This window comes from Nymphaea colorata, chromosome 9 (genome assembly GCF_008831285.2).
Source record: "Nymphaea colorata isolate Beijing-Zhang1983 chromosome 9, ASM883128v2, whole genome shotgun sequence".
NCBI lineage: Eukaryota > Viridiplantae > Streptophyta > Magnoliopsida > Nymphaeales > Nymphaeaceae > Nymphaea > Nymphaea colorata.
Genome location: NC_045146.1, coordinates 2,380,450 through 2,451,772, shown reverse-complemented (window position 1 = coordinate 2,451,772; position 71,323 = coordinate 2,380,450). Strand labels below are relative to the sequence as shown.

General features: G+C 39.0%; 5 protein-coding genes and 1 non-coding gene across 9 annotated transcripts; 3 read left to right on the top strand and 3 right to left on the bottom strand.

The window, feature by feature from the left end:
* The first annotated feature begins 18,299 nt into the window (after positions 1-18,299).
* LOC116261438 (transcription factor bHLH129-like) lies at positions 18,300-25,398 on the top strand. The gene is made up of 6 exons (XM_031640187.2): positions 18,300-19,034; positions 22,540-22,898; positions 23,060-23,191; positions 23,312-23,377; positions 23,817-23,885; positions 24,733-25,398. Exons 1-6 carry the CDS (start codon positions 18,485-18,487, stop codon positions 24,790-24,792), a joined length of 1,236 nt encoding a protein of 411 aa, XP_031496047.1. The 5' UTR covers positions 18,300-18,484; the 3' UTR covers positions 24,793-25,398.
* A 13,971-nt stretch (positions 25,399-39,369) lies between these two features.
* On the bottom strand, positions 39,370-39,442 carry TRNAK-CUU (transfer RNA lysine (anticodon CUU)). The gene has a single exon. It is a non-coding gene; the product is annotated as a tRNA-Lys (tRNA).
* A 1,135-nt stretch (positions 39,443-40,577) lies between these two features.
* LOC116260505 (U-box domain-containing protein 6-like) lies at positions 40,578-52,886 on the bottom strand. Of its 3 annotated transcripts, none has more exons than XM_031638910.2 (7): positions 52,745-52,886; positions 51,355-51,453; positions 49,866-49,951; positions 48,667-48,852; positions 45,130-45,237; positions 42,947-44,121; positions 40,578-41,701 (listed from the first exon to the last, which is right to left on the bottom strand). In XM_031638910.2, the coding sequence occupies exons 3-7, from the start codon at positions 49,923-49,925 to the stop codon at positions 40,912-40,914; spliced, it is 2,319 nt and encodes a 772-aa protein (XP_031494770.1). In that variant the 5' UTR covers positions 49,926-49,951; positions 51,355-51,453; positions 52,745-52,886; the 3' UTR covers positions 40,578-40,911. The 3 variants fall into 3 exon arrangements, with proteins under 3 accessions (XP_031494770.1, XP_031494771.1, XP_031494773.1); XM_031638911.2 differs by lacking the exon at positions 52,745-52,886 and adding an exon at positions 52,481-52,732; XM_031638913.2 differs by lacking the exon at positions 51,355-51,453 and having other exon boundaries at positions 52,745-52,884.
* A 4,228-nt stretch (positions 52,887-57,114) lies between these two features.
* LOC116260979 (F-box protein SKIP24) lies at positions 57,115-60,833 on the top strand. Of its 2 annotated transcripts, XR_007574324.1 has the most exons (5): positions 57,115-57,611; positions 58,472-58,645; positions 59,359-59,521; positions 59,603-60,370; positions 60,488-60,833. XR_007574324.1 is itself a non-coding variant. In XM_031639533.2 (4 exons), exons 1-4 carry the CDS (start codon positions 57,391-57,393, stop codon positions 59,816-59,818), a joined length of 774 nt encoding a protein of 257 aa, XP_031495393.1. In that variant the 5' UTR covers positions 57,115-57,390; the 3' UTR covers positions 59,819-60,833. The 2 variants fall into 2 exon arrangements, 1 of the variants encoding a protein (XP_031495393.1); XM_031639533.2 differs by having other exon boundaries at positions 59,603-60,833.
* On the bottom strand, positions 60,833-62,942 carry LOC116260978 ((+)-neomenthol dehydrogenase). Its single transcript, XM_031639532.2, has 5 exons — positions 62,785-62,942; positions 62,442-62,685; positions 61,665-61,742; positions 61,328-61,510; positions 60,833-61,234 (listed from the first exon to the last, which is right to left on the bottom strand). Exons 1-5 carry the CDS (start codon positions 62,796-62,798, stop codon positions 60,857-60,859), a joined length of 897 nt encoding a protein of 298 aa, XP_031495392.1. The 5' UTR covers positions 62,799-62,942; the 3' UTR covers positions 60,833-60,856.
* A 7,192-nt stretch (positions 62,943-70,134) lies between these two features.
* On the top strand, positions 70,135-71,011 carry LOC116261043 (gibberellin-regulated protein 5-like). Its single transcript, XM_031639633.2, has 4 exons — positions 70,135-70,292; positions 70,382-70,432; positions 70,539-70,572; positions 70,718-71,011. The coding sequence occupies exons 1-4, from the start codon at positions 70,221-70,223 to the stop codon at positions 70,897-70,899; spliced, it is 339 nt and encodes a 112-aa protein (XP_031495493.1). The 5' UTR covers positions 70,135-70,220; the 3' UTR covers positions 70,900-71,011.
* Positions 71,012-71,323: the final 312 nt, after the last annotated feature.

Sequence of the window (71,323 nt, the reverse complement as noted above, 5' to 3'; positions counted from 1 at the left end):
ATCACTTCAAGAAATCTGAACTTTATGACAGAGCAGGCATGATGATCAAGTTCTCTTATACATGTTGTTTGTTCTGCGATACTCTACAAGCGCCGGGAAGATCAATGCTGCGAGTTCCATCAACAAGCAAGTCCATTAAATTTTCACCAACACCATCACTTTGTGCCACCATATCCAGTTGAGGCCTTGCTTCCATGCTGTATGCAGTTGCCTATAGTTCATGCTGGATCATGCTTGGATTTTTAGTTTAATTTGTCTACAAATTCATAATGATGTACTTGATAGACATAAACTAGTAAGTTCTTTTAGTACAAAAAAGAAGCAGATTCACCGACACCTTAGAAATATAAGTGTGTAACTTTTTCAGCAAAAAAATACCTGTAAGTGTCGTATCTATAACTAAGGAATTCTATATGTACTTATGCCTTATACTTTCCCCTTTTAGTTACTTATAATTATTTAGGTTCTTGTCAATAGAATCCCAAGTCTGAACCATTAGCTTGTTGGGTGGTGCTCTTCTTAGACAGGAGTCAGCAGGTTAGTTATTTTGATCAGCATTTCTTTTATGTATTTTTAGCATGAGGTAAAAAATAAATTCCTTTAAAAAATCAAAAGTACTTTTAACTAATTTGATTTTTAGTAATATCTCGGCGTATATGTGTGTGTGTGTGCACGCGTGCACGCACACTTCTAAATTACACAAATTCACTCATTCTTTTTCTCATGAAATTTTTCATATATATTGCCCGTGCGCTTCTAAATTAAACAAAATCACTCATTCTTTTTTCTCATGAAATTAATTAATTAATGCAATGAGGTGCCAGCAAAAGTGATCTGGAAGCGAGAGTTTGGATCTTGCATAATTTAAAATGGGTTTCCTTTGCCAGTCCCAATCAGTTTATACTGATGCTAAGGTAAGACGCTTACAAACATACGTGAACAGGATTTTAACAAGACGTAAAGACAGAGGTTTTTTTTTAATGAACTAATTAAACTTTATTTGGATGAATTTTATAGAAAGAAAACTGCATTTCGACATCATGTATCTCCTTGGTATAAAGTAAGGTGTTCAACGACGCGTGATTTTGTATAAATCTAAGGTTGAAATAAGCTGATTTTAACATATTTTCTCCCTGTACAAATCGATTGAAAAAATTTTTCCGATCTCGGAATACTAATGAAGAAAATTTCTGCAAAACTTTAGATAATTGAGTTAGAGAGAGAGAGAGAGAGAGAGAGAGAGAGAGAGAGAGAGAGAGAGAGAGCAGCATTATTTAACTGTTTCAGATTCATCATTTCCAGAAAGGTTTACTATATATCCAAACAGTGATTATTATTATAATATATCTTCACTATCTGTCATTGCACGTGATCAATCGGTAAAAAATGCAGAAATTATATATATATATATATATATATATATATATATATTGAGGGGTTTAATGTATACAAATGGACCTGGTTGTACGGCAGTGGAGGGCATGTGAACATCAGTCATCAAAAACAAAACTTTTACATGTAATTTAAAAAAAAAATCAATTAATATAAATAAAAAATTAAAAATTTATATTTCAGCCCCTATTAAAATTTTGAATTTATAACTTGATCCTCTCAATAAAAACTTAATAAAAAAAATTTCTGGCTCTACCGATGCTATTATCGTAGCCGGTTTTCACGGGAATGCTAAATGTAGGGTGGACTTTCTCAAGAATCATGCAAAAGAATTCCAGATATTTATTGCAGCGACCAATCATCGGAATCTTTACAGCAGTGGGGTGAAAAATTAATTTCAATGAAACAGCAGAACAATTTGTCCACAATAGGATTTTTTTACGCTTTCGTCCGAAAGAGCTATATACGTCTCATATGTTCTTGATCCTTTTATACAAGCACTAGAAGACAGTTAGGATCAGGGACAGACTTGTCTCGTTCGACCTGTTTGTTTCTTGCTATTTCAAATGCAATTTGGATTTTTTTTTTTAAATTAAAGGATCAGTATGTTACTTATTGAATTTTTTTCAACCTAAGAAAAGAATGTCAATAATCAGGAGTGAATGCTTGAGGGCCATAACATTCTTGTCATTCGGTAAAATTTTCAGGCTCCACGAGTAAATTTCGCAACGTAATTGGTTTTTTTGTGGGATATCATAAGTTTGGCGAAAATTTACAAAAAACTCGAAAATTTTATAAAAAGCTACTAGTTTTCTCAATATAATATCCAGAACAAATTTGATATAGTCATTCTACCCATATGATATATATACATATATAAAGGTTTAGTTGAATGTATTTGTGACTGTTAACATGGCCTAAAAATATTACTTATATTTTTCAAAAATTATTATTTGGTCCTTTTAAAATTTTTAAAATAATATAGTATTGCCTTTTTCAAAAAAGTAAGTTTTGATCCTTGCCCAGGAAAAAACTCTTGTTTTCACCCTCGAATCTAAGTCCTCTTTAATGGTAGATGAGCGAGAGGTTCAAGATTGTTTTCGGTGCTTTGCTATTCTTTAGCTTATATGTTGGTGTCTCTCTTTTTTTTAAAAAAAATTAAATGTGCCTTTCTTTGGGCTCGAGCCCGAACTCAAGTCGGGCTGAGTACCGAGTACTCGTTGGGTACCAAACCACGCTTATATTAGTGAAATTCTGACTCATGAGCACTACTAGCATCGATGTCACGTCAGCAGCGGCCAACCCCATCAGCGTGGGAAAGGACAGATGAAGGTGTACAATGAGTCTGGGTGTCGTCTTTCGCATCAGCAAACCGGGTCCGACTTAATTATGATCCGTACCCATGCCAATCCAATTCAGGATCAGCCTTATTCACTGATTGAGTACGGTTCTTGCCCAAGTTGGATCACGAGTGTGGGCCTAAATTTAAATCATGTTTCTCACCTTGTCTACGTCCCTCCAAAAGAAAAAAGAAGGTGAAAGTTTTTGTGCTCGGATGAAGTTGTGGATCCAAATTTTTCATGAACTTCATGCCTTCCTTCTTATTTTTTTGGCGATCAATTCATTGCTTTCACCACAAGGGTTATGACTAAAGCTCGATAAATCTTCCTCAAACCTAATGCCTTTTACTTAGTAAACTCAAGCAAACAGGGGCTAAGGCAGGGGACAAAATCAAGTTTTATTATATGTGCATTTAAAATTTTTTAATTTAACCTATATAAAAGTTTTACAAATTATATTTTGGCCTTTACTAAAATTTTGAAACGAAAAATTCCTGCCTGAGATCCGGTGTTGGTTACTTTTTGGAACCAAATGGTCAGACCAAATGATCTTTTCCGACAGGTCAAGCAGCAGAGAATCAAAAACGATTTACTCTTGACCTTTTTCTCATTTTTGGATACATTCTGCCGGCAAAGGTGCCGTATGCTAGGCTTTGTTTTAAGAACCAAACTTCAAAAGCGAGACCCAACGAATTTGTCCGGCAGGCCATGGCTGCATTCACGTGACACTTATTACCCGTAAACGTCACGAAAGTGGACGGGACACCACCGGCACCGGACATGATGAATCCGTAAGCGCCAGCGCAAGCATCGTCTGCATGCCAGTATCGAAGCTACTGAGTGACTGCCGTGGGCCATTCTTATGCCAGCCATGAAATCTTCCATCGTGATTAAGTTAGATATAACTTTCGAATGTAGTGCCCACACAAAAATTTTTTAGCTCTGCCACTGCAACTACTGCATGTATGAACAAATTGCCAAAAGTTGAAGCCTGTTAAGTTTCATAAACAAAATTAACAATTGATCAGACGGAAACGACTTTTTCAAAGCAGGTCAGGGCCTGCAAATTATGAATCAAGATCATTTAACCTAATCAAAGCATTTATTCGGTAAATGCTAGCAAAAGCACTCGCTGCATGCATGACAAACTGCCAAAAGTTAAAGTCTGATGCATTTTTAAGTGAGTAGGAGAAGTGTTTCATCCCAAAGCTTTCATGCAACTTCTTGTCCCCTCTTTAATATAGAATTTATTTTCAGTGCCTTGAAGTGCTGCACTCACCATTCTTATATTTGCATGTTGATGAACTTGATACCTCAAGTATTAGAAACGAGAACTACCACCTACTAACCCCTACCCTGACTATCATGCCAACCTTCACTAACCACCTACCAACTCCTACCCTGACTATCGCGCCAACCCTCAAAGCTTGTTATGTTTCATAATCAAAATTAACAAGTGATCAGTAGTTATCCGACCCAATGACTTCTTCCGGCAGATTAAGAACCAAAGTGATTTAACCAAATCGATGCATTTAGTTGGTAAACGCCAGCAAAAAGTGTCGTATGCAGGCGAATCCCCAAATCTTAAGCTTATTTTCGGAGCCCAAGCTAAAACTTTTTGAGACTCAATTGATTTTATGCGGCTGGCCAAGGCTGCATTCTCAATGATACCCACAACTCGGAAATGCCGTGAAAGTTGACAGGACATGATGAATTCCATAATCATAAAAACTCACAAGAACCAAGTGGAGTCTGGCATCTGTCACGTACCACAAGGATTTAAAGATGCATAGCGTTGAATTTGGCCTCATTAAAAGGGCCAACCTTGCCATGTAAGTTACATAAATTTATGAGCCCCACATTCATTTCAAAAAGTGTCTCTTCTTTCTAAGATGAAGCTGCTCAATGAAGCTCCACTTGTACATAGGACTTCCAATTGAATCAAGTTGCCGGTCACTCAAGCGGTTTTTAATTTATCAACTTTCACTTTGCTTATTTCTAACTTGGTTCTTCAATTTAATGAGTCGAACATTTGCTTTAATGGCAACAATATATAACTCTTGAAATTATATATATATATATATAAATAAAAGTTATACTAAATGAAAAGAAAAATGTGAAAAAGGTATGTATGCCCCCACCAGGGGCGGAAGGAGGGGGGCGCCTAGGTCATGGTCCCACCCCAACTAACTGAAAAAAAAAAAATACATTACAAAAATTTAAAAAGTTTAGTTGGCCAATATATTTTTTAGATTTGGGTTTAGTTTGTTTCTATCCAGATAAGTTCGTTGGACCGTTTGGCCTGTCCCTAAAAAAAATTCCTCACTCTACCCTTGATGCCCACCAATGAGCCCAGACGGCACGCGACACTATGTCTTTTCTTGCTCAAAATTAACAAAAACATCATTTTTGTCACACCTGTACGTTCATACACTCAACTAGTACAAAACCTAAGAAGGACAACAGAAAATCAATGCCCAATTCAAAACCAGAAAAGAGAAAAATTTATTGTTGTAGGGCTAAGCTTTAGAGAACCACTTTAGTAGAGTCCCATGGTAATAACCCAAGCACCATTAATCAAGAAATATAATGAACACAAAAAGGCGATAGATCTGCAGAAATCAAAAACAGTGCAGAGAACCAGCTGTTATTCCAATTTCCATGTTTTTCAACCTTCTTCTGGTTGTCCTCAACCTCAAAGCACATTCGCAACACCTAGAGACCCTGTGGTCTAATAAACTCAGTGGTGAAGCTACTGTGTGATTTGTGTGGGCCACTGCCCACACCTGCAGCTCGTGAGGTCTTCTGTCTTGGTAGAGCTGGACCTAGGTCCAACAACATGCAGTGCCCACTTTAGACCTGGGTCGGTGCCCTGCAGGCACCCAGCCTACTCATCCAAAGACTGGTCAGTGGCCCTCAGCTAAAATTTTCTGGCTCCTCCATTACTAATTAGTGCATAACCCAAAAAAAAATTGATACAAACACTAGATAAAAGCAAACAATGTTCAAAGGTACTCAAAAACCTAGTACTAAGAAACACCCATAACAAGTCAATCAATAACAAAAAACTTGATGCTCAAAAATTAGTTAATTGCAACTCCAACCCTAAACAAAACCAACATGACAACTTGATTAAAACTATCGGCCAATTCTATGGTGCTATATGTTGGTTGGTGGCAGAAGCGGATATAAGAATTTTTCATTAAAGGGGTCGAACTATAGTTTCAAAATTTTGATAGAGGCTGAAACATTATTTTGCAAAATTTTTATATGGATACATGTTTTTTTTTTTTTTAATTATATGTAGACAACTTTTTGGGGAAGCTAGAGAAGCTCTGCCCCCATCAGCAGCTAATTAAATAAATTTATGGGTCCATTTGGTTAAGAAACCAGTCCTCAAATTCCATTGAAAATCAAATTCTACTACTGAAACAATAAAAATACATTAACTAAAGGTGCACTATTTTGTAGGAAAATTAAATATGCATGAGAAAACAGTAAGCACGACCTAATCTAATCAAACACAAGATTAAAGATAACATAAACTTTGATACAGGCACACATGTCGCCTATTTAAATAAAGGTGACGATCTCCTCATTTAATCAGCACACTCACAACCTACAACCAGTCCTCACATGAAGCTTCCAGCCCTCCACATGTATCTGCTTTCAATGAAAAATGACTTGAAAAATAATAGAAATTAAAAAAGTTGAACTTTGGAGAAAAGGTAGGTCGGAAGAAAGATTCCTCAAAGAAGAGAAGGGACTCAAATTGGGGAACTTGAGAGCTGCAATGAAACTAGAAGATTGTAAGAAGATGAGTTGCATGTCCCCACATAGATAAAATTATAGCCCTTGAGAGCCAAGTGTTTGATAGTTGACTATCATTCCCATGTGATCTACTCCTTCTAAACTAAGAAAGCTTCTTCAACATTTTAGCCTTGCAAAATCAGGGCCTTTTGAGTGGGCAAGCAGCCACTGATATTGGTCAAAGATCTCCGGAGTAACTTGTCACTCTATCAGAATTAGAGAACCATTTTGATTTAGTATTCATTGTTATCACTTAGGGATTTTCTTTCTTACTTCTTTAGTTTTAATTAGATAGGTAATTGCAGTATAAAAATTTATATTAGAGGTTATTTAGTCATTTAAGACCTTGTAATCCTCATTGGGAGATACCTAGGACAATTGATTAATGAAATATTTTGCTTTTTTCTTTCCTTCAATGTTTATCCTTTGATGACTTTGTTTCCTTTTATACAAAGAAGTTTGATTACTTTCTTTGAAACACTCAGGAAGACATCTAATTAAGCATCATTTAAGTAGTGTAGCCTATTTCTGGGTGAGAATATGAGAATCGAACTAGAGACCTACTTTTATACAAGCCCCTAACCGGACCAGTTATGCTATGCCCCTTGAGGCAAGGAGTGTAGCCTATTGGAGCCCTCTACTTAAGAGTCTATTGTGTCTCTAGCATGAAGGAAAGAATGGTTTTCCGTCGCTTGTTTGACCATTATTAACAAACATCCACCATACATTTTATCTCATTTAACAAGTTCTCAAGCAACTTTCTAGCACAGAGGCTCGTCTTAAATAAGCATGAGCCCCTTTTTCATCATTGAGTTTGCCGAAATCTTGGAGGCTTGGGTTTGAAAGGCGAGAAAGGTTTGAGGCATTAGGTTTCTCAAAAAGGATGTGGGAGAAATGCTCAAGTTTGGAAGCTGACAGTTTGGGATAGACAAAGGGAACACAAGATGTTTGGCAATATCTACTCTACCAATTCTATCATTGATTTTTTGAATTTTTGTTATACATAGGATTTTATAATCATTGGAGAGCTTATGTTTGATAAAAGAAAGCTTGGAGCAGTCCATCTGCTTGCTTTGATGTGATGAACAATACTAATCTAAATTGAGCTATTTATATGGTCTGTTCATCAATTCTTTCCTCACTTGAAAGCTTTTGGGATAAGACAGTAGAAAAAAATGGATCCTTTGTAAAATTATACTGGCTAATATTTAATTTTCTTCTAAGCAAAAATACAAGTAAATATGGTTTACTACATGTTGCCTCTTTCTTTAAAAAAATATTTTTTTTTAATGAAATGCTTGTCTCAGCTGGTGCTTAATGAGCCAAATCGAGCCCAATTCCAGTTTTAAGAGCTCAAGCTGAGTTTGAGTTTCTTTCAAGACACACGATCCGAGTTTGAGCTGGTTCAGCTCGGCTCGTGGACATCCCTAGTGAAGACAAGCCAATGAGTGACACTATGATGTCTCTTAAGACAAAGGTTGACCATCCTTGCCATGTTTCCTTCTTTAGCTCGGTCATTCCACATTTTCTTCTTTCTTCTCAGTGCCCTCTTCCATTCATTGTCAAGACTGCCTTGACCCCCTTTTCCTTTTTGTTAGTCTCAATCTTTTTACCAGAACTAAAACTTCAAATGCAATCTTCTGATTCCTCATTAGTCATTTTATTATCGTCGAGCTTCTCCCTCTTCCTCTCGCACATACACACGCACATAGCATAGAGATACCAATAGATCCGATTAGAGCCGATATCCATCCAAACCACATGGGAAATCGAATATGAAAAAGAATTTGATGTCCGATTAAGAATCCAGATGAGATTCAGATATAAGAAATGGCATCCAATCGTACTCAAATTCACACTTAAGTAAATATTGACCAAATTCGGACTGTCAGATATAGTTTTCAATAAATATCATATTTTCAATGTCTATAATGTGGTTTGGATTTGGTTTAAAAATTTTGGTTTGGATTAGATTCAGGTTTTGAATTCAGATATGGCATCAAGTTTTCTTTGCCTGAATTTGAATCTGCATATATAAATATTCAGACAAGTGGACATGGCAAATATATATCTGAGTCAAATCTGATCTATTGACATCCCTAACCATACGGTTCTATTACTATTTATTGGTTTCTCTACCAATATATTATTCACTATTGGTCCTTGTTAGAACTTTATGTCTTACATGGGCTATTAAGCTATTAGCCAAAGGGGATTGGTCGGTTATGGTTTCCTCCTATGGCTTTTCCAAAGCACATTTGATTCAATAATCAAAATATCTAGTGCACGGCAATTTGTTGATGTGCTTTTTTAATTCATTCATGTCATTTTTTCACACCATCACATCAATTGGATTTTGTGGTTGTGATTTTTATCATTCTTAGCATATTGTTACAATTTTAGGATAGAACCACAGAGCTAGAATGTGTATACATTAATAATAAGTGATCCAGTTAAGTCTGAGCATCGGACCGACCCAGCCCAGCCTGCCCCGGCCTGATAAGGGGCCGGGCTCGGGCCTGCCTGACACCCGAAACCTGGGCTCAATTTCGAACCAGGCTTGGCCTGATTAAATTAAAAAAAAAATTAATATAAAATAATATATAAATAAAATTAATCATGATAAAATATTATATTATATTTTATATATATATATATATATATATATATATATATATATATATATATATATATATATATATATATATATATATATATATATATATATATATATATATATATATATATATATATATATATATATATATATAAATAAAAAATTATTAGGCCCAGCGCTTATCGGCCCCAATTGGGCCGACCCGGTGCCCTTTTCTCAGGGCTCGGGCCCGAATGAGACTGAGTATTGGGTACCCGCCGACGACCCGGCCCAATGCCCAGCCTTAGATCGAGTCAAGCTGCCTGCCAAAGGAAAAACTGCATATAGCTTTTTGCCCTTTCTTTTCCTTTTCTTTTTTTTTTTTTGTGGGGTGAGGGTTTGTAGGTGGGCAGGAATATATCTTTTGCTCCTCTTCAAATAAAAATATACGTTGGTGCACTTCCAATGTATGAAGCAAATATGCAATTATATTGTCGATTGTATATTTTTCTTTACTATTACCATGGTCCTAAAACCGGAAAGCATGTTCAAAGAAAGGGAGAATATACGTATCGGCTCCAACCAACCTCTATAGTTCTCAACGAATTATGTCAACATTACTAACGACAAAGCTTCCTAACTGAAAGCAGAATAATAAGGGAACTCATTCCATTGTCAAATTGCACGCTAGAATTCACAGTTTTGTTCCTGGATAGGAATAATAAAGGAATTCATTCCTTCAATGAATTCATTCCCTCAATGGCAAGTCAAGATTCTCTCACACACACAGAGACTATATATATATATATATATATATATATATATATATCCAGAAGTTAATGTGACTTTTTTTTTAAAATTTAGTCGAACTCAAGCAATATCATGCATGATTCAAACATCAACAACTAGGAGCCATCTCAGCTCTTACAAAAGCCTGTTGAGTAGTTACAAATGTATTCTGAATCACTGATTTCTTTTTGAGTTAATGACCTCTGGAATTATCTACTTTTTCTTTTTCTTTGGCTAAATGGTTTCATACATAACTTTCACGTCGAGGTATTCTTAGCCCCCTTCAGGGCGTAGTGTAATTGGTCGAGCTAGTGTGTCAGTGAAGGCTCAGTCATCTGTTGGATTCTCTTTAATACTAATCCATTGTACTACATATGGTGGTGGGCTATTCTTGAGTTGACAAAAGTAATTATAATTTTTACCCAAGTTTCAAAGCAAGCCTAAACCCTACAAACAAAGTAAACAAAAAAGCTTCGTCCTCTTTAAAATAAACCTCGAAAAATCTTGAAATCTAAGGATGTGTGGAGTTCAATATCTTTGAGGTCAGCACCCTTAGCCGTAAGGCTAAAGTAGCTCTCGTACATGTCGATACGATTCAAATCCACAGATTTGGACAAGCGCCCCACAGTAAGGATCTTCTTAAATCCGTGAGTGAAGTCGGGCAGTGGGCTTTTAAATAGAGGTGGGCATGGGGCCGGGCTGGGCCGGCCCGGCTAGGTAAGACCTGGCTCGGGCTCGACCCGATAGCCTGGGCCCTGCCCAGCCCAGCCCAGCCTGTTTGATAATAAAAATTATTTTTAATTATAAATAATTATTTTTAATATTATAAAATATATTTTAATTATAAAATATACATTATTAAGTTTAAAAAATAATAAAAAATATTTTTTGTAAATTATTAAAGGGCTGGATCGAGCTCGGGCCCGATCGGGCGGCAGCCCGGCCCGGTACCCAGGCTTACTTTTAAAGCGTAAAGGCCATCAACAAATAACTTTCACCGTGTTTGACAGTCCCTGGCATGTGCAGGATATATACCATTCTGAAGAGGGGGAATGTACCATCACGAAAACGCAAAGGTTTCTTCATCAAACAAAACCATCATTGGTCCTTTTTTTTTTTTTTTGTAAATAAGACAGAGTTGGGCAGTCCTTGACCAGTGGTAACAAGCTCTCAACCTCTTCTAACCTAAAGGTCATTGATCGAAGGGTGGAGCCAGGGTAGGGGCCCCATAAGCCTTGGCCCCACTTAAAAAAAAAAAACTTTAAAAAAAGTTATATGTAAATTTTAAAAATTTTATTTGTTTTATATAAAAGTTTTGTTGGTCCTATTCAAAATTTTGAAACTTTAATTTGGTTCGCCTCGTCAAAAATTTCTGGCTCTACCCTTCTTTGATCCAAAGCCCTCAACAAACCAGCTAACTAAAGACTTTTTTTATGTCATTTAAAACTTCAACAAATTGTTCAAACATAGTGTAGTTGGTCGGGTTGTCAAGCCAGTGAATGCTCAATCGTTAAAAGAGTTCCTCAAGAGAAGGTGCTTGACTTCTTATTTTTTTGACGGCTACTTATTTGGATTGCAAAGAGTGGTAGTACATCATTGAGGTCCATAAAGGTCTTGAAGCAGCTCTTAAAGCTGAGAATAAGAAGAAGATGAGAGGACTTTATTTTTCTTTCGATAAGCTTCTGCTCACCCCAAACCTTACAAAGTCCTAACATAGGGACGAAGCCAAGGTAGGGCTCACGCCCTACCTAAAAAAAAATTACATGTAAATTTTAGAAAATTTAACTTGTTTCATATAAAACTTTTTGAAAAATGATATTTTAGCCCTAATCAAAACATAAAAACTTTAATTTAGACTCACTCGTAAAAAATTTCTGGTTTCACCCCTGCTAAGGTAATATTTTGCTGACATTTCTACAGCAGCTTAATTGCATATGGCAAGCATAAAGGACTTAATAATGTTGCTGAATTTTAAAATTTGGAGACAACACTGACACTTTTTTTTTTTTTTTAACTTTATTGTTCACTTTCGTTTGAGTTGAGAGATTAAAAGTAGTTGATCTTTCTGGATCGGATAGGGCAGGAATAATGTGGTCCTACCTCGTTATTGATTTTTATAGTATGAAACGGAAATCATTTTTAATTAAAGCATGTGAATGACAACAGTGCTTAGAAGCAATTGATTAATCTGATTACCCAAATCATCATGTGGTTTCCAAGACTCGTGTCTGCATCCAAGTAGTTAGTCCACCTGGCTCATCAAAAATAATATTAAATATGAAAAATTGAAAGCAGGAAAGAACATCACGTCTTAATTTATGAAAAAACGGTGGCGGTCACATGAGCACTAAGCCATTACAGTTCACTGGTCAACTTGCACTTTAGATCCATAATCGATGCATGGAGATTAAGACATTGGGTAGGAAAATTTTCATATATATATATATATATATATATATATATATATATATATATATATATATATAATTTAAAAAAATCATAATTTTGAAAAATTTTATTTGGTGTCAAAATTTTGAAACTAAAAGCAAGCTAGCACAAATAAATGAAGCGCCTGGGCGGACTGAGACGAAGCTAGTTATATGCACACCCCTGAGCAATCATATCCAGAATATCCTTCATAAGGTGAAAATGTGGTTGGTTTTTCAGAAGGATAAAAGGGAGATTATAAATTAATAAAAAGACAAAAAGCACATCTCATGATGAAAATTCCTAAAATGCCCTTACCCTCTCTTTTTTTTTTAAAGGGTGTAGATTTGTAGTGTACACAAGTTTTTGCACACAACTGGATCTGCAGCTGAGAAGACTCTATATGTTCAGGCCCCGAACAGACGAGCTCTCATTTAGAGCTTAACATGACCAAAATGCCCATATTTTGGAAAGTAGGAGAACCTTCTCCTCTAAGGGCCAAACTGGAAAGAAAAAGTTTTTTGGAAAATAGAAATACCCCTTAACAAAGCTAAGTATGCCGCCATGTGAATCCAGACTAACAAACAAAAGAGATGTACCACCCTCCTGAAAAAAAATTAATAGTACTTGTACATTAAGCTTCTTTTTTCTGTTTTATTGATAAGCACGTAGGCAGAGCTAGAAATTTTTGACTACCGGACACTAGTAATAAACATTTTAAATTTTTAAAAGGTATGAATATGTAAATGAGAAAAATTGTCCTAATATATCTATATTAAATTAAACACTTTTACGGGTTGTGTGGGCAATTGCCTACACCTGCCTCCGCCCCTGAACCGGCAAGTTGGGGCCACATTACCCACTTATGCCAATAAGGATGATGTACCTGCAGCATTGAAGTACTCCTGCCTGCCTGCCTTCCTTCAACTTCAACGTCATAAATATTGATGTCCTAATTCGGCAGGCAGAGCATCCTTTTCTTCCCACTGTTTATGGCAATAATATCAATGGCTCGAGGCAAACACTATGTCAATCATGTATTAATCTACATGTTGACTCAAATGCGACCACTTGCAGGACCAAGAAGAACTCAGAAGAAACCAATTGAGTTTGAGGAAGCCAATGAAATCAGGAAACTAGGAAGGATGTCACATGTTGATCGGACATCAGACTAAACTGCTTCAAGGTATGAAAAAGGAATTTAAGAAACTGGATCACATTTGGTTTTGAGAAAATAGTTGTGATCATATATGGATTCAGATTAAATTATAGATAAATATCTCATCAGATTCAGATTAAGGTAAGATTTAGCTTTAAATAAGTATCATACATCCCATATATATGTATTTTGAAAGTCGGTTCTTAGCATATAGTATCAACGGAGTCTTGGAAAATTTCGGCCATGCAAATTGAACTACAGACCTATCTTCTACAGACAACTGTGCCTTTGGAGACGTCTCTTCTAAACCTTGCAGCCTGTAAAAAATTAATTAACCAACTGATTGCATTTCATTAATGCAAGGAAGGTCCCCAACGAGAAGTCAATTCGATCCCCACAAAAGCAAAGGCAGGGAATGAACCAATCATGAAAGAGTCTGCCCACCTTTTAATTCCACCAAATACAGCGGTCCGAGCTGCCGGAAAATAAGGGGCGCTGTTAGCTGGACTGGATTCGCCGGCTCCATGTGAGGAACATGCAGCAGAGGTTGGTCGGAAAATTGACCTCACAAAAACTGACGCCTAACCGTAAAGATGGCCGGCCGTGATCTTTCTTGTTGTCCTCCTTTCTTTTAATGAGCGGAAGAAACCTCCAAAAAACGTCCGGACCACTTACCCTGCCTGCCCTCGCTGCCAGCATGATCGGTTTTAATGGCGGTCAGGACCAAACATTGAATGCCCATGCGGCCAAAAAGATTTGCCGATGCAATTATATGTGCGAATTAATACGTCCACTGATCTTCCAAAGAGTTTCTGCGCTTGTTCACTGTACTGACTTTCGACTTTGAAATCAACGTCACGGCGTGAATTTGCCTTAACTAGTCATCAAATTATGGATTTGCAGGTGCCTTTGTTAATTTAGGTTCTGTTTTAGAACTGTTCAATGAAGAAGAAAGATACTGTCAAACTAAGCAAAGCAGTACAAAGGTTGGTTCATACGTTAATGCGTCAAAATGGGTTGCTATCGTATTCATTTCTCACCATCAATGGCCTTTTCCTATCCTGACATTATAATGAATCTTCAGCCTTTTGAAAATTACTGAAGCACTTTTGGTTAACTGCTATGATCACTTTTAGTTGTTATATATTTATCATCTCCATGTTTCATCAGTTTATTTTTGTTTTTCCTTTACTCAATTGTTAGGTTTAGAAAAGGTTGGTGATGCAGGGAACTTCATTAACTTTTTTTTTTCTTGGGGGTTTACTTAATTTGCTATTTTTCTTACTGTATGTACCAGTTGAGTTTGGATTTCAGTCTTCATTTTGGATTTGGATCTCACGTTATGGTCCACACTATATTAGGATTTTGTTTTGCCCATTTTGAGGATTTTTTTTTTTACTCGAGTAATTTCTTATTTCTATTTTTTTGGTTTCCATATATCGATATTTTAGGAGTAGCGGTCATATATGTAGTTATTGTGAATTGTAAATCAGAGCTAAGCTCACCAAACTGGATGAGATTTTTAATTTGTAAGTGAAATCCTTGATCTGAGGTTCAAGCACAAGGAGTACAAATCTTATCAACTCAAACTTTTGTATTGAGTTTATTTCTATGTTTTTGAACATGTATTTGGTATGTTCATGGAATGAGATTTGAAGTAAATATGAATTTCAAATAAAATTAGTAGTTTGAATAGGAGTGTGCATCTAATAACTTTTGTCGCAGTGGGTTCTGCTCATGATTAAACTACTAATTTTTTCCACCAAACTTTTTTATGTATTTCTTCTTTGCTTTCTAGAGTGGTGTGATCCCCACAGATTTGCGGAAATATGGTTAAATAGATGTAATTTGTGGAGGGCGTGCATATTTTTTCAAACGACAGAAATGTTTCCCTCTTCTTTCTAATTTGTAACTTCTAATCCCAAAACTTTTCACTTAAAACAAGTCCCCTTACAAGGACAAAATGATAAAAGTGTAAAAAAAAAAAGTTTTTAAATGACAAAATTACCCTTAAAAATGAAAAATGGCCTAAATAACTTTTTCGGCAACAAAAAATATTCTCTTTTTTCTTAATATGTAACTTCTAATCAAAATCTTCTCAACTTAAATGCCATTTAACTTATGGTAGTTTGGTAATAGAGATATTTTATTTTATGAGTGTCTCATGAATCTTATCAAAAAATGAGTAAGTTTATTATGAAACAATAGTTTTAGTAAATTATGTACATGTCATAATCTTTGAGACAGATTCAGAATGTACTCACAAGGCGCTTCTCATAATCTTTGAGACAGTGTAAAACTTTTTTCTAAGTTATATAATTATCCTTCAACAAACAAAAATTGCCCTAAAAAGAAGGCAACCTATCCCGATCATACCAAAGTCAATCTTTTGAACGTTTGATGAATTTCGCACTAAAATCTTTTGTGTTGAAGATCAAACTAGCAATGCCATTAAGTGAAGCTGCATTAACACTGACTGCCTACCAGCTTTCATCTCGACCGACCATTGCACCAATCCCCCCGAGAACCTCTCTTTCTCCTCTTTTTTTGTAAGTATTTTGGTTTCTTGATAAAAAACAGCTTATCTTTCATATTTTCAACTTCATCTCCATAATTCAATTCGCAAAATTGATTCTCATTAGATCTAGTATATAAGGATTTGGTAGCTACTTATTTCCCTTTATTGTTTTACTTATTTGACATTCACTCTTAACCTTTTTCCCACATTGGGCGAGATATATAGTGATTCATTTGCCATGGATAAGCAAGAGAAAGAGACGAACATGAAAGTCAGTATAAAGAATTGAGCATCATGAAAATATGCTTATCAGGAATCCCCAGGAAAAAAAATTCTCATTCTAACGTGATGGAACACTTGATTTTTCATGACAAGCGATGTGGATATTATATTGAAGTAGCTTCTTAGAAATGACGGCTTTTGTTTCTCCACGATCATCTGGCCAACTTATGCAATAAAAGCATGCATATATATATATATATATATATATATATATATATATATGCATGAACTATTGTTTATCATCTATCACATGAAATTTAATGACGAATGAACACTATTTATTGTTTTTTTTAATGAAAGAAACAATGTGTGTAGTTCAATGCATCGGGACATTTTTTTACTCTTCATCTGTTGATCAATTTTCCTCATTAAATTTACAGCATAGAACATTTAAAGATAAAATAATAGATAAAGCAGTCAGTCTTTAATCAAGGTTTGATTAGTAGAATTTAAGGTTGAACAAATTAGTTAAAAAATGATAAACTGGACAATTCTCTTCATCTCTCTCTAGAGTTGTACTTGTACATCATCTCAATTAATTACCTCGTAATTGAAAAACTCTTATATTAAAGAGCATAATGCAATCAGGTGGCAAGACAACTCACACTCAAAGAATCCAAGGTTTGAATCATATAGTCATTGTCACGTTCTAGTGTATTACTTATTTAAGTTGTAAATAGCAGCAAGTGCGACACTCAATTTGATGTATTTTAAGTCCACACAAACTCCGAATCAAACCAAAACCTCAAACATATGGACATAACTACTTTAATGTTTACGTGAAAGGCAGTTTCACTTAAGCAAACATGAAAGTGTTTTACTATAACTTATAAACATATAAACAACCACTCCTTTTGTTGGTATCGCATCAATCACTATAACTTAACTCGGATTACTGATTCAGAGATTAAATTACATAAATTAAGGCTGTTTCTTCTTAACCATGCAATTAAAACCTGATCATGTACAGAACATTGTTAAAGATTTTGGTGCACTATTGATCGTATTAAATATAAACCAAAAGAAAAAATCACAGGAGGCGTCATACGAATGGATCGGTTCTGGAACGGTTGAATCGAATCGGCCGCAAGGAGAAACCCCACCCTGACCCCATTTCACTCACAAGCCTAAGCCTTCCTTCCGTCCCAGTGCACGGTATCATGATCTCTGACATGGACAGCATTATGCTTCAAAAAGCCGGAAAAATAAACAATCAAAAGGCTGACAAATCCAAACCATCCAATCCTCCAAGATCGCAGGATCCACGTCCTCTCTCTACCCCTCCTTTCCCATGTCATCATGATCCAATTTAATTAATTATATATATATAAGCAAAATTACTTTTAATATTCTAAATTTCATCAAAAAAATTAACATTATACCATCGTACAGTGTATGTTGTGAAAGGTTAAAAGAATTTTTTCTTGATCTTTTAAATTCTATACACGAAAGGCTAAAAGAATTTTACCTTGATCTTTTAAATTCTGTCAAATTACTAATCACGATTTTTTGATACATGGTATTTGGTGGATGTAATTAACTATAATTTATGTTGTAAAAGGTTAAAAGGATTTTTCCTTTACAAGGAAAAACACAAACAATATATATATATATATATATATATATATATAAAGAATTTTAGGGAAAAAGTAAACTAAATTGTTCATCGGCTGTCATCTTTCGGTGGCGCATCCCTCTTATCTTGCCGGAATGCAGACAGATGATCCGAAACGGTGAATCCGATCCGTCTCGGTGTGTAACTGAATATTACCTCTTGGCTTTGCTTGTAACCCTGAAACTATGAGCTGGCCGAGGCACTCGAGACGGCCGCAGCAAGCTGAGAGGACCACCTCGCGGGACCAGGGGATCGATACGATTCTTTGGTTGACGCTTGAGACTCGGATAGACGATTCGGAATTAACCGATTCGTGTCGAATTGGATGCTTCCAAGAGTCGGAGAGGGCGGGGGAGAGAGAGGAACAGCTGGTGAAGCCATGAAGTTTCCTTAGCAGAATACTATTATTATATAGATGAGACTCTCTCTCGCTCTTCGTCTCCATTATCTGTGAATCGTCTTCTCCTCTTTCTCCACACTGAGTCACTGGTGGCCGTTTCCTCTCTGCAACGCTCAGATCATCTCTCTCTTTCTGTTTCTCTGTCTGTCTGTGGAGATGTATTCGAGTCAGTCGCAGATGGGGAGCGGCTTGATGCGGTATAGGTCCGCGCCGAGCTCGTTTCTGGAGAGCCTGGTGAGCGGATCGGCCAACGAATTCCACGGCCCGGCGGCGGTGAACCTGATGGGCAAGTACTTCCCCGTGGATTCCTCCTGCCTGACGTCGGAGTCGAGCTGTCGGATGACCGCCTCGCCGTCTGCTGCCACGCCTCCGGATCTCGAGGAGGCCGGGCCCCCAAGGTCGGAGGCCCAGCAGTCCCGGCCGCCGGCGCCGCCCCCACCACCCTCAATGGAGGAGGCTCTGAAGAAGGGCCAGGCCGGATGCGGTCGAAGCAATCCGTTCTGCGACTCGGAGACCGTGTTTCACGTCAGCGGCGGCGGCGGTGGTGGAGCTGACGGTGGCAGCGGGGGCGGTACGGCAGGTGGGTTCTCCTTGTTGGGGCACGCGGCTATGGGGAGTTTTCCGGCGGCGAGTAATTTCAAGAGCTCGCTCACGAGGCACAGTAGTTCTCCTGCTGGCTTCTTGTCCAGTCTTCACCTGGATAATGGTACGTCTCCCTGCTTCTTCTTCTTCGTCGTTGTCTTCTTTTGCTTCAAATCCTTCCTTGGTGTTTCGTTCGAAAAATTTGCCACTTACTATTGATGGTATTGCCCTTTGGATTTCTATTCCTATTTCCCTTTCCTTTTCCGCCATTATTCTTCCTGTTTTGCTTTCTGCGACTGTAGATTTCACCCCCCCCCCCCCCCTTTTCTGTACTCGCTACCAAAAAAAAATTGATTGCTTCCAATGATTTTTTTTTCCTTTTCGTTTCTTGTTTCTGATCTGTTGCTCTCCGGTACAGTTGAAGTATGCGAGATTGTACTGTTGAGAGTAATTATTTCAGCGGCCGATTTCCATTTACGTCATAAACTAAAAGAGATGGATCGATCGATCACGCCATCTGGTTTAGATTCGGAACAGGCAACCAAAGATCACCAAGTTTCATTCAATCTCTTCAACGGCAAAAACCCGTTGAATAAAAATTTTTATTGACCTTTACTATGAAAACGAAATGGTGGCACTTATCTAATGATAATATCTTGCTACTTTTGATCGCTTCGTCGGAGTTTCGAACGCCAAAAACTCTTTAAATTTTTATGAATTTTCGGCTCAGAGAGTTTCTGCCATTCTTGGGTGGTGGGGAGGAAGCATGAGTACACCTGCAACTCATGACCAGCCGTTCGATGGCCTTAACTTTCGTTAATTGCACGAACTCTCAAGGTCCTTCTCCGTTGCCTATATTCGCAAAGCCTATTTTTTTATTATTTATTCTCGAAACGCGTGTTCATCTTGCGAAAAGTTATACGACATGGAAGTTGGTGAAGCAACATATGTCTTCAATTTTTTTCACCAGAAAACAGCACAAATTTTTGTGTTGAGAAATTAATAATTCAGTTTGAATATATTTATATATATTTACCTAGGAATATGACACAAGTAACTTTTTTGTATTGAAAGGAATGTCAGACAGGGCGGGTTAGGGTTGCTTTGGTATTAGTTATGAAGTTTGGGGGCCGTTTCCGTCATTGCGTATGAGATTCTGGTGGGTTCGCAAATGGCCAGCGTGAGGTAGAAGACGACACTGATAATGGCATCATGTCTTTCGTGACCTTTGATAGGCTGTCCTGACCCACGGTCATGAATCTTTTACCTAGCCCCAGCAAAAAAAAATAAAAGAAGAGAGAGAGAGAGAGAGAAATTGGTGGGCATCATGACCTTTACACTTTAATTGTTCATCTTGAACTTACTCCACATAGTTTTTCATGATAGCATATTTGAAAATAAATATATATATATATATATATAAATGTGTAAAAAAGTTTTTACATAAACATATATGTTTTTCGGGTAAATAAGAGGTTAATAACTATTATCATCCTCCGAAAAAAATGTCTGAAAACCTCTTTATTCCTCCTACCCTCGAGGTCCTGAGCTGCCGAACCTAGGTAGTACTTTTAAATCACTTGTTTGGTTCTACTTAAAATCATGGTAACTCTAGCACACCAAGATGCGATAATTTTCACCCGAAAGTGGAAGTTTTCTCGGTAAACCATCTAAAAACTGAACTTAATGTATAGCTTATGTTGTCTTAGAGGACCTTAGTTTTCTTATAGAATTTGTTTATTTCCAGTTTGGCCTTAAGATTTCGTATGTTATAACGTTTTTAGAAAAAATCCAAGCTGCGTCCCTCGTCAATAACCCATTAGGGAAACACTTATTTGATGAAAATGACAGGTTCATTGATGTCACATATGACATCTCCTTTTATATATATATATATACATATATACAAGATCTTAATCATGCCAACTGGTGCCTGAACAAGTCAAATATCTCTTTCCAGTGACTTTGGCTACGCGGAGTCATAAAGATTGTCTGATCCAACATGATGAACGGTTAAGAAAAAAAGAAATGATATATATATATATATAAAATAGAGAGAGAAGAGAGAAGCGTTTGTTAGGGACAAGTGAAAACATTTGGGGGTCCAGACAAGTTGGTGGGGGCAGTGGTTCTTGATATCACATGGATAACAATTTAAGGGTACATGGCATGTCTTTTGTGCCAAGGTGCATGTACCTATTTATGTTCCTTTCCATGACAAAGACATCACTCTGATCCTTTGATTCCTTTCTCCTTTTCTTCCCTTCAAATCAACTCAACTCTTTGCGCTAGAGGACATTGAATAATTGGAAAGAATCCACGCCCCCTCTTCGAAAATACGGCTCTTTTCTTCCCTCCCTACTAACAAGTAAAATACCAACGTGTTTTTCTTTCTTTTCCCCATTCCCCATTACATTTTTGGTGTTATTCGGCAAGCTGCTCGAATGTGAAAGAAACGTACCTGACTGTATGTGGCAGCACCATCGCTTCTCTTACCATTCTTTATTCGGAGTAGGAGATCAAATCAAGTTTTGCATGTTTTGATAAATACTACTTAAGTAAGAGACAAAAACTAGATCTATTAACTTTTTTTTTTTTTTTTTTTTTTTGCAATCTAACCTTTAGATATGGTCTTAAAAGTGATTTGGTGAGAAACACATATTAAGTGAGCCTTTTTTAACTTTCATAATGTTTTTTAGGTAAGTGAAAAATGAGTGGCTTTTAGAATATTAAAATTTTGATAGTAGAAAGTTTTTTTTTTTTTTTTTTACAAAAAGAACTTGAGCTAGAACAGATAATTTATATTATATTAGTGTTTATAAATGGATTAAGGGTTCACATTTTGCTGAAAACACTTTTTAACATAAATGTAAAAGGTTTTTTTTTTTTTTTTGTATCACTAAAAACTGCCGTAAAAGATATATTCATGATGATAAGTTGTTTTGGGCTACAGTTTTCATCAATGAAATGCATATCTTTCTTACAACTGTTTTTAGCGACACAAAGAAGAAAGATAACCACCTAGCTATAGAGGTAGCCAGCTTATTGCAAATTAACTGTTAAACTAGCAAAATTTTATTACATGCTTAACTTTCTTATAATTTTCAAAAATATGGCTACATTTGAAAAAAATTGTAAAAACCAACCAAACTTTTTGAATAAAAATCACACTTAACGATATTCCAATGAGACGCAAAACTAAGCCTAATGTTTTATCCTTATTTAAAAAAAAAATTGCACACAGTTTGCTGACCAATTTAGATATAACAAAAAGATCATAAAAACTTTTAACGGATTTTGATATAAGTTGAAAATTGTGCACAGTGAGGTGTTATTTGTTATTTCGTTGGAAATAATTTTGAATACCGAAACCCTAAGAGATTTCCATCTTTTTCTTGTTATTTTCACAAAGTCGTATGTGCACATAATTAGTCAAAAATTTCAAAACTTGGTCCCTTGATTTTTTTTTTTAAAAAAAAAAAACCCTTCACGAGATTTCGGGACATCTTATCGTGTTTGCCTCGCGTACACGCGCGCGCTCACACACACACACACGTTTAGCTCTTCCGTTTTTCTTGTTGGTAGATGACTCTCTCTCTCTCTCTCTTCAACGGTCCATCTATGGACAGGGTATCCTTTGGGCGCTGGTGTTGGAGGTTTCAACTTGGACAGCTGCTCCGGTGGGCAGCACGGTGTTGCACACAGGAGGCTGAAGCCTCAGTTGAGCTTTTCCAGACAGGATTCCGGCAAAGGCCTCCTGTCTCAGTTATCAGATATGAGCATGCCAGAGGTTGGTGAAAGCATTACCGGCAACAACAGCAGCTCCGACGACTCTGCAAACGTCACCAAGTCTTACATCTCCAATGGCTTCCCAATGGGCACCACCTGGGACGATTCACACCCCAACACCGTCGTCTTTGGCTCTGCCTCAAGGAAACGCACCAGAGACTTGAGCGGAGAAATCATTCATGGCCTCAACGATCCACAGGTGACTCGTAGCTCCCCCTGTCTGTCGACTTAATTTACTGAATACAAGGAGCATAAGTTCAATGGACAATGGCAGCACTGCTAGTCCGCTACTGCAACTCCGTTCATGGTTTTGCCCCTTCGCTTTGTCATTCTAACCATCATTCTTTAGTGTTGTCTCAGTTTGGCCTAGGGAATGCATCTCTGGACATGGCTTCCATGGAGAAACTTCTGCAAATTCAACAAGATTCCGTCCCATGCAAGATTCGTGCAAAGCGTGGTTGTGCCACTCATCCACGAAGCATTGCTGAGAGGGTCGGTTTTTCACTTCTTCGCACCAGTGTTGATTAAACATTGGGATTCTTTTGTCATTTACTATGTCCCTGTGTTCTAATCATGAACTGAATGTCACAATATTCTGATTTTTTCTTTCAGGAAAGAAGAACAAGAATAAGTGAAAAGCTGAGGAAGCTACAGGAGCTTGTTCCGAACATGGATAAGGTAACTTCCTTTGCCTCATCACTCGTTAGTCATTAATTAATTAATGACCTCTCCTGTATAGTGTTACTAAATCTTCCCTTCCTGTTCACAATTGCGACAATCATTGACTTGTATACCTATTTCCGTTATTACATAGTATTTTCGTTTCATATGCTCTCTATACGAGAACATTGGTTACACAGGTAAATGGCTAATTGTCCTCCCATCCATCACCAATTTCACCATCTCACAGAAGTTATCACTAGCATATTTGGTGACATTAATAATCCTCATATTTGAACTGGATCAAAGTTTCCTTCAAAACATGTATTCCAACATTCCATCCAAATGAACTGATGAGACTCTCTTTCTCTCTCTCGTACACCAATAAGAGTATTTAATGTATTTTTATTTATGGGGTAGACTTTACTGTAATTTAACTCTGTTATTACATTTGCAGCAAACAAACACAGCAGACATGTTGGATTTGGCAGTTCAATACATTAAGACCCTTCAGAATGATGTTCAGGTACTTTTATGGTTTCCACTTACTGTTAATCATGGCAAATGTTGTTTGCAATAATATATACACTAAAATAAATTTAATAATGATGTAAGAATTATTGAATCCCTCACAACTGGGCACTGAAAGATCTATCTTATATAATATGTCCACGTTGAAAGCACCCTTTGCAGGTGATGATGCTACCATTAACTTCAAGACAGAGGTCAATGAAAGTTGAGTCTTGCTCCACTCTGTAAGAGGCGCATCGGTCAATAGAATGACTTACAAATCACTTACCTGTAAGGAGAGAAAAATTCAAATGAATAAAGGAATGCACAACTTGTCAGTAATTGAGTGACTACTAAGTATAGTGCAGTAGAATAAGCTCAATGCATAAACTGACAACAGAATAAATGCTAAGTGCCTTTTAATTTTTTTATGGTTTTCCTATAGGTTCATAGTACCATAAGTTAGAACTTAATTTCAGCTCGGTTTCCAAGTATGTATTTAGAATACGATATTGGTGAAATGCTGCCATCCTTACTGCAGAAACTGTTCTTTAACCACTCTATCGTGGTCCATTGTGTTTGTGAAAGAACAATTTATAGCAGAAGTGCATTTCTGTTTGCAACTCATGCCTAGATGTCTTGGCGTCTTAGTTCCACCTGTTTCATTTCATTTCCTGAAGCTTGATCCATCTACGTGCATTGAGATAAGAGGGGCTTCTTCCTTCGAACATTTTCTTTTGCCGTAAACAAATTAATTTATAGTCTGCATGTTCGGTTTTGATAAAACTACATTTTTAATGTGATAACAAATATCACTGCCACTGTCTAGCACTGTCCTCAATTAAAGTTCTTCATTATTGCAGAAACTTACACAAGAAAGTGCTAACTGCACTTGCTCAAGCAAGCAGGAAACAAAGTTGTAGATGTGAACAGCAAGACGATGAAAGTTGAGCTCATTACTGAGGTGGGCAGTTGGACTAGTTGATCGTATAGGAATGAGATGTGGATCTGAAGCGCTAGTAACTGAGTTCATGTGTGTACATAAATGAATCTGATCTTGCTTTTCAATTCGGGCAGTTTTTCTAGGAATTTTGACTGCAGAAGTAGAAACTATGGGACATGATCTACCACAAGTGCATCCCACCCAAAAGTGCACTTATTTTACTTCACTAGGTACCATATCTGTTGTGTAGAAAGCTACTTGTGTGGTAGGTTATGGCTCCATCAATGCCGATCATCACATTGAATTGTAAGTGGATTCTGCTCAGTGACTCTCAGAGAACTAACTTGTAGTCACACTTGGATCACGGGCCATGTACAAGTTGCAAAAGGGAGAGTTCATGCAAAATGAAATTGAACTCAGTGGTGGATCTTGAGATATGTGCAAGTAGCTAAGCTTGAAGCTTGTTTCAGATTTTCGTATAGATGTAACTTAAATCATTTGGATAGTGTATCAATGGGCTCAAATGCTGGAGCATGCATTAGATTCTTGTTGTGTTAAATTTCAAGTGCATGTCAAGCTACTTAAACATGGATGTTTGACCACTTCTTGAGATGATAGTTCTTGTTTCAACCTAGCTGGTGCTGATTGAAGATCCATGCACATTTTTAGCACTCTAAGGCCTTCCTCATATCATGCAAAGTATGTCCTTGTGGCATCTTTTGACAAATATTAGTTTAACACCCCACTTTGAAAAGTTTAATCTCGTACTTAACATTGTAAAAAAGTTTGAGGGACTTATGAAAGGGTTACTTAAGTAATTAGTTGTTTTGGTTCTTAGCCTTTTTGGTTTTGAAACTGAAACTAGTAGAGACAGGTTGAAATTCACCGGGTCAAGGGCTCGAACCGAGTGTGAAAATGGGTTGGATGTTAATAGTAGTATTAGAGTTGGTTTAATACTTGGACCTTAGGTCTCACACGTGTAGACGTGTATCTAAGATTGTAAGAAATTTGTGGGGACTTATAAGAGGGACTACTTAAGTGATTATTGTCCTGGTTTTTAGTTTTTTTTTTTTGGGGGGTTGGGGGGAGGGGTTAGAACTGAAACCGCTAATAGGAGAGTTGAAATATGTGGGACCAAAGACCCAAGCCATTTATATAGGGAACTATATAACATTCACTTACAATCTTATAAGTTTCCTATGATTCCTTACATCTTATATACAGAACTTTCGAAAGTAAGGTGTTAGAATTAGCCTATAAATTTGGGAGAACATCACTATAAATTTGGATATCCTTATGAAAAGAATAATATCTCGACTAATGATGCTTTTGACCCAGTTAACCTACAGCCATTGCTGATTGACGAAAGATTTTCTCCAATATGTAACCCTTACGGAGACCAAATTATTTATTCTGACTCATATAGATGAAGAAAAGTTGAGCTCCTGTAGCTCACTCATCTTCAACTAGGAAAGATGATATTGGGTATAAGCTTGATGTCATTGGGCTTCATTAGATCCACTGGTATCCAGCTTCATTTTGATTAAACGTCTTTTGGGATCTTCATTCAGTTGTAGGGTCTATGTTTAATTCGGAAGTTTATCTCCTGGAACTTCCTCTTCTATATTTGTCACTCACAAACAATACTTTACTTAGAAAATCATTGTTTGTGCAACATTTCGACTATACAAATTGGATTTGACTAAGATAGGAAATTATCATTTATTGGAGGGGACTTTTGATGGTTTCAGCTGTTCAGATTCTACTTTTAGCTTCTTTAGATGCCTACTCAATTTACATAGTTGTTGAACATCGATCGTATTACAGTCCATGCTAAGCCTCCAGCCTTGTTTAAATTCTGCACTAATTCTGAACCCAAGAGCAGAGGCTTAGTTATTGGTATTACCGGCAATATCTTTAATGTTATATGGTTCTTGAATCTCCAAATAGAGAAAGAACATATAAACGATCGCCAAAATTGATTGTCATTGTTCTGTAAGTAGATATCATGCTTACACTTATATCCACAGGGAAGACGACAGCTTCACACAACAGCTTTCGTTTGAACTTCGCATTGAAGTAGGTATTCTTAGAACTATTGCATTCTGAAAAAACTATTATTTCCTTATCGTGGACCAACATACTCTATTTAATTTCTAGAGTAAGAGAGTTGTCAAGATAATCGGGTCATCTGCAACTTCAAACAAGATAATCATAAAAATGCACGTAAAATAAACGTCCCCACCATATTACAGAAATATTCAATGACAAAATCATAGTGATGAATTGAACAGGAGTAAGAAACCACATCTTTGGCACTAATATTATCTTGATCAAGACAAGTTAACCAGAATTCAGCACTACCAACTAGTCATAGGACAAAAGGGTGAATGAGAGAGAGGCCTAGAGAGAAAAAGAGCGCTAATATTAAAAAATCTTACTCTGGTAGTCATAGTCAGAGAAACTAGGAAATTGGTGGGAACCCGACTAGGACTGCCTAAGCTTGCTGCTGAATGCCGAACTCTCTTCCCAAGATCCCTTGGAGCAGGCTCCGAATAGACTAAAGATTAAGAAGACTTTACACTTTTCCCCACCGGACAGCAACCCCGGCTTAAATTCTCAAGTTAGGAGTTAGGACAGAAATACAAGAGAGTTTTTCGAACCCAAATGGCCAATCCTACTACAATAGTGCTAAAGGGCTCAAGGCTTAATACAACCGTGACGATACAGATTAAGCGCTCACCTCACTTACTACATTCACATCCAAGCATTCATCACAAACATATATGCCTAAGCGCACAAACCACACCCTTAACCCTTAGGTGGCCAAGCTGCAAGGAGGTGTGTCGTCGGCTAATCGATTGCAATCAACAGATAATCAAATTTGGAGCGAGCTAGAGTTGATAAATCACCCGGTTAAACTGTATTCCCAATGTTCTAAGCGAAGATTGAGTCGCAAAAGCCTATGGCAGAGAAACAGTAAGGATCACCGCCTATTCCCGCCAAATTCCAACTGTCCCCTCCAAAAGCGTCATCTACGGTCCGATCGACGTCAAACTTGGTGGAGATGATCACAAAGATGTTGGGAATCGAATGGCACCAGGATCGTAAAGATCCGATGGTGGGATCGCCGGAAAAGTCGTCGTGAATAGGGGCTGGTCGGCAGAAATTCTTGATAGAACCTTATCAGACTTCTCATGCTCGTAACTCACACGATACTGAACGGATTGACTTGATTTCACTTCCCTTCGATAGCTTGATTCAGTAGGAAGCGATCAGTACCAAAACCCCCAAAAGTTGCATCCGATTGAGCCTCCGATTAAAGCCCGGAATAAGACTGGCTATGGAAGGCCTGTTTCACCCGAATGAACCGAAAATGGCTCGATCGTCCTCAAACGTCTCTCAAACCGATTCTCCTTCGTTCAAACCCTCTGGTAGATCATCCACAACGGACTCCAGAAGTTTGTCACGGTCAAGAGGCGATTTACAGTAACTAGATGAAGGAATGATGCTGAAAAACACACTTAACATTTTCAGTCGGTTGTTGGACGGTCTAACGCGCCACAGAGTTCCTCACCGCCGCTTAGGCATTGTGTGAAGTCTGAAGGACACCTTCCGTTTGATGAATGTCACCTCTCAACACCCCTGTAGTTGAAGAGTTCACACAACGATCATCTAGCTTCAGCTCGTGAAGAACATTGAAGAAGAATAGTCCACCGGCTGTCGACTTCAATCTACCTCTTGGTTGAGAAAAACTAGCGGAGGGTAAGGGGATTGATGGTGGTTCGCTACACCGCCATCGGTGGATCCGAGGGTGATGAAGAAGAACCTCAGATTGAGCACAACAATTGAGGAGGAAGATGATGGAGGCACACAAAGCGCAGGATGAACAGTAGCCAAGTTTCACTCAGAAACCTTATCCAAAAATTATCTAAAACTTAGGGTTAAACTTTACAAAGAGATTATTTATACTGTAGCATGACCTGGTTCGGTTTAAGTCTCGACCTGGGTCGATACAAGACTAAAATAAGAAATTGGTTCCTAACTAAACTGCTGGATCGGGTCCTGGACCGGATCCTGTCAAAAACCACTCCAAGCTAACTCGTATCGCTGAAATGGCTCCGTCACGGTCTGCTATGGTCGGCTCGGATCTGAAACTCCTCCAACTCGATCTGAGTCAACTGGGCTCGCGTGGCTAAGTCGGTCAACTGGGCTCAGTTTGGGTTTGACCGAACCTAGCTTGGTCAACTCCGTGCAGGGACCCACCTCGGTCTGGGTCGGGTCGGCTGGGTCCCGTGGCTGAACTCAGATCCTCTCCCTCGCGCCTATGCCGGTGAGGTCGGGGCTGGGCTTGGTCCCACCTGGCTGAAGGCATGGGATAACCTCCCTAAAGAAAATACCGCCCTCGCTGAAAGGGCCCCCTTGCGCATTAGCCTCACAATGACGATGAGCACCATGTCCGTACTCTGTCGCTGCCGCTCCTGCTGGTGCCCACTTGTTAGCCTCCCTAGGGTTCTCGACTTGTGTAGCCTGTGGCTTGATAGCCTCCCTAAGGTTTCCGTTGCGCGCTCTATCATGTCTCCGTCCGCAATAACCTCCCCACTCCTCGACTGGCCTCCTACGCGTGGCACCCATCTGCGTCCTCGGCGCCCGATAGCCTGCGACGTCCCTTGGCTGAGCGTTCTGCCGTGCCCAGGGGTTGTGCTGCACTTGTGGCCGGCAGTGGCATGCTTTCGACGGTTACCTGGTGTGACGTTAGGCCTTGTGTGGCGTTATTAGTACTACAAGTTGCACCATTCACGGTTAGTAAAGTCTCTCTGCCCCCTACACCCAGTGACCAAGTCTCACCCTTACCAAGTCTCTCGTGCTCATCTGGCGACAAAGGGTTCGCGCAGACAAGCTTAGCGCTGTCGGTCTGTGGTAGTCGATGGGATTCAGCAGCAATCAATGCTAGTCCCAGCCTAGTCCTAGGTAGTTCCATATCAGAAACAAAGGAGATGAAGATCCTGTCATACAATTCCCATGATGTACCTAAATCTGGACCTTCCTACTCAGCCAAAACTTCATGTCTCTGACAACCCTCTCTCTGCACGTGCTGGTGACGAAGTATCCTATAGGGTCTAAGCTGAAAGTCTGGCAAAGGCTCAAAAAGTTCGGGCAACTGACCGTAATGCGGTTTGAGCCTAGTTACTTGAAAGACCGAATGGACCAATGTTGTGGGGGGTAGTGCTAACCTGTAAGCTCCCTCTACCCAAGCAACGATTTTTGCCGCATAGGTAGTCTCTTCAACCATGCCATATCCTCTACCTTGAACTCTCGGTCTTTGCGCCCTTTATCATATGTTTCTTTCATCCGATTCTGGGCTCTAGTGATATGTTGCCTTAAAGCTGCCAAGATCTCATCTCTATTACGAAGTGTGCAGTCCACATCGTCATCTTGAGTTGCCCCTACTTCATAATTTGGAATGAATGGAGGAGGGCACCCATATAGTGCCTCGTAGGGAGTGATACTAGTCCCAGAATGGAGACTAGTATTGTAGGACCATTCTTCCCCAGCAAGATATCGAACCCAAGTGTCGGTCGTTCCCCAGCGAAACAACGCAGATAGGTCTCTAATGTCTTGTTCACCACCTCGCTTTGCCCATCGGTTTGCGGGTGGTGGGCTGTACTAAATTGCAATGAAATTCTAGCCATGCGCATATACTCGCGCCAAAACGAACTAAGGAATATCGAATCCCTATCACAAACGATAGTGCTCGGCATTCCATGAAGCTTGCGACATAGTCTTGGTATATCACGGCAACTAACGGCTCATTGTAGTGTCTTGGAAGAGGGGCAAAGAGCCCATACTTCTTCAATCTATCCACCACTACAAATACCGCTTCCTTTCCTTTCGAACGTGGCATTACATCAATAAAATCCATTGATACATCAGCCCAATGTTTTGTTGGTATAGGCAAGGGGTGCATCAGCCCGGGTGGGTTGGTTGCTTCATATTTTTCCTTTTGGCAAATTTGACAACTCTTCACAAACTCTTTTACTTCTCTTTTTAGCCCTTCCCACCAAAATTGAGTTTTGATCATTGCAATTGTTTTGGTCACGCCTTCGTGACCTGCGGTGGTTGAACAATGAAAGTGTGATAGGAGTTCCTTTTTGAGGGAAAAACCACGTGGTACCACAGCTTTGCCCTTGCGGTAAAGTACGTTTCCCTTCATGCCATGATTTGGAATTGATCCCGGATTCTGCTGAACCGATACTCTAAGTAGTCTCAAACCTTCATCGGCCTTTTGATCAATGACCAATCGCTGCCACAAATCGGTTTCTAGAACAGACAAGGTTAGAAATTGCTCTCCAAGTCTCTATAATGAATCAGCCGCCGAGTTTTCGGTTTCTTTCTTGTATTCGATTGTAAAATCGTAACCCAATAGCTTGGCGAGCCATCTTTTTTGAGTAGGTGTTGAGACCCTTTGTTTTAGCATATACCTTAAACTTCTATGATCCGTTCTCACAATGAATTTGTGCCCGAGGTAGGGCCTCCATTTCTCCACGGCCAACACGATGGCAAATAACTTCTTTTCATATGTAGACAATGACTTTGCCCTGTGGGTGAGAGCCTTGGACATATAGGCTATTAGGTGGCCCTTTTGGTTGAGGACAGCCCCAACACCAACGTCGCTTGTGTCTGTCTCCACCACGAAATCAAGTGAAAAATCCGATAAGGTTAGCACGAGGGTGGCTAACATTGTTGCCTTAAGCTTTAGAAACGCTTCCCTGGAGTGATCAGTTCATGTGAACTCCCCTTTTTCAACATTTTCGTCAAAGGGGAGGCTATAGATCCGTAGCCGTGGATGAATCTTCGATAGTAACCGGTAAGACCTAAAAGTCCTCTCATCCCTCTCGGGTCTTTAGGCAAAGGCCATTGTTCCATGGCATGAAATTTTTTCGGATCAGCTCTAACACCTTCTTTGGACACTATGTGTCCCAAATAGCCGATTGACTCTTAACCAAAACTGCACTTAGAAGTTTTTGCAAATAGTTTATTCTGCCTCAAAATCTATTAGGCCTGGGCGTCGGGTCGGGCTGCCGCTGGGTCGGCGCCAGGGAAAACCTGGCCCGGGCCCGATAACCCGGCCCGATAACCAAACCGGGCCGGGCTTGGGCAGGAAGGGCGGCCCGACGGCGGCCCGCCCGGCCCGACTCCCGCCCTCGGGCGGCCTTCGCCCTCCGCTCACTCCCCTGACTCTCCCTCTCCCTCTGCTCCCTCTCCCTCTCCCTTCCGTCTCCCTCTCCCTCTGCTCCCTCTCCCTCTCTGCTCCCTCTCCCTCTCCGCCTGGCCCGCTCACTCCCCTCCCTCTCCGCTCCCCCTCTCCCTCTCCCTCTCCTTCTTCCCGTCTCCCTCTCTGCCTCCGTCCCCCGCAGCCCCGCTCCGTCTCCCTCTCCGCTCGGCTCCCCCTTCCCGTGTCTCCCTCTTCGTGGCGGGCTAGGCCGGACCTGACTTTTGGTGGCCAGGCCCGGTACCCGGCCCGGCAAGATTATTGGGCCGGGCCCGGGCCAGGCTTCAAGCCTGATGGGCCGACCCGGGCCGGCCCGATGCCCACCCCTAAAATCTATGGTGTCTTCCTTAAGTGGACAATGTGATGCTTTAACGACCGGCTGTAAACCATAATGTCATTGAAGAAAACTAGAATGAAATCCTTCAGATGTGGTCTGAAAATATCATTCATACATCGTTGGAATGTAGCCGTGGCATTGGTTAATCCAAAGGGCATGACCAAGAACTCATAATGCCCATCGTGAGTTCTAAATGCGGTTTTGGGTATGTCATGCTTATCCATGCGTATTTGATGATAACCAGCCCTTAAATCTAGCTTGGAGAAAATGGAAGCACCAGCAAGTTCATCAAGGAGCTCGTCAATGACGGGTATAAGATAGCGGTCCTTAACGATGACTTCGTTTAATGCTCTATAATCAACACAAAATCTCCAAGTTTCATCCATTTTCTTGACCAACAAAACGGGAGAGGAGAAGGGACTGCTACTCGGGCGAATGATTCCCCCTTCAATCATTTCTTTTACCAATCTCTTTATCTCTGTTTTCTGTGTAAACCAATATCGGTAGGGTCTAACATTAACCGGTTCTGCCCCGTTCGATAAGACGATCTTGTGGTCATATGACCTTGGTGGAGGTAACCCCTTGGGTTCAGAAAAGACATCTTCAAAACTATCAAGGACGTGCTGGACTTCTTTTGGCACGTTTTCGGTCTCTTTCTCTTTTAGAGGTACATCTGTAGCTAAGGATATCAGCCATAGGGCCGGCTGTTGAGCTGTGAGGGCCTTGATGGCTGCCTTCGGTTCTAAGTTGGGCTGAATTCCCTTAAGTGTCACTTGATCTCCTCCTTCCACCTTGAATCTCATCTTCATTTTGGAGAAATCCCAATAGATCCCCCAAGTGTCTCTAACCAGTCAACACCAAGAACAAGGTCCATTCCTTTGATCAAAAGGACTAAGACATCTACCTTGTATGGGATCTCTTGCATGGTTATGTCTATGTTTCGGCAAATGTGGATGCAAGGTAGTCTTGTTCCATCTCCTACCAACACCGTGAGTGGTGTTTGATTTTTCAATATGCATCTACTGTCCTTGACTATTTCTAAACTCATAAAATTATAAGTTGCTCCCGAGTCGAGCAATATGGTGACTCTGTGCCCTTGAATGGTTTCAAGAACACACATTGCTTTAGGACGGTTTGGGTCCCTTATGGAGTGAAAACTCCTATCCACCTTCTCAGTTTCAGTTGGGCTCTCTTGTTCTACTGGCTATTCTTCCTCAACTGGGATTGAAACCTCAACTTCGTCCTCATCCTCTACAACCACCATGAGCTGAAATTTCTTACATTTGTGACCCTTGAATCACTTTTCCTCACAAGACACGCATAACCCTGCCTTGAACCTTTCGTCCCTCTCCTTAGCGGTAATGTAACGAATCAGAACATTGTCCCTAACGGCTGGACGTGTATCTCTCCTTGAAAACGCTTGTGGTTGTGGTTTAGGAGTAGGTTTATTGAAATTCTCATTGTTTTGGTTGAAGCCTCATAGCTTAGAGAACTTCTCATAAGCTGTCCGCTTGAAGAGTTTTTCCTCCATAATTCATGTCCTTCCAAAACAACTGTCTAAATCTACATGTTCTTCGGATAACATCTCGATTCTAATATCGTCTCTCAATCCCGACATGAATGCACCTATGAGTGCGGGTTCAGGCCAATCTCCAACCATACATGACATGTCCTCAAATCGACCTTGAAACTCTTCTATGCTAGTGATTTGTTTCATGTTGATGAGTTTCACATGATAATTGGTATATGATGAGACTCCAAAGCGAGTGAGTAATGCATTTGAAAACGTTCCCTATACCATGACCGGGTTCTTTCTCTTGTACGAACTATACCTCCTCATAGCTGCCCCTTCGAAATAGATCATGGCTGTGGTAATCTTTTTGTCCTCCCTAACTTCTTGGCACTCAAAGTATTGTTCCGCTTTAATCACTCAATCTTGGGCGTCTTTGCATCGAACCTAGGAAAGTCCACCCGATGGTTGGATCGGGGTTCATTATGCCTGTGGCACCTCCTTTTCTCACTTCTTTGTTCGGTTTCCTCACTATCCTCATCTGAAATCTCATCTTTTTCTACCGGAGGATTAGAACAAGTTGTATGTTAACTCCCGTGGGCCTTTTATTCCCCATGAGAGTTTCATTAGTTTTGGGTGGAATTTGAGTGTCTTTTCCAATTTTAATCTCCCCAAAACTCGATGCGGCATGCTCTTTGGTAGATTGATATGACGTGTGAGGCTCTTCATATGGTCTTTTTCCCTTATCTTCCCGATTGTGTCCATGATTAACGGATCTTTTCATACGTTCCATTATTTGATTTAGCCCTTCTATGCTTTCTGACAATTGGTCTATTTTATTAATTCGGCCGGTTAAGAAACCCAATTGGTAACTTATTTGCGCGTATTGATAAGACATACAGATCATAGCTTCCTCAAAACGAGATAGCTTCTCTTCCACACGTGATGACTGACTTTGTTGACCCATTCTTTCTTTCAATTCCTCAAGCTCGATCTCTATTCGCGTAAACTTCTCTTGGTTTGATGTGTTCCTTCCACTGTCCTCTTGAAGTAATTCGGTGGCGGCATCTTCGGCGCCCAAATCAAATTCCTGTCGCTCAACTCTTATGTTCTTCTTCTTTGCCATAACTGCTCAATCAGCCTCCAAGGTGTTCTGATACCAAACTGATGGGAACCCGACTAGGACCGCCTAAGCTTGCTGTCGAATGCCGAGCTCCCTTCCCAAGATCTCTTGAGGCAGGCTCCGATAGGCTAAAGATTAAGAATTACACTTTTCTCTCGCCAGACAGCAACCTCGGCTTAAATTCCTAAGTTAGGATAGAAATACAAGAGAATTTCTCGAACCCAAATGGTCAATCCTACTACAATAGTGTTAAGGGGTTCAAGGCTTAATACAACCATGACAATATAAATTAAGCGCTCACCTCACTTAATCACATTCACATCCAAGCATTCATCACAAACATACATGCCTAAGCGCACAAACCACACCCTCAACCCTTATGTGGCCAAACAGCAAGGAGGTTTGTCGTCGGCTAATTGATTGCAATCAATAGATAATCAAATTTGGAACGAGCTAGAGTTGATAAATCACCCGGTTAAACTGTGTTCCCAATGTTCTAAGCGAAGATTGGGTCGCAGCTGCCTGTGGCGAAGGAACAGTGAGGATCACTGCCTATTCCTGCCAGATTCCGACCGTCGCCTCCAGAAACATCATCTACGGTCCGATCGATGTCAAACTTGGTGGAGATGATCACAAATATGTTGGAATTGAATGTCACCGGAATCGTAAAGATCCGACAATGGGATCGTTGGAAAAATCGCCGTGAACAGGGGTTGGTCAGTGGAAATGCTTGACAGAACTTTATCAGACTTCTCACACTCGTAAATCACTCGATACTGAACGCATTGACTTGATTCCACTTCCCTTCGACAGCATGATTCAGTAGGAAGCGATCAGTACCAAAACTCCCAAAAGTTGTGGCCGATTGAGCCTCCGATTAAAACCCGGAATGAGACTAGCTATGGGAGGCCTGTTTCACCCGAATGAACCGAAAATGGCTCGATCGTCCTCGAACGTCTCTCCAACCGATTCTCCTTCGTTCAAACCCTCTAGTAGATCATCCACGATAGACGCCAGAAGCTTCTCACGGTATACGAATGATTCGGGAGGCGATTTACAGTAACTAGATGAAGGAATGATGCTGGAAAACACACTTAACTTTTCAACCGGTTGTAGGACGGTCTAACGCGCCACAGAGCTCCTCACCGTCACTTAGGCATTGCGTGAACTCTGAAGGACGCCTTCTGTTTGATGAATGTCGCCTCTCAACACCTCTGTGGCTGAGGAGTTCGCACAATGATCATCTAGCTTCAGCTCGGGAAGAACGTTGAAGAAGAACAACCCGCCGGCGTCGACTTCGATCCACCTCTTGGTTGAGAGAAACCAGCGGAGGGTAAGGGGATTGATGGTGGTTCGCTACACTGCCATCAGTGGATCCAAGGGTGATGAAGAAGAACCTCAGATTGAGCACAACAATGGAGGAGGAAGACGATGGAGTCGCACGAAGCGCCGGATGAACAGTAGCCAAGTTTCACGCAGAAACCTTATCCAAAAATTATCTAAAACTTAGGGTTAAACTTTACAAAGAGATTATTTATACTGTAGCATGACCCGCTTCGGTCTAAGTCTCGACCCGGGTCGATACAAGACTAAACAGAACTGAAATAAGAAACTGGTTCCTAACTAAACTACTGGATCGGGTCCTGAACCAGATCCTTTCAAAAACCTCTCCAAGCTGACCCGTATCACTGAAATGGCTCCGTCACGGTCTGCTATGGTCGGCTCGAATCTGAAACTCCTCCAACTCGGTCTGAGTCAACTGGGCTCGCGTGGCTAGGTCGGTCAACTGGGCTCAGTTTGGGTTTGACCGGACCTAGCTCGGTCAACTCCATGGAGGGACCCACCTCGGTCTGGGTCAGGTCGGCTGGGTCCGGCAGCTGAACTCGTAACCTCTCCCTCACGCCTATGCTGGTGAGGTCGGGGCTGGGCTCGGTCCCACCTGGCTGAAGGCATGAGATAACCTCCCTAAAGAAAATACCGCCCTCACTGAAAGGGCCCCCTTGCTCGTTAGCCTCACAATGACGATGGGCACCCTGTCCGTGCTCTGTCGCTGCCACTGCTGCTGGCGCCCGCTCGTTAGCCTCCCTAGGGCTCTCGGTTGGTGTCGTCTATGGCCCGATAGTCTCCTTAAGGTTTCCGTTGCGCTCTCTGATCATGTCTCCGTCCGCAATAACCTCCCCACTCCTCGAGTGGCCTCCTGCGCGTGGCACCCGTTTGCGTCCTCGGCACCTGATAGCCTGCGACGTCCCTCGGCTGAGCGCTCGACCGTGCCTAGGGGTTGTGCTGCGCCTGTGGCCGGCAATGGCATGCCTCCGACGGTTACCTAGTGTGACGTTAGGTCTTGTGTGGCGTTATTAGCGCTACAAGCTGCACCATTCATGGTTAGTAAAGCCTCTCTGCCCCCTATACCCAGTGCCCAAATCTCACCCTTAGCAAGTCTCTCGTGTTTGTCTGGCGACAAAGGGTTCGTGCAGACAAGCTTAGCGTTGTCGGTCTGTGGTAGTCGATGGGATTCGGCAGCAATCAAGGCTAGTCCCAGCCTAGTCTTAGGTAGTTCCGTATCAGAAACAAAGGAGATGAAGATAATGAGAATGGTGGGCACACTTTTCATTTGGTAGACAAAGTTGTACCCAAAAAGCCTCTATATTAAGGCAAGTTTTTTCCGATTTATTTGATCCCTTGAGAAATTTATCTGAAACTATTGCTCGATCCACACTTTGTTGTCTAATTGTTTGATTATTGGAATGCCTAGTTGGGCCAGTTCTTGGAGATAAGATTAACAACACAACGCTTTTAATTCTATCTGCAACAGCAACAGAGAGCTGCAATGGCTTAGCTACTGCTTCTCTCCTAATACTGAGGATTATGAAGGTTCTTGAGCTTGGTCTTAGTGATCATGAGGTGATGCATCGATGACATATTAAAACACAAGAAACAGCGCGATAATCTCCCATGCTTATTAAGAGTGGTAGGGAGAGAGGGTGAACGCCAACCTCCATGAAGATGAGATCGAGTGTAAAAATATTAGGGAGATGATATTGTTTGGCTTGGTGTCGATTTGACAAGAACACGGGTTAAAGTTGAAGAAAGAAATTAATTTGAACAAAGGATAGTATCTAGATAAGGTTGAAAGCACGCCAGTCGGCTGAAGAAAGTAATTACTTTGACGTTTGAACACAGGACATTACCTTTATAAGGTTGAAACCACATTGGACTGAAGATTATATATTATAACTGCTTAATTCTTTGATCACATGCAATGTATATTCTCGTGCGCTTAATACACTTTGACCTTCAATTTTTGTCTAGCATCAAAGGATGCACGGTTTTGAGTTACTTGATACAAACAGTCAAGCAAATATATCATTAAACAGATCTAATCAGCTCACAGTCCATAAACTTCACATGACGTCATAATCAAATAATAAAGCATCTTGGATAGTAATCTAGAATGCACTAGGCCGCTTTGTTGACGATCCTTTATTCCTGCAGCACCTAGCCAGGGTTCTTCGAACAATGTGATATCTTGCGCCGGGTGAATAACTCATCCTGCTCAGACATTTACATTAGCCACTAACTTGCCAGTTCTAAAGTTTTATGAGAATATTCACATGAATCTTGCATTGCGCAGTCTTTAAGCCATGACAACTGTACCTTTGGTCCATTTTCATTAAGCCTCTGGCCTAAGTATGTGTCATACACATACACGAACCTGTGCACAATGCAAATGCACACGACGTATGCATATAACTAGGTTCGTAAATCAAGAACAGCCAGAGGCTTGATGGCAGTCCTATCTACGTTAATTGGGATAGCCCATAAGCCAACAGATTTTAATCCGCTTGCCCCTCAAGTTGGTGAGAAGTTACACTACCCTAACCGAGCAGTTGGCGTACTTTTCCATCCAATCAACGTTCAATAAAGTTCGAATGGCGCAAAATACTTATAGAAAACAAATCAAATATTGAAAAATATATTATGATTAGATTAAAAAGATCATCAATACATGGCGCAAGATCCGATTGAATTGGGGCACTTCGATGGTTATCAAGGAAGGTTTGAATAAGTCCACAACATCATCGCCAACTTTGTGTTTTTGACTCGAAGGCTTTGGCATCGGAAAGCGGAAAGCTTATTAAGATTGAAGCGCAGGAGGTCGTGTTCCCCTCTAGCATGGTACACGTGCCCCTCGCTGATGGGAAGGAAGACGCCAACCGGTGTCCCAAGACTGAAGCTAAGCTAAGCTCGAGCCGAGCCTGCCCACGCACCGATTTAAGGGGGAAAAAATGAGAAAGGGTGCTGAAAAATGAGAAACGCCCACCGTGGGGCTCGAACCCACGACCACAAGGTTAAGAGCCTTGCGCTCTACCGACTGAGCTAGACGGGCTTGTGTTATTGGCAGACAGCGTGGAGTTTTCTTAGTAAATAACTTTCTGTCACTAGCAAATTACAAAAGACGGAAAAGGAAAATGAATAACAGAGAAAATAATAAAAGAATGCTCCCCACTGTATCGGTCGCATCAAATGGAAAAGGTCGTCTTATTTTAACGGACCGATTCAGACATACTAGGCCATCGCTTCTCAAAAGCACACTTCAAGACCGTTTAAAATAGATATGAGTGAGACTGCACACAAGCCGAGTGATTGAGCTGGGTCAGCTTGAACTCAACTCTACTATATAGCGTCAAGCTCAACTCACTTAACTCGTTTTTGTTAATTGTCTTGTTTCTTTTAACTAGTTCAACGTATTCAACTATGATGAAGTGGTTTCCTGTAGTTGAGCTGACCTAAGTTTAAATGAGTCGACTTCTTATAAATCAAAAGTCGACTCGTTTAACATTTCAAATGTAAATTTAAACTAGAGCTCAACTTGTTTCGAGCCGGTTCGAGTCGAGCTTGAGTTGGCTCGACCCTTGTGCAGCCTGCAGCCTAGATATGATGACGTTATGCATACGCAGTACCTTCCAACATAAGAGGATTGTAAAGAAACATACTTTTTCTGCATGGCCAAAATTTTAAGATGAGGAGGGAGCTTCCAACCAAGTTCTTACAACTTCATAAATTTGTAAACTATCTTTTTGCTCATACATGAATACTACAACGAAAGGCTACATGGCAAGAAAACAACATTCTTCGCTGAAAACCTTAATTCATGACCCATAAACTTAGTAGTATCCCAAGGTTGCCAAGAATCTCCAAGTATCTCCCATCTCAATGGCGAATCACAGGCATATTTGAGCTGAATCTAGTACAAAATGCTCATCGATGTCAACCAGTGGCCAAAGCAAATAAAGTTCACAACTCAAGAACGAATCCGAGCATTCTTCCGGCGAGACAGAGCAAGATCAAACTCTTTTGGACATCCATTGCAATTTATGGAGCCAATGCTTTGATATTGACAATAACAGTGTTACTCTTTTGGTTCTTGGTTGTTACTCTTCTCATTCTTCGAGATATTTAAGTTCAAACAGACGACTGTTTGAGTTAAAGATATTTAATGTACGATTGAAACCTCATGCGAATAGATCTATCTCTCTCTTTCTCTCTTACACACTCATATAACACAAAAACAGAAACTTTACAGAGGAAGAAATGCCTTCAGACTCACATCACAGAGCACCACAAGTGCCCGGAAAACGCAAAGGCATTGAGGATTTTTCATCCAGAAAGTCAAAAAGTGGGGGAGGGTGGGAGGGAGACAGATATACAGGGCTTCTATACACATCTTTTGAGGCAGCTTCCGATCCGTCTGACAAACGGGTAGAAGAGGAAGGGCTATAGCATTTAACCGGGCTTCTGAAAAAAAATTAAGTGAAGAAAAAGCTAGACAATCACTTATTTTACAGGTTTCCACCCTCAAAACCGACGTATTGAGAGTGATTTAACCTTCCACATGGAACTTAGAACCCTGCCCAGTCGGTTTGACTTTGACTTAAACTTTACCACTGACTTTACCTCCCTTTCAACTGGCTCTTCCCTGGTGCTTCCATTTGTAGTTAACAATGGTTGGGAGCTGCTATTCACTGGGTCACGTTCTCGCAGCCCTCGAAAATGCACCAGTAGCTTCTGTGCCTTGTCCTTTCCTCTTGATGTGCCATTTATGGACAGGGAAACTAGAGATGGTACCACCCCTTCTTGCAAGACCAGTTGGCTGCACTGCTCATCTCCAACACACAAACTTAAAAGACATGAAACCGCCTGTTCTTGCTCGACTTGAGTACCAGAGTCAAGAACCAATGCAAGTGAACCCAGGAGCCCTGGAAACATAATTATTTCTGTTCTACCCTGCTTAGTGGATGCTAAATTGCAGAGGACAGCAATAACTTTATCTGGCCAAGTGTTTCCAGAGCCACTGAGGATGTGGGCAAGATTTGCAACTACTCCAGCAGCAAGCAAGCGGGGGATATTACTCTCCAGCGTAGAAAGATTATAGACAGCTTGGAGAGCATCAAATCTACACTGTGTTTTTGGCAAGCGGAGACAACCCACCAAGAAGGGAATGGCACCAGAAGAGCCAATAGTTGCTTTGGCTTCATGCAAACAAGATAGATTGAGGTAAAGGGCAGTGCCTGCTTCATAAGAGCTTGTTTGCTGGATTTCTTCCAACAAAGGAAGCACTCCTGCACCTATCACCAACTCCTTGTTTCTGTTGCATGGACAAGAAAATACTGTGTCAAATGTATCATGAGTTCAGAGTGAACTTACATAAACATATTCAAATATAAGAATAGAAACGGAAATATAGAGTATGTAGTCAGTGTATGGGGTCTACTCAATGCTAGATGCAAGGGCGGATAATAGGTCGAAAATATAGAGTATGTATGCAGACATATATATACTTGCTTACAAACGTATACACACACACATACACCAATAAGAGATTTGAAAATAAGAAATTCCGATAAAAGCTTCCTACAGGAAAAAGGAAAAAAAAAACCTGAAATCTGCATTGTTGCATCTTGTAGCATTTAATTGTCCAAATAAGTTTGTTGCAAGGAAAACTTTAGTGTCTAAAGACTTTATTTTACTAAAACCTGCAAATACCTTCACAAATAAACTTGCACAAATGATTAAAACAATGAGAAGACACATGATCTTTTATGGGCAAATGAAGGACAATGTCTTCAGTAAAAATGACGTATTTTTCTGCTTTATAATTGCAACATGAAAAGGCAAGAAGTAGAGATATAAGTGGTCAGTAGGATTTGATAATGCACCCGCTAAAATCCAGCCAGGTCTAGTGAGGCAAAAAGAATATGAATGATCAAATTCTAATTCAGTAAATGATTTAGACACCCAAACCCAAATCAAAGCCTGAAATCCAGTAAGGATCTGCACTGGTTATAAAGTCAGATCTTAAACCCTCTTGTACCCAGATTCATTTTTGAAATTTTAAATCCAAATCCAAATATGAGTCCAACTCTGATCGAGGAAGATTTTACCAAATGGATATGGTAAATTGTGGATCTTACCTGATTCTGAAGTGTTTACATTCTCACACATAAGCACATGCCTGACCATGCATGAATGTCTCTATGCATGACTACTTACAGGTCCATGCATGTAGGTTGTTGCAATGGGGGATGCATGTGCATGTACCCAAAAACACCAGGTATATCAATCAATCAAGAAGCCATGAGAAACCCTTTTTTTTTAGCACATCAATGCCAGCACATGCACATAGACATAGAAAAAGCATCACAAAGAAAGGAAATGCACCAGAAAATGAACAAAAATTGAGAATTTTATGAGCATGCATAACAGGTAATATACTAAAGATATGATCATTAATAGCACATGATCATTTGGAACAGCTTTATAATGGTGAACATCATTTGTGCACAAAGATCTAAAGGATGATGAACAAACAAGCAGAAAGTATGGCACAGACTTGTCATTGCCAACAGCAAGATTGAAAAGAGCCATTGTTCCAGTCTCCTGGGCCTTCTCATTTCTCTGTTGTACTCCAGTTCTCAAGAACCTCACAAGGGCGTCAGCAAAACCAGTCTCCCCCATACAAATCCTTGCCTCTTCATTGTCCTTCAGCAAAAATCGTATCTCTTCTGCTGCTTTGCATTTTGTTTCGATATCCTCTTCACTATTCAGCAAATCCAGCAGCCTTTGGTAGCCTTCAGCCAGACTTATCTTAATATTCTCAAGACAAATATCCTGAGTTCCCATCTCTTCATGCTTTTCCAGCCCATCAAGATCACCATTATCCTCCAAAGGTACAACTTTGGCTCCTTTTACATGACTAGATTCATTGTCCTCTGTTGACCCTGGGTTGATGTTCTCACATTGTGACAAATTCCATCTCCAGTAATCCAAATCAAGGGAATCAGGCGGTTGGTCAGGGAGTCTTACTCCATTCTGCTCACACCAGCTAGCAATCAGGCCTTTGACGCAGTAATTTGGAGTCAGAGAAAGGTGAGACAGTTTTTGCTGAGTTTTTGGACAGGTGTCATGTCCATTGCTGAACCAGTTCTCTATACAAACCCTTTCATATGTTTGTCCAGATGCAATTATAACAGGGTCATACATCAATTGCAGTGAAATCGGACACCTAAATTCCTCTGGGCTTACAGGTATGTTCCCTGATCTCCTGCCATTTGGCTTAATATTGAGTGATTCAAATTTCCGTAGTTGGCCATCAACAGCTTGCGCAGAACCAGCACCTTCTTCAATGGAGCCTTGAATAGTCGGGGAGCAGGGAGTTGATCCCATAGAGTCAACATCATCAGGACATTCACTTCTAAAAAGCTTGGAATATTTCCTCATGAGATGCAATAAATAAGAAACAATAGATTCCTTCCTTTTGTCATTCTCATAGCGAGCTCTTTCAACCAGCTTTTTGAGAGCTCTCCTTTCAGCAAGAGCTGATGCCAAGGAAGTGATACCCAACTTTATTGCTGCTTGATGAAAGGCTTCAATTTCAGACATTTCATTAAAACTGCTGCCACAATTTCTATCCTGATGGAGCAGCAAAATGACATCATCACCAACCTGCTTTTCTAATGGATCAAGAGCAAAAACTGTTGCCTGAAGCTCATTGACAATTGACATAATCTGTAGCAATTAAGAAAAAGAACTCTTAAAAGAAAGATACATTAGAGAATCAAATTCTAAACATAGTAGTCCCGCTTTCATAGTCAATAAACATAGTGAACAAAAACGAGGAAAGACAAGAATGGTCATAGACTACAGAAATCAATGTTGTGATATGGATACTAAGAAAAAGATAAAACCAACAATAAAATATATTAAATGAACCAGCATATTAAATGAACCAGCTAATTAAGACATCTCAATAGTTCACGATATCGAGCTATATATTTTCTCATTTTTTCACGACCATGTCTTCTTTCTGAAACTTAATTATGTTCATTTACTGTAGACTAACATGCAAGTCCCATACGTAGTCCTTCAAGCATCTTAGGAAGTCATCTCATTAATTTCTTCTGAAAAAATTAAGTCATCTCATTGATCTCTTTCTTGGAATTTTTTTGCATGCTCATTTACGGTGTAATCATTCAGAATGGAAATTCGAGTCAGATTAAATTCAATGACTTATTCAATGCTCATTTATTTGTCATGTTCAGTTAAGTTCAATTTGGTGGCTTAAAATGAGAAAGTGCAGTAGGAGCACTGCAACAGCCTCTGGCAAGTCCTTCACTCTTTACCTTCGAGGTTCACACTTTGTCCACCCTTGAAGCCCACTTAGGAAACCAAAAAGCTTCCCCTCATCAATGTTCTTATTCTGTGTATTTAACTCTCAACATCAAGGCTGAAAGCTCCATGATATGATCCCAAACAGATCCAATTTGCACTAGCTTTCTCAGGGCCTCACCAACTCGTTATGACATATCATTGGTATGAATTGCTTATAATGTTCCTCCTTGATTTGATCACATGTTGGAAGGGCTCATGGTTTCATTTATATTTCGACAGCCATAGACAATGCATTTTGATCAATTGCATATTCATCAACATTTAACAACAAAAATGCAATGATAATAGTTCAATAACACTTGCTTAAGCAAACATTGGAAAGCAACCAAAAATCTAATAAGCTACCTGACAACTGGTGACATGAGGAACAATGTCTTCAACACGTTTGAGACTTTCCTCAAGAGCATGCCTAGTCTTCTCAAACTTTAACAAAACAGAATCTCCTGTAATGGCCTAAAAAATCACAAACATTTCCCAATGATCAAGGTCTAGCTCAGTAAGTGGCACTTTCATCAATAAGGAGATGATATAAATACTCTATAAAATGTACATATCCTTCACAAGAAGAATGCAACAGCCACATGAATCATATACCAAAAACGGTTACACAAACAAAATATACCAGAATACCACCAATATCATCAACGAGACTTCTCCTGACCACAGAGTCAGGCTTTGTGAGCTCGGTTTCTCCATTCCTCATTGTACTATGTAAAACAATTTCATGCGCCCAGGAATTCTTCATATCACTTCCCTGTGTTCCCACTACTGGCCTTCAGTGGTTTTTCACATTCTTAACACTTTTTACCTGTATTGTGTAACGTTCCTTAATGATGTCATAGGTACATTAAAGATATTCCCATAACAGTGATAAGATGAAGCAGTATACAGGAATCAAAATCAAGAAGCAACTACTTCAGATTTTGAATAAGATGTGTAGGAAGTGTCCTGCAACTGTTTAAGGAGTATATGTGAACTTGTGTGGGCATAAAGACTTGGCTTTTTCCTGCAAGAATCAAAGACCCTTTGGCAAATCAGAATTTCTGAAAGTACAAATCAGAATTTCTGAAAGTACAAATCAGATATTTTCTCATTCAAGTATTATCTCCTCAACTTCGCTCGGCGACACCTGAATAATGAGAATCATGATTTCTGTTGCCAGGAATCATGGCTGCTGACTGGTTCATCCTTCTACATCCTAAGGATCACATTTTCCATGTAACTCGTTCTTTTAGTAAATGATCTCTACGGAGACATCCAATAAAAAATGGTTCTAAATTCCCAATATCTAATCCTTAAATTTTGGAAAGTCTTTAATCATGTCATGGTATATTGTCTTCAGATACAAATATTTAGATATGGTGATGTGAATCATGACTTCTTGAAACTTTTTTAATATTAATTATTCACCTAACTTTTGAGCACCATATAAGAATGTAGGTCTTGCAGATGAAACTCGTTTAGCAAACATTGGTCCAACCAGTCATGCATTTCAAACTCAACCATATTTATTGTATCACAGACAACTCAGGTTTCAAACTCTCATATTTTTGTGGCACTTTGGCCTTAATCTCTATAAGCTGAACTTGTATGTGATATACTGTTCATATGTCCTTGTGATTTTTAAACCAATTCAAAGATCTAGCACTTTTTATTAAATCTTCCTTGTCTTGGCTCACAAGCAAGATACTGCTTCATGTAGTTTTACTCAATAAAACATTGGAAATATAAAAATAATAAAAAATCTACATTGCAGATGTCACCAGTATTTCAAAAACATCTGTTTGAAGATCTTTTTGATGCCCATATATCAGATGGGTAAAACATTAAGGGGTTTTTGATTACCTGGGATATTGTTGATCCAAGGTAATCTAAGGTCTTTGCATCTTAGATTCCAACAATTCAGATCTTTTATTTCTATCAAGGCTTCAAAATTCTTTGCTGGAAATATCCATGCATTACATCATAAATGTGCATCTTTGCATCTTAAAAAACCATGAATTTGAGGGATATTGAGGATCTTAAATTCATGGCTCTCAAATTTAGTGTTTGCTAGGACAATAGACTTAAGGTGAGCAAGAGTTAAGATGAGACCCTCGGATCTAAGCAACATCCGGGGTAATAAAACAACCTTTTTTTTACGTGCTTTCTTAATCAACTTGCTGAAATTGTATAACTTCTAAATTCCAAGACCTCAACATCAACATGATGTTTTACCTCTGCAAAATTCTTGTTACAATTGTATATAGATTAATCTAGGGATATCAAGAAAACTAAAACTTTTCTTACTTAGCACAAAGATACACACATGTGTGCATGTACCCACAGACAAACATACACACACACAGAGAGAGAGAGAAGGAATAAAGTAAACTCATTTGAAATTCATTAAAGGAAAGTGGAAAATTTTCAAAGACACCCTAATGATTTGGTGATAATCAAAAGTATGCAAAAGCTTTTGAAATTGTGGAAAACCTAAGTTGTCAAAATTGAAGTTAGATGCAAGTCGTCCAAGACCCTGAAAAGTAAAAAAATTAATTGGGACTAGTCAAGGCTAGTCAGTCCAGCTCGGTCTAGGTTGATTGACCATAAATGAATAGATACACATTTCTATGAAAATAAATATGGAAACATATATATCTGTACAAATAATGCACACATATTCATGGGTCAAGTTGGTTGACCAATCATCAACTAATTGATGGTTTGAAACACAGGTTGCTTGATGACCGACTCAACTGATTAGTCAGGTATTTAATGACTAAGTTAAAGAAAAACCTAGTTTTTGTCCTGTTAATTAAAATAACCTTCCATCAATAAAAGCTAGGTCTTCACTATCTCTCAAGTTGGCTGATGAGAAATCAAATTACTAAAATATCCTTAGTACAAAAAATATTGTGTTGATTAATTTCTTTTTAACTATACAAAATAATAGCATTAATTCATGTTTAACTATATCTAAGTTTCTAAATTAGTTAATTTTGTTAATATAAAAAATAGTTAGGTAAATACTTTTTCATTAACTGTAGAAAGTTGTACAAGAACAACTTAGTTGTATTTGCAGAAACAGCCATGCTTTTATTTTCTTTGTTAAAGGGAAAAATAGTATCACTATGCAATTTAATAGACAAAAATAAACTTATGAGTGTTTTAGTCAACCATAGAAAAACTTAGGTGTGCTTTTAATAATATAACAACATTAAGGACTGTTTTCTATCATTCTTCATATTTCAGGTGTGCTTTTAAGAAAAAAAAAAACTAATAAACAAAAAGATGCTGGTAGTAGGTTCAGATGATGTAATACAGAGAGGGACTGAAGCCTAGATTAGGAGCCAATAGGGAGGCCACCAGGGGCCATCCCTCCACTCCTCCCCCTCCCCTCCCCCCACCCCTTGAAAATTTAAATTTATAAGTTCACATTTTCAAAAATTTAAATTTCGCCCCCTGTAAGAATTCTCAAAGACCCTTCTAACAATCGGTTACTGAACCATTCACACCCCCAGTTCCCAACCCCACAAAGACAAAAATTCTGGCTCTGCCATGGCTGATTGCATGTCTGGCATATGATTAATTGACCTTGGCTTGAACTGCCTAAAATAGATTCTGGCTCAGCCTGCTCACTGGCCTACCATATGAATAAGATTCAAACTGTTCTTCATCTAGACCAACCACATGAACCTGGTTGACAGTGGCCACATCCATTGAATTGATGATTAAAAGTCAAGTGATGCTTCAACCAAGCAAAGAACTTAATAAATGCCATCCAGAACCTTAATCTACGAACTATATCATGTCTGAGATGTGCATCTGGCATGATCAATTTGATCAAGACAAAGGACTTTGCATTTATATAAAAAGGATATCATGAAAAGAGAATGATACCAAGTAAAGCTTGCTGCAATCAGCACAATGTTGAAGTAGGCTCTTAGACTTTTCAAGTGCTACATGCAGAGAGCATAATGCCTGAATCCCTGATTTGCATCTAGGCCTTGCCTCTTCTATTACCGGAAATATTGCCATCACTTTACATACTATGGAAGACAGTTTTCTACACATCCCTCCATGTAACTGCAATTTCACATTATAACATGGTTAACTCCATGAAAAACAAGTCATAATCATCATATTAACTCCCAAATTCTAAAAACACAAAGCCTGTGCATTGAACAGCTCCCAAATTTGATTGAGAAGGAAAAAATTGAAATCATGTGTTAAAACATTTATAAGCTGAGAATTCAAACAATTAGTGTTGTGCATTAGAAGCATGTCACTGATCGTATCACCAAGGTCCTTCACTTGGAAGTGACCTACCTAAATGAATGCAATTATGAAGCTGAAAAAAGACTGAAATTTTATGGCCACAGCAAACCAAACAATTGACTGAAAGAAGAAATGTGCCACTTTGATTCTTACAATCCCCAGTGATACATCAAGGAACTGAAATCCACATATGAAAACTGCACAGCTGACCAAAAAGACCAAGCTATTTCTTCTCATTAATGAAGCAAGTGAATTAAGGCAACGGTCCAACCAAGAGGAAGCAACAGGAGTTTTCATTTAATCAAGAAACATCAAGATGCTCAAGATTTTTATGTAGACAATAATAGGAAGAAATACAGTACTATAACCAAGCCTGAAATGAACCATTTATTACATCTCCAAAGGTTCCAAGGGTGTGGTTGAATGGTAGAGAGAGGCGTCAAGGAGCCCCTGTTTTCTGTCATGCCCTAGCAGTGCGACAGAAATACAAGGGAAGAAAGGAAAAATAAGAATGTTTGCTGACGCTCATTCCAGTGTTTGATTGGGAAAGCATGGAGGAGACTGAGTGTCACAGAACACTGTCCCGTGACAGCTTCTTCACCATCCAGGAACACACCTTATGGAGATAAAATCCATGAGAGGCTGGTATCTAATCCGGAGATAAATCCATGAGAGATAGCTGGTATCTAATCTAATAGTTTTACACTAATGGAACATTTACACATGAACACAAACAAATGGGAGGTGTTTCACAAAAAATCCAGATTTATTCAGTGAGGAAACAGTTTCAAAAATCACAGAAGGATCAATGCTGTCAATACCTTAGCATCAGTGATTGCAAAGACACTTTCCTCAACTTCAGAAGCATCCATGTTTCCCATTCACAGCAGAACCATGTCACGTACCACTGGAAATAAAAACAGAAAGATAACAGAAAAAAATTAGAAGAACAGATGTAAGAAACATTTTTGAAACGTAAGATATCGAGAACACTCTATAGTTATAATAAAGCAAGAGTATAGTGCATAAGATTTTTCGATTTTGACAGCCTTATTGCATCTCAATAAAAAGTATTTGGCCTTTTGGAAGAAGCAGAAAATGAATCCTTTCATATGAGCAATATTTTACTTAGTCAATGGAAAGACATATTCTGATCAAATGGCATGCACACGTACATGCACAATGCACACATATGTATGGCATAAAACAATTAAATCTATTTTTCAAAATATTGGCAAAACGAAGATATTGCAGTGATTTCCCTTTCCAGAGAAAAATCTCTTATATTTTAAAAACTTACATGTGAAAAAAATTCACAAAACCTAATGTAGGCTTTATAAAATTGCCAATATCAGTGTCTTAGGTTGGTCATGTCACAAAATCCAATCTAAATATCCGAATTTTTTGTTTTTCTTTCAAAATATATAGTTTTGGACAAACTGAACACATATGTGTGGCTCCTGTAAAAAACTGCCATAATCAACCAAAAAAGGACAAAAACCACAGTATGTATATAGATTATAGAGAGAGATAGAGGAATGTGAAGGATAAGTTGTTGCCATTTTTTATTGGTTCGACCAGTCGTACCTACTTTTAACATCTTTCACTCTTCCTTCCATAAAATCTACACTATGGATGTGATGTGGTAAAAACATTACAAATCCACATATAAATGGCATCTTTCTAAGAGTTTAATTTTCCAATGACATTTTTGGCATGTAAAATGGATCTGATATGTCAAAAACATGCTATAACATAACCAATTTTGTCAGAGATTTTATATACAGCTAAGAATATGATGTCCGCAATGGTTAATGTCATGCACTTTTATGTTTTTACCTTCAATGTATCTTGATATGGTTAATTTAATCTCATTGTTGTGGCACATGTGACTTAACTTTGACATGGAGAACCGTTTTCAAATTAAAGAATTCTTTGAAAATTTTGAATCGAACCTTCAGTCATATGAAACGACATGTTAATCTGAACCATATCTGCTGTGAGATAAAAGCAAAAAAAAAAATGAAAGATAATGAAAATGAATTAGATATGCCTTAAAAATCCAAAGTCCTTACCTAGCAAAAGTCCTAAAATTCAACAGGACCAGTTAAAAAATCGATTATAAATGAATTACAAGTATAAATCAGGAATATTAACGCTGCAAACAGGAGAGCATAGAGGGGACCTGCCAACGGCATGCAATACATAATAAATTTCTAGGAAGAATAATTTAAGGTGTCGTATATGTTTGTGTGTTTAATCTATTTGCCTAGGATAAACAAGGAGAAATGAGAAAAAAAGGGCAATTACAGCGCTTTTTTAGTGACATAAAGGCTGGGAGCATATTCCTTGAGTTTTTGAATCTTCCACGCTCCGCTCCTTGTATGTACTATAATTATAACTCTGCTACTGTAAGGACAAAAGAAGCCAATGATACACATAACAAAGCATGAAGGATAGGCCTACGGGAAATGGTCTCCAAAAAATTTCAAGGTAACGAAGCATATTCAAACATTTAATGCTACTAAAGCAAAATTAAACAAGCAACTGATAGAACAGAAAACGTAACATGCTACAAAATTCACATTAAACAAGCAACTAAAAAAAAAGCATTTTGTTTAAGAGATATCCAAATCACGACACTTGAATCTCTTGGTATAAAAGCAAGAAAAGACATGCTTTATCTACATAAACGATACTAAAGAAGGACGAATACTGCGCAATGCTCTGTAGACGAACAAGAACTGCAGAAATCAAGTGTACGTCCACCATGCCTTGACAACAAAAAGTTAAGAACCGCTCATGAGAACAGCATAGGAAGACCATCAACGTCACAAAATGAGATTCCTTCCTACGAAAAGGTCTACATAGATCAACAAATCTTCATTCAAGGATCTACCACCACAGACGAACAAGAGACCCGCCCCCCAACAAAAAAAAATTCCAAAGCAAAAAGGAAAAGGAAAAGGAAAGAAGGAGGCGTTGGAGAGCAACAAACAAATGTATAACCCACGTGCAGGTAAAAAACAAAAGCTAAAAAAAAAATCTCTGAAATGAAACTTAATCAGAGAAAAAAAAAATGACAGAGAACGATTTGGTCAAGAGTACCATCATAGCATATAATACCACTTCCCTTATAGATTTACGGAGAAAAATCCACGTTCGTAGGAAGTACCAGGTGCTGATGCAGTTCTTAACACAGACACCGGACGCAAACAGCCAAGCCAAATTAGTTACACCATTCCTCAAATCACTTAACAGATCAAATAATACATTAAGTGAATGCTTGAGCTTCAAACTGTAACAAGTATTTTAGCTAAAAAACAAGAATGACCGAAAATTAACCGGCCATTTTAGTAATAACCACAAAATCAACAATCAGTGGCTCATTAGGAAAAGAAGGAAAAGAACTGAGAAGAAGAAGAATGAAGCATACAACAAGTGAACCGCCCTCTCGGCACCGATCAAGCGAAACCTTGGTTTTGCAGAAAAATCAACAAAACCAAAATGACTCTGTTAGAGAAAAAACGATCCACCTAGATTGATCCAAACCACAGATGGAGCCCCAAGCCTCAAAATTTAAAGAAAACTAACACCACCCAATTGAATTACAGAATTCTTAACCTCCAAACTTCTTTCAAGGAAAAGAAAACTAAAGAATTTGAGGAGAGGAGAAAAGCTGGAGACAGGGAAGTCTTACCAAATGAATAGAGGCAGAGACTTCTCTGGAGGCTTCATGGAAGAGGTGGCAACAATTTTGCGGTGTTTTGGAGAGCGGAAAAAACCAACAACCAGTTTTTGGAATTGCGCTTTATATGAGTACTCCGAATCCAGATTTTCTCCTCGTCTCTTGGAGGGGCAAAGGTAGCGCGAAATTCTAAAAATATATAATTTACGATGCATAAATTACGATACCATCCTTCACGAAGTTTGCTCGAAATTATAGATTGAAAATTGTGGAGATGTCAACAAATCAAATTGGAACCCAATGTATGGGTTACTAAATTTGAGTTATTGGATGTTCATGTATTCAAATTTGAATTCAAACTCGAACAAGAATGAAAAAAATGCACATACCATATCTAAATCTGATTTCTTAATTGGATGTTAATTTTTGTTCTGCATCAAACTTTTTTGCAGCAGTTTGGTAGGATCTATAATCCACATCAGATCCAAATTCGAGCTCGACACAATTGAGGTAGTTTCAGGCTCATCAAACCCATATAAGGACATCAGTCTTCATAGTCCAAAATCTAATAATGGAAGCAATCTGAATTATATAAAGTGGATCCAAATTGGGCTCGGAAACCAAACCAAGATAGATCCAGAAGTGGCAGTAGGGGAAAAGGAGGGAGATGCACTATAATTGGCCCTTCACCCTAATTAAACCTTTTCAACTTTAAAGCATGTCCAAGATCTAATCTCTATTTGGATGCCATTATCCATTTTGGGGTCACTAGATAGATAAATAAGTAAGACAATTATTTTTATATTCACTGATGAGACCCGTAGCTTGACTTTTTTCATTCCTCCTTCATTCTCTTTCTTCTTTTATTCTTCTTAATAGTTGTCAATCTTGTCGATGGGAAAGAAACTGTAATAAATGCCATGATCTTGTTTACAGTTTTCGAACTTGATGAATTTCATGGCACAATCTTACTTTTACATTCTCGAGTACATCTCTCTCTCTCTCTCTTCCTCCCACAAATTATATATATATATATATAATATATAGCTAAAAATTAAAAATATGTCTCTAAAAAATAGTTATTCATCAGCAACAATTTGTAGTGCAACAATAGTTCACTGCAAACAGTGATTGATAGTGCATTTAATAATAGTTTATGGTATTTTAAATTAGGAATTTTTAACTTTTAACCATCCACAATCACTACTAACATTTAACAAGTTTGAATGCATATAGTTGTCAATCATAAAGAGATTTCATGAGATGGCGCAAGCAAAAACTGCCAAAGTTTGCTCACTTAACGACAGAGGTGAGGTCATCAATTTAAGGAGATCCAAGCGAAAGCAATAATAAAACATACCTAGAGTAATTAAGATACTGTGCAATTTACAAGCTACCAGTCAGAATGATGCTGACGTTTGTTACTGTCTATCAAATCATGCGTTTACGAGTAATTTTTTCTAGTGTTTGCTACTTCTATCTTGATATCATTTAGCTCTCGTTTGCTTCATAATGTATTTTCTTTTTTCTTTTCTTTTAACAAAAAGGTACACCAATGAAGACAAAACTAGGCTCATTCGTCTCATAATTAACGTCCCTTTCCTCCTCTTTATATAATGAAAAGTACGCCTATCAAGACAAAAACCGGACCCCGTGTGCCCTCCATTGTCCGTACAGAAAAATCTGGTCTTTTTTTGTCCAGAAAACACAATTTTTTTAGATTATATATATATATATATATATATATATATATATAAACCCTCTCCTCAAAAAAAATGTAAATATGTTAATTTAAAAAATTTCATTTATCTTATATAAAAATTTTGAAATAATTCTGTAGTCTTGTTAAAATTTTGAAACTATAATTTAACTCTTATAAAAGAAAAAATTATGATTCTACTATGGATTATAGCACGTCAAAATGGCCTTTTGTCCATACAACTCGGGGAAAAGCTTGTCCCATTTTAATTCAAATAGGCCACGAAAGTTTCCAATGTCTCTGTTAGCTTCACAACCTCCAACAATATATGTTGTCTACGAAAATTGGGAGATAATGTCTTTTGAGACTTTCTGTCCATCCCATACACACGCAATGGGAACAAGCATTCAAGGGACATTCATGAAAATGTATATAAACTAGGAGGCGTTTTCGTCTGTCAGGTAAAAATTGTGACAAAGGAATCAAAATTAGTGAGGGCAACGTGGTAATTTACTCCAGGCGCGGTGGGCCACACCTCCCGGCTAGTCGGCCGACAACTAGGGGGACCCCCCTTTGGGCCCCACGCTTTCCCTCTCCTGTCACCTTCTCCGGATTTGTCCAAGAAAAATCAAAACAACCTTCGCTTTTTCATAATTCTTGAAACCTGCTTGTTTGTTTTGTTATGAACAAATTTTGATTGATTGTATAGAAATATTTCATTTTACGGGATCTTACCTTTCTCATTTTATATTATGATACCGATCCTATTTTTTGTGCTTCGAGGTGATAAACAATTTAAAAACTTAAACTCATATAACTATATATGAATATAACCTTTCTTCAAAATGAACTTCGTAATGGTAAAAGTATATATATATATATATATATATATAATGTGGAGAAAATTTAAGTGTAGGATGGTATATTATATTAGATCCAGGGATGTTCGATCTTTTGAATGCCACAAACACACAAAAAAATGAGTATATTAATTTGAGCTCAAATATTACATGTGGTAAGAGGGGGTTGTAATAAGCGTCAATAAGACCTTGAGATTGGATCAACTCCCAACATGCCATTTACGTCTTGAACTTTTTCATAATATCTAATTGCAAATCTTGGTGATTGCGACTTCAGATTTTTTTGTCTTTTTTTTTAAGAAACCTCTTCATCGGCATCATCATCATCAGGACAAACACATATATATATATATATATATATATATATAAAAGAGAGAAACATAAACTTCTATTCTTATTTAGTAACGTAACATATTCTAATTGGCCATAATTTCACACAATATATAACCCTGATTTAGTGGGGCATCCTTGATCATATGGAATTTCAATCCTTCGTATATGAAAGCCTCAAAAAGGGAAGCAAATCCTCACCAGGTTTGCAGGTTTCTAGCTTCAAGTCCATAGATTTCTAATTCAATATAAGGTTGGTTGACTAAATGTCTCTCTTACAAACAAATCTTTGGCTCAACCACTTTTATTTTACATGTTTAGTGCAAACTTTGAAGCGCATAGAGGTATTAATGATTTGGATTCTACTTGACCGATATGATGTGTCACACCAAAAGATACACCCTCACGATTGCAAAATTTCTTCTTAGCATGGTTCAAATCCGCTTTAGAAAGTTTTTCTCCCACTTCATGTTTGTTCATAAATCCCCATAGAGAATTCAGTTCCTTTTAGAACTTCATACTCTACTTTAGTGAAAGATCTAGAAATTGTTTATTACAGATTCCAAAAATTTCATTGGAACCAAGAAACACTATTGTATGGGCAACTATGAAGATCCATGGAGCTCTCCTTAACAAACTTTAGTCATAATTTGAAATACCTTTATAAAATGTCTAATGATCCATTAAACATGATTCTTAGAGATTTTGACTTGGTTGATGCATGAATTGGCATGACTTATTCACAATATATGTTGCAGTTGGTCTTAATCTAAGACTTGCATTCTATAACTTTGCCATACAACTATTATGGAATCACTAACTTTTTTCTTTTGCTATTAAGGGGTAAAGAAGCATTTATAAATCTAGTGAACCTTGCGAGTCATCATCATCTTTATCACTTAGACAATCCAGGATTTGTGCTGCTAGCTCATCAACTATATGGTGACAATTATGAAACATAGTGTATAATCAATGCTCATACCATTGAGTGCTAAAACTAAAAGTTTTATTGATCTCTCCATCAACAAACATGTTCTTGACTCTCAAAATTTTGATCATAAGATTTTCAATCTTTCTCAATAGTAAATTAAATGCAACAAAATGACAAAAGAAGTTGGAGGACATAATACACCAAATGTAAACTTGGGGAGCACAAAACTTGGAACCTTTAGCCTTGAAGTGCTCATCTCAATTTCCAATCTCCTTTTTGTCTAAGTAAAAAATATTTTCTTTTATCCCATTCATAATGATATCTCATTATTTCATCAATATTTTATTAGTTTATATAACGTTTCATACAACTCATAAATCTTTTGTTATCTTATAAACATTATCTTATATTTATGTTTCTATCCGTTATCTTATTATCTTATGAATTTTTTATTATTTTATAAATATTATTTTTATATTTATTTATTATTTCATTATATATTTATTATCTTACGCCGCACATTTACATGTCGATAATATTAAGGTCGTCACATACGCAAAACGGCGTACAAACTCTTTAAGTCTCGCCGGCGCCGCTACGCGTGCCTTCGGTCCTGGAGCGAGTACCTCTTCCGCCCTGGCATGAGTCGGTTCCTCCACTGGAAGGATCTCGTAACTCTTTAAGCTTTCCGTCGGGAACTTGGCATCAAAGGGGCCTTCCCCAAATTCCAGGGACTCCGGCTCCTCTCCATCGCAGGATCAGAGCAGGGGCGGGGAAATTCCCGTATCTTGTTTCCTCTCTTTCCAAGGGGAGTTCCCCGTTTCTGCAGTCCTCTTCAATGGCGGAGTTACCGGACGAAATCTGGCTCAGAATTCTGGACACCGGAGTTCGGGAGCGTGGATTGACGTTCCAAGACCTCTGCTGCCTCTCAATATCATGCCGCCGTCTCGACCGGCTGTCGAAGGAGGAACCCCTCTGGTCGGCGCTGCTCGCCATGGAGTTCCCGTTGCAGACGGTTTCGGCTTCGAAATCGCGGTTGAAGGACGTTTTCAGAATCAAGTAGAGCTCGTAATCCGTCTATTAGAACCCTCTTGCTTCTTCTGCATCTCGGGCAACCGGCAATTGCGTATTCCTTTTTGTTTTCTATGGAATCATCCGACTGAGTTTGTTTACTTTTTTCAATCTGTTTGAGATATTGGTGAATTGAGTTATTCGCTTGGTTATCGCGAGAAAGTTTTGTTGCAGCATTGACTTCTGCAAGTATTGGGAGAAAATTTGGAAGAGTCACTTGTGTTTGGAATTGAAACCAAAAGGCCGGTCTACCTCTCCTTGTTAATTTCTTAGACAAATCAAAATCTATACGTATAATCATGCAAACCATGAACATACCATTTGACGAAACCCATCGCTTGTTCCAAGGAATAGACGTTCTTCTCGAGAATAAGAGGGAGGAGACAAATTGCTAAAGGAATCCATTATATGATACATACAGTGGATTGAGTGGGGTATCTTCTCAAGCTCGCGATCTAATTCTGCCTGCAAAAACTCTCTGTGTGAGCTGTCTTGATGATAGAAAAGCGTTAGATTTACTCTTCTTGATACCCTTTTGCAGAAGTATGTAGAGAAAGCTAGCCTTGCTTGTATCTCTCCATGTCTCGTTTGTAGAGGACGTATGGATACATGCTTCACCAACCACTACTGACTACCCAGAAGGAAAAGGATTTTGGGGACGCCGTCACGATAGTGAGGACGACTTAGTAGATACCGTTACTGACTATTTTTTTGAAACTTAATTGCACGAAAATCTGATGGGTAGTTTGAATTGAAAAAATTTTCATTGGAAAGTTTAGGCCTTTCTGGTTTTCCGTCCGCTGGTTCTCTATTTTGTGTATCTTAAAATGTGTTTTTTTTTTGTTCAGGTTTGAAAGACACAAAGCACTGAAGCTTGCGGCACATAGAAGAGAAGTACTTAACGTTGAGAGCCGCATTGCTTCTGGTTCAAGGGAGTTGGACGAAGCGAACCGCCAACTGATGGCAGAGACTGGAAAATTGGATGTGGCACTCAAAGAATTAAAGGATTTGAAGAGAGCGAGGTACTTTCAAGTTTCAAGGTCTTGATACTCGTTTATATTGAATCAGTTTTGCGTCAAGTGCATTTGCCAGAATACTGTTCGGAAGGCAAAGCCTACCGATTTGTTGAACTGAAATTATAGGATTCTCTGTCAGATTTTTCTTAGAAGCCGACTGATGTAGTTCTCACTGGAAAAATCTTGACTTGCACTTGTTTCCTGACAATGTCGAGGAGACGGATAATAGGTTAGCAACTGGAACCTTCATTTTCCAGGAAGCAGTTGCGTTTAGTTAGATTGGACAACACCAAATTCTTAAGGCGTAAAGTATCCAACTCACATCTGCATATGCACATAAACTTCACATGACTCGCTCCAATTCGTGTGTGTGCACATGCCGTGTGTACTTACTGCAACACAGCGTAGCCCGAACTTAATGACTTCGTTGGGGGGCTGTTTGCGACTAATAATTTCTAAGATGGTGCCATGGTGGTATGCGGGATTTGGGAATATCTTTGCGTACAGGGGATATGGTCAGTTCATGATTATTCGGTTGAATGAAAGAAGTGTTTTGGTTTCTTGTTTGCCATTTCCTTCTCTGTTCATAATCCATTATTTGTCAGAAAAAATAGCATAATGGTATTTTGAAATCTTTACTTGATTTGAAGGTAGAGTTTCATTTTCCCAAACGCTCCTCGGAACTCTATTAAATAACAAAATAACAAAATCTCTTATAGGCAAGCTTCTGTAGCCTTAAATGTTTGGCAACCAGAAGTTGTACGTGCTAGGCAGAAGCAGATTGTTGAGCAGCACCCTGTGCCAATGGAATCTCGTATGCATGCATTGGAAATGGAGATTAGAGTATGCAAGCAACAGATTGCAAGATTTTCTAGGCGTGCTGTAAGTGTTCTCTTTTCAACGGTGGATATACAATGTTTGGATAAACTGGTTTCTTGATGGATGCGGGCATTCTCTTGACAGGAAGCTTTAAGGCAAAGGCTGGATGCTTCAAAAGAATATTTATCACATCTCAAATATCACCCTTTGCGTAGTTCTCAGTCGATAGCTGATAATGAGGGTGGCAAAGTTAAATGGAAAATGGTGAAGCTACAGGGCGAATGCAGTGGTGACAAGGTTGTCGATCAAGAAGAGACGTATCCTGGCCACAATGCTGTACGGAAAAGGCTGAAGATGTAGGACGAGGATTGACCGTTGTGGTGATTTCTCTGCTGAAATGAATGCAATCAGTCGTACAGCAACTGCTTGATGATGCTGAGCATGTACTCCTTGGTAACATCACTCACAAACAGAAATTTTTCAGCCCCGTCTTTCTACAGGCATTGTGGCATTGTGCAGTTGCTGGTTCTAGATTGCAGCTGATACTTGAGAAGAAGTAACTGCAAATGGGTTTTGCTGTTCTATTCACTGCTCTTCGTACGACTTTCTGAATGTGGGTTGTCTACTTCTTAGCCTCCTACCAGCAGGGGGTTCAATGTCTGCCAAACCTTAAGCTTGGTGTCATTGTTGAAAGGGCAAGCAGCAAACACGCATCTCGTGCAGATCTCTTCTAGCCGGACTTTATTGCTTCCTTGTAAATATAGCAATTGAATCGGCCAAGCACCACTCTTGCGCTGGTCATAAGACGGGGAAAGAGGGTGCAGATGCACCTTGAGATCACAATCAACGGCAACGTTTGTTGTTTTTCTGTACGTTGGATGACAATTCTTTTGTTATTAACTGAGAATAGAGGTGGCTATTCAAAATTCTCTTCAATTTGCTGTTGATTTTCACATCCTTGTATGTCTGTCGTCACTTGGGCCGTCATTTACCTAAGGGCATATTCTATTGACCTCTAAAAAATTTCAGGGTAATTGCTGTTGAAGCAGGATGTGTGTTGAGCGTTGATTTTCAGCTTCCAAGGAAATGATTGTTGTTCTAGAGCTGCTGCACATGGAGTTCAACTGACCCTTGAACATCTAATGCACGTATCAACAGAGCACGTGTGTATATGCCCACGTCTATGTGTGGACAGTATGCGTTGTTTTCAGATGACTAGCTCTTGATGCAAAGAGTATATGCTTTTGTGCGCGCGTTTCTTGAATAGTCATAGTTAGAAATGCTTTTCGCATGTTGGAGAAAGTGCTACTGCAGATGTCTGCTGAAAAGATTGCAGTCTTTTATGTTTATTAATCGAGATCAAAGAAGCTTGGGGACACAGGAAGTAAATTGACTTGATTAGAATGAAGCCATTTCCATCTGATGAAAATAATGTCCAGAAGGGCCATTTGGGGGCAGCAGAGCTAGCATGACTGGACCCTCTGCACCTTCTTCCACAGTCAGCACCCCTGTGTTCCAGTTCAGCTCCGTCTTCACAAATCCAGGATGCACGCAGTTTATGCACATCGTTGGGAACTTCTTCGCTAGAACTCTGGTGTAGGCATTGAGTGCAACTTTTGAGATGCTATAGGCAGGGAGCATATTTGGCCAACCATTTGCTTCAAGCTTGTCGTCCTTGAAATCACACAGAAACCTTTGCACCAGAGAGTCCAATTTCTCTTCAGTCAGAGAATCCAGGTCTCCAAACTCCTCCCTAATCTGTTCATTTGGAATCCTCTGGAGAAAATACGAAGGTAAACAATCCTATGTTAGTCCCATTGAAGTTCAAGCAGCATGTGAATGAAGTTCATACATCTGAACTGTTGTTACCCTCAATTCTGATCTAAGGGATGAGACATTGACAATTCTTGCACATGTGGAGTTCTGCAGAAGCGGAATGAGTGCTTCTGACACTCTTTTGCAACCATAGTAATTTGTTTCCAGGCATTCCTCCGCTTTCTCAGGCGTATATTGCAGCACTCCCTGAACCAACTTATGTGCCCTGCCCGATAGCTGCATCCACATTCAGAAGTATCATCTTTATATCATACTCTTGAACTGAAGAAGATGGTGTTCCCAACTTCCAGCTCTTGGTAATTGTCGAACTTAAAACTGAAAAGAAGCTACAAGTTTGGAACAGGAGCTTAACTCAAGGACCTGAACTTACCCAACAGTCGGGATCAATTTGCAGAGCCCTCAAACCTTCCTCGTCTGCTATAATTCCTGAAGCTCCTGCATTATTCACCTATTTGAAATACAACTATGTCACCGGCTGCCTTACTATCAACTTTATGAGAAGTTTTAAAACCAGTTTGACAGATGGTTAGAATATATTCTTAACTGAACTGAATTGATTTCCAATGAATGATTGTCGGGAGATAGCCCTCCACCTTTATTAAGAAAAGAATTGAATTGAAGATTAAGTTAATTTGATGCCATGGAAATGACCCAGTACCACTCATCAAACGAGCTAATGTAGCCCAATGATCGATTTAGCACGATGTACTCCTTCTATTCGAAGTGGACTTTGAAACCGAATTTCTCCTCAGGAGGATAGATGGAGCGATTCAGGATCAAGACCAACCTGCTCTGAGCTCTCAAACTACTTCTCTTTGCTCATGACTCCCTTGACTAGACTAACAAGAAGATCTTGACTTCAAAAAAAAAGAACTGTATTTTCTCTTCCGTCTGCAATTTCATATCTTTCTGTAGCTGCGAGGAGTTTGCACACTTTCATATTTTTCAGATATGTTCCAAATATTCGTTTCAATGAAACCTCAGAAATTGTCTCAAGTTTCTGCATTCAGCAACATTGAAAACAGTACTGGAACGACTAGAATATGGTTTTCTTCTTGCCCAGGGAGGAGACGGAGAAAAAATTATGAAGATGAGCAGGGTGGGACGAGTAGTTACTACTCACAATAAGCCTCGTTACTTGACTCACCAGGATATCGAGCCTGCCGAACTGGGATCGAATGAAGTCAGCCAGCGAAGCAACACTGGCGGGATCCGTCACATCCAGTTGGTGAAAGATCACGGTGGTGAGGCCGCGGCTCTTGAGATCCGCAACAGCTTCAAGCCCCCTGCTCTCATCCCTTGCAGTTAGAACCACTGTGATGCCCTCAGAAGCCAGACGGCGGACAACCGCCAACCCGATCCCTCTGTTGGCCCCTGTAACCACTGCATACCTGAAACAGAGAACCGCCATGATTAAATTTGATGACGATGGTGTTGCTTTCTTATTCCAAGACCTCTGGATTATGGAGGAAGAACATGGCACTGCGTACCTTTCTTCTCCCATTTCCCCCTTTTCTTTGTTCTACCGTGGCTCGTGAGGTAGTAGGAGCCTTTGCGAACCTAAATCCCTTAACTGCGTCGAGTCTAGGAAGATAAGGAGAGATGCTTCTCCCGATGCTGTCTCGGAGTCGAACTGAATCGTTTTGCAAACCAAACACGTATAATCAGCCTGTCTCTATTCAATGAGGAACAAGCTTTAGTTGCTTCGGTTTTTTCAAGGATTTTTGGAGTGACCATTCTTATAAATTCATTTGATAAGATTCATTTGATAAGTTGTATCGATTGATTGAGGAGGATCTGATTGGTGTAGCTCGTTCTCGTGCTATAGTTAGTTAATGATGTTTTAAACCACTCCTACATACCAAAAAAAGGATACACAGGGTCAAATTTGACGTACCAAGTTCGTCCTTTTTCTCCAACAAATTATGTTCGATGAGTTTAGCTCTTTATCCAACCAACTGCTGCTTATTGTAAAACTTTTTCAGCTCTTAAGTCTTGTGGATGGCATCCGAGTGAGCGGCCGGAGTGAGGTCCGAATGCCTCTTATTCTTTTAGACTTCGAAGTTATGGGCTGTGAGAATTTAGATGAGATATGATACACTCTTCAGTTTAAGGGTTGTGATTTTGCTTTTTACAGTAAATAAGAATAATAACCACGAGATGACATGTTGTCTACATGTTTGCCTGTTTGACCAGTTATGCTTCTACGCTCCCTTACTACAAGTCTTGTGGATGACATCTATTTGAGGATTTAAGAATGCAATCTGTTTTTTCGCCACTCTCCTTTCCATCATTAGGCTGAACAACCTTGTGTGGTGTATGTGTCTTTTCTTGTAGTATGTCATGATAATGACAAGTTGACTGGTAAATCAAATTAGAAACGCCAGCAAAAGAGAGCAGAAGCTTCCCCCTTCTTCTTGCTTCGAGTGTCTTATCGGGTCTTAACATGAAGCCGGTGCACCATCAACTTAGTGTTGTGCTCAAACCCATATGGCCGAAGGACTTCACACCCACAGGAAATGAAAGATAAATAACAGAGGGCGTCTTGTGTTGGACTTTGACAAGTACCACAAACCAAGGTTATAAATGGATCTAGGAATTGAATAATGTGGCTCCGTGTATATCTGTTGATTAGGTATGGAAAACAATGCAAATTAATTTAAAAGATGCCTTGTCTGATTGTAGGCTGGCTCCAACTCATGAAATAAGCTAAACACGCCAATCATGAATAATAGATCTTCAGCTATAGTTTATTTACAAACTACATAGAACACCTCTCATTAGCATATTCTTTGCCAACTACAGACAGCAACTTCACCCAAAAAAGACTGGAGAAGTATTGAATTGGTGTGGTAGATCTTAGCCCACACTATGCCATAATTCAGCTATCCGAAATGGATTCCAGACCGTGACAGAATACATGAGTAAGCCTCTTAGATATATATGTTCATAATCTTTTCTCAAGAAATTATGTATAAGATTATCCCCAGCCATGTTTACACTTGAATGTTACCTTTCTTAATGACACGTTTGTTGTGTACTGAATCAGAGGTATGTGTTGAATGTGATTTTGATGTGAAGTGCAACAATTTGGCACAAAACCAACAGAAAGTGGTTTGGGTGTGGTTAATCTTAGTTTCATAAAGCAAGTGTATAAAGTAGAAAGCCTTGTGTTTATGCCAATTGAGCCACTGACCTTAATCTTTGGCTGAATGCTGTTTGCTTCCTCTGCCACAACAGAGAATTATTTTCAACACCATGGAGACCAGACCACCCCTTGTTTGTGTTATTTTTGTACACCAAATTTGCTTCAGTAATTCGACTTTTCTTCATCAATGGGTTGCGCTCTATGATAACAAAAAAAAGATGCAGTCTAGAGTTGTTTAAATCTGGTTCAAACAGATGTTTTAAACGCACAATAGTCAGCAGGTAAGCCTCTAAATATAAACAATCAAGTCACCCTTTATTGATAGATTCAGTTGCCATCATCAATTGACGAGAAATATTCCTACCTTCAAACCCTGTTCTTCGTTACTTTTCTCTCCTTTTTCCTAGAAGTTTGCGGCTGCCGCTTTAATTGCATAACTCTAGATCTGAAATAGGGTATATATATGAATCAAGCAGAGCATTCACAACTCTGAATCAAGTCCATAAGCGAACAACTTGTGTATGGTCAGGTTGAGATGAAGATGAAAGAACCAACTCGATCGGCAAAAGTTGGTTCTTGTTTTTTTGGATAAGGTATTCTGGATTGAGATACTTATTGGCTTCTTCAAATCAATATGAGCAATAGAGAGACTTGATCCATCGGCGGGTTCTTGAAGCTCGTAAAAGATCATTAATGGCATGAACAAAGATTTTATAGTTATCAACTCTGATCTTGGTTGCAAAAGAAATTACAGCAAATTAAGAGAAAGAAGAAGATGAAGAAGCTTCCCGTTTCACATTAGATTGAGAAGCTGCACCATCTGTGATACCAGCCACATCAATGCTTCAATACAATTACAGAGCAACACAAGTCATTCAATGTGGTTGGTCTTAATGACATTTTTCCATGCCAAAGTACCGCCTTTGTCTTGATCAATCACCATTAGACAAAGTCTCCCTTATACTGTGGATCATATAGATTTGGCTGATCCATCTGGTTACAACATTTCATAAGGTGACCTCTATTTAGGCCCTCATCTCGAGTGACTCAGTTTCCTTTTCTGCTATCCTTTAACTTTGCAGAGGCAAGATGACTGTTGTGGCCATGGCACAAGCTTGGCTTTCCTTGCTTTAATAACCTTTTTGCAGATATGCAGCCTACAGCAGCACCTGATATTAGTCTGAGTAGAAAATTCTTTATTAAACATTATTGTCTTCTCACAGTTTTACACTATTGAGGAGCTGACCGAAACCAGCATGGCTAAGTCTCCCACCAAGAGAGTTCTTTCTCGATTATGGAACAGCAAAATAAAACCAAGAGGAATTTTAGAGAGGAAAAAGAACTTTGATATAAAATGTCGTCGTTTCATTGGATGAACTGGACAGTAATTCGCCAATCTGATCCAACTAATCCTACTCAAACAGAGATTAGGCATCACCAGATCGGTTAATGGCCATTACAGGGAAACAACAGAAAACTTGTGCTTTTGAACCATAAGATTGGCTCATGGGGTTCTTTAGAGGCATCGATTTGATGACCATCTTCATAATTAAAGGTGCTGGAAATGGCGTGATGAGTTATGTATCTACAACACGTGTATTGAGACATCAACTTAATTAGTTTAGATTCTCATGCAGCTGGAGGACAAAACACCACAATTTAACATGAAGTATTCATCAACTTCATTAGTTTAGATTTTCATTCAACTGGAGGACAAAACACCACAATTTAATATGATCATTCTGCGTCGTAGTGCATCGTAGTGTATCATCAATTGACATAATCTTCTCACTCTCTCTCTCTTCAGAGGCGTAGATAGTAACTTTTTGTTGCAAGGATCAAACTATAGTCTCAAAATTTTAATACTAGACAAAGAAGGACCTGTAGATGTTTGATCTCAACAACTATGTTTTTGTCTTGTTGCCAACATGGTGATCTTTATTACTTTTAAATGTGTATATTTAGTTTTACATAATATCCGCTTGACTCGCCATTTTTGTTTGTTACTACTAAAATTATTACATTGCTATTTTCTATTTCAAAAAAAAAATTGAACAAGAGTTATGAAAACCCCTTTTCAAAAAAACTTTACATGAATAAATTCAATCGTGCATATCTTTCAAACTTTTCCAATAAATGTTGAAAAGCATTTTTAACTGCAAAACATACAACATAGCCTTATCTGTACATATATATAAGGACAAAAGGAAAACTCTTACATTATATATATATGTCAAATAATCACACTGATTTATTTTGGACTTTAGTTAAAGATCATAGCCCCTCAAAACTAAAATTTATGGCTCCACTAGTGACATATAATGTCTGTATACACAAGTGTCAGGGTTGTGGTGGCCGGGTGTTCTTTATCAGGACAAAGCCACCGTTCAAGTTTCACATTCAAGAAATGACGGCTGAAACTAACGGGGTCACTCGTGCAAGAGATATGTTAAATAGAAAGGTTAAAAATTTGCAGGTGCACTAAAATATTATGCATGTTAAGTTACATGGGTAAGATGACACGGGAAAACAGGTACTTGGATACTCCCAGGTACTTTCTGAATCGAAACTGATGCAAATTACTTATCGTTATTTGACCTTGTTTCTAATCCAGTTTTCATTCTGTTTTTGCATGCTATTGGTCTTTACCTGTAATGATTTTACTTATATTACTTTTTTATTTAAATATTGCTTTTATTGTTGATTTTTTGTGGTATTTTGCATATGTATATATATATAAATTGAATTGTGATTCTGATTTTTTAAAGTCATTCAACCATCTAACTAGAGTCGTTTGATCTATTATGATGAATGGTTAAGAGAAAACAATGAGAAAAAGGTGATGGATATTTTCATCATCTAAAATTAATTCTTACCTTTTTTCTTTAGGTTGTTGAATGACCTGAATAATCATATTTTAATGATTTTACTTATATTACTTTTTTATTTAAATATTGCTTTTATTGTTGATTTTTTGTGGTATTTTGCATATGTATATATATAAAAATTGAATTGTGATTCTGATTTTTTAAAGTCATTCAACCATCTAACTAGACCCGTTTGATCTATCATGATGAATGGTTAAGAGAAAACAATGAGAAAAAGGTGATGGATATTTTCATCATCTAAAATTAATTGTTACCTTTTTTCTTTAGGTTGTTGAATGACCTGAATAATCATATTTTAATGATTTTACTTATATTACTTTTTATTTAAATATTGCTTTTATTGTTGATTTTTTGTGGTATTTTGCATATATATATATATACATATATAGAAAAATTGAATTGTGATTCTCATTTTTTAAAGTCATTCAACCATCTAACTAGAGCCGTTTGATCTATCATGATGAATGGTTAGAGAAAACAATGAGAAAAGGATGATGAATATTTTCATAATCTAAAAGCAATTCTTACCTTTTTTCTTTAGGTTGTTGAATGACCCTGAATAATCATATTTTTTTTATCCGCACCCATGTGACTTAGCATGATCATGATGTTTAATTGTACGTCCCATTTTTGACGTGCGGGAGGATGGTACCATCATGGCAAAAGGAACTGTTGATGAAGAAGAAGAAAGAGATGGATGCAGTCCACTGAGTCAAATTGCATGCTACGACTTCATTGGCAGCAGGCTGCTGCAGAAGATAAGCTAACTGCAGCAATGGCAGCGGCCGTTAGTGGCTGACATCTAAGATTATTGTCCTTCAATAAAGCTTTTCCAAAAGTTACGACTCTCATATGGCTGTGCTTCTTTTGGCTCGTTAGATCTCTCTGCACGGTGAACACATGGATGCGGTAAAGAAGCTTGAATTAGTGGGTCCGATATTGTCGTCCTCTTATCTATTTGATTCTGAATACGTTTAATTGGATGTGATTAAATCATGGATCCAGACATTGATCTGATTCAGATCAATTGAATCCAAATCTGAGTCTGGAATCAGACAAATAAAGACTGATCCAAATGCATAAAAGTTAGAATCTGGATCTTGGTCTGAATTCATATTCAATGACATGAAATCAGACCAGTTGCGTGAATTCGGTACCAACTTCTTGATCCTACCCGAAACAGAACCATTCATGTCAGTCATACAAGCCTGGTCTCCAATCTCTGACATGAACACGAGAAGATAGGGACCGTTAGCACCCATGAGTCCCCACACTTCTCTCTCTCTCTCTCCCTCTCTTCCCTTCTCTTCTTTGGATACCCTTAGAATAATTCAGGATCATGCAGAATTTGGAGAAAGAAAAACATGCACATAGATAATAAGAACTAGGAAATGAAATTCCAGAAAAGATGTAGATTTCAATTATGAGATTGGGAAGAGTGACAAAGCAAAAGAAATCGAGATACGTATAAAAGTTTTAGTTATCTCTCTTTCTCTCTCAATTATGTAGACCTACCCAGGTGGGAGAAACCCACCGCTCGGTAGAGGGCTACAACTCCCACTCAACCCATTGTTCTCATATGGTACAGAGCCTGTTTTCAATGTCTCGGAATGCTACACTCCTTGTGCTTTTAACTTAAAGCATCGGTGATTCTGCTTTTGCAGCACTCAACCTTCTGACAATTAAAGCGGATCAAAATGAACTGTAAAATGCTTCCATCTCTTCCCCTGTCACAACATCAATGCAGGGAGATCAGGTTACAGTAATTGGACTTATAGCAGAAGCAATATTGAGCAGGAGGGTGCCATCAAGTACAGTGACCGGTGGGGCGCACAAGCTCCTGATGAATCATTAATTGGTAACTCAGATCAAAGTGCATGAAAGATCATTCTCTCCTTCGGTCTCAGAGTTGATGCACTTTTGGAAACTCAGATCAAAGTGCAAGAAAGATCAGCCTCTCCTTCTGTCACAGAGTCGGTACAGTTTTGGTAACTCAGGTCAGCGTGGATGACTGATTATTGTGATTTCCGACTCTGAGAGTCATAACAATTACAGTTTTGTTTCTACTTCAACCCGTCGTCCTTGAATAGAATCTGAGAGGATACACAACGCAGTGACAGTGAAGGACTGATCTGACATTTGATAGGCAGAACAGAGAACATGATTGAGAGTCGCACACTAGAAAACAAGGACGTGATCTGAGCGCTGCATGTGCATCTTTGTCTAGCAAGGGATCTGATGAACACAAAAACCCACAATGGTGGGAGAGAACTCAAGAGAGGGATGTTAACCCTCTTCTCACCAAATGAAATAAGAGCCAAGCAGATTTTTAGAACTCATAATTAGATTACTCTTGTACTAACTGTACCCTCCACAGAACTATCTAAATTTCTCACTAGATATTTAGACCTGTGATGCAAATAGCATGTGATCAAGCCAATTGATACGTATGTATTACTTATCAAAAGAAAACATACCACGTGATGATCAATACATTTGGAAAGGCCAGAGTTCATCGGCTACAGTACAGGGTTCGATTTCAACGGTGTTGTGATGACAGAGCTATGGCTCTGGGAGGGTAACCACAGTGGTGGGGTCGTCCTCATAATTTTGTCCACTCACTCTCCCTCTCTGGTGGACAATGAATTAAACGCACCTTCCTGCTTCCTTCAACAGTAAAAGCCAAAGAGAAAACAATACCATGTGATCTTGCCTTACACTTCACTACCCTCTTCCTCTGACACTGGCAAAAGTAAATACGCGGAAAAGTAGAGGTTGAGAGAGAGAGAGAGAGAGAGAGAGAATTAAAGTGTCGGTGTTCTGTCTATAAGTACCTAACCGGTTTGCTTTCATCTCACATCTTAGTTCCCCTTGGAAGCTGTGTGTTTCAATGGAGAAACCTGTTTGCTGTCTATTCTTCTTGGCTCTGTTTTTTGCACTACTGGCTGGAAGCTCGACCATGGTAACTCAAGCACCAGCATCTGACTGAGCTTACTTCCATATCTTATTCAAGATTTGATGTAAATTGTTATTTTTCAAATGGTGGTACAGGCAGAGTCACAACAGGGGAGGGTTACAACCTCTACAACAGCCAAGCCATGGGTAAGAAACGTTACCTGAGATCAAACAGAACAAAGACCTTTTTTTCATGGTTCTCCTTTTTTCCCTTTCATTTTGAGAGATGACAGTTTTCTTTGTCAAATTTCAGCACAGACACAGGCATTCAGGATTTGCTGCATCAGGTACACACATATATATGTGTGCTACTGTAATTTTTATGAATTCATTCATGTTCAGTATGTTACAGTGGTTAAATCAATTGTAGATATACAATAATTGTCAATTGTTTTCCTTAATGAGATCAAAATCTCTTCTCCATTGTTACAGAATGCCCGGATGCCTGTTCTTTTAGATGCTCGAAGACTGCATTTCACAAGCCATGCATGTTCTACTGTCAGGAGTGTTGCTACAAGTGTAGATGTGTACCACCAGGCACTTACGCCCACAAGGAGGTCTGCCCTTGCTACAACAGCTGGAAGACCAAGAGAGGGGGTCCTAAATGCCCCTAGTGGTTCAGAACCATAAGTTTGTATGTCTCTAAGAGAGAACTTATTATCACTTGTCTATGGTTCTATCTAAATGTTTTGAACCTGAGTCATATGGAATAAGGTTCAGTTCCCATCTTTGTGAGTCATATTCATCATCATGTGAATGGTTGGACTGCGTCTTAGCAGATCCTTATCTGCTGTGCCATGTGTAGGCATGACAGCTTCTGCTATAAGCAACTTAGGCAGTGTTTGATACTATGCACTCTATCTGCCTTGAGGTTTCATCTTCCCTGAGATGGATGTCTGCAGAGAACATCCACAAGGTATACATCGAACCACTTAGATTTAAGAGTGTGATTCATATTGCACCAAATTAAAACCAAGGGCAAGTTTATCTTCCAATCAACATAGATAAAAGAGTGACGGCGAGACGTCCACATTCCGG

Coding starts and splice junctions, on each gene's coding strand:
- LOC116260979 (XM_031639533.2), top strand. CDS start 57,391: ATGGCGGAGTTACCGGACGAAATCTGGCTCAGAATTCTGGACACCGGA. Junction 57,612..58,471: donor AAGGACGTTTTCAGAATCAA/GTAGAGCTCGTA, acceptor TTTTTTGTTCAG/GTTTGAAAGACACAAAGCAC. Junction 58,646..59,358: donor AAGGATTTGAAGAGAGCGAG/GTACTTTCAAGT, acceptor AATCTCTTATAG/GCAAGCTTCTGTAGCCTTAA.
- LOC116261438 (XM_031640187.2), top strand. CDS start 18,485: ATGTATTCGAGTCAGTCGCAGATGGGGAGCGGCTTGATGCGGTATAGG. Junction 22,899..23,059: donor ATGGCCTCAACGATCCACAG/GTGACTCGTAGC, acceptor GTGTTGTCTCAG/TTTGGCCTAGGGAATGCATC. Junction 23,378..23,816: donor TTGTTCCGAACATGGATAAG/GTAACTTCCTTT, acceptor TTACATTTGCAG/CAAACAAACACAGCAGACAT.
- LOC116261043 (XM_031639633.2), top strand. CDS start 70,221: ATGGAGAAACCTGTTTGCTGTCTATTCTTCTTGGCTCTGTTTTTTGCA. Junction 70,433..70,538: donor CTACAACAGCCAAGCCATGG/GTAAGAAACGTT, acceptor GTCAAATTTCAG/CACAGACACAGGCATTCAGG. Junction 70,573..70,717: donor TTCAGGATTTGCTGCATCAG/GTACACACATAT, acceptor CCATTGTTACAG/AATGCCCGGATGCCTGTTCT.
- LOC116260978 (XM_031639532.2), bottom strand. Junction 61,511..61,664: donor AAATTGATCCCGACTGTTGG/GTAAGTTCAGGT, acceptor ATGTGGATGCAG/CTATCGGGCAGGGCACATAA. Junction 61,235..61,327: donor CCCTTAGATCAGAATTGAGG/GTAACAACAGTT, acceptor TATTTTCTCCAG/AGGATTCCAAATGAACAGAT.
- LOC116260505 (XM_031638910.2), bottom strand. CDS start 49,925: ATGGGAAACATGGATGCTTCTGAAGTTGAGGAAAGTGTCTTTGCAATC. Junction 45,238..48,666: donor ATTGCAGCAAGCTTTACTTG/GTATCATTCTCT, acceptor GTGATTTTTTAG/GCCATTACAGGAGATTCTGT. Junction 41,702..42,946: donor CTTGCTGTTGGCAATGACAA/GTCTGTGCCATA, acceptor TCCATGCAACAG/AAACAAGGAGTTGGTGATAG.